The 62,102-nt window shown below is 42.3% G+C and overlaps 1 protein-coding gene across 1 annotated transcript; it reads right to left on the bottom strand.

Annotated features, from left to right (window-relative positions):
• Window positions 1-10,524: 10,524 nt before the first annotated feature.
• On the bottom strand, window positions 10,525-59,330 carry gpr142 (G protein-coupled receptor 142). Its single transcript, XM_035740763.2, is given in 5 exon segments — window positions 10,525-11,456; window positions 11,458-12,120; window positions 12,447-12,604; window positions 14,691-14,851; window positions 59,317-59,330. Coding segments are annotated over 5 exon segments (1,146 nt in total). The 3' UTR covers window positions 10,525-11,306.
• Window positions 59,331-62,102: the final 2,772 nt, after the last annotated feature.

The raw sequence follows: 62,102 nt of genomic DNA, 5'->3' as shown, positions 1-62,102 counted from the left end.
GCAGTGTCATTCCTCCAAGAGTCATTCTAATCCAGTTGCTGCCACAACTAGACCTTGTTACAAAGATATCAATAAACAATATATTTTTGTATGCGTAGCAATCACAAATGTACATTGTTTGAAGCACACTTTCACAAGTCCCATAACAAATGACAGCTCCAATTAGCCCCTTATGGTGAATGACATGTGAACGAGAGGCTTGTAGAATCATGACTCTTTCGAGTTTTCACTTCATCGTTCGCTGGTATGGGGTCTTGCATGCTCTGGGCATTACTGAAACAAGTTCAAAGACTTGTTCTTTGACTGAATGAGTTTGAAAAGATCAGAGTCAGTAAAAAGAGCTGAACTTCCCATCACTACATCCCTGACACCAATGCAGCAAATTCAGGGGGTAGCCCTGACTAGGACTCGAATCTGGGACCAGTGAATGAATGCCAAACAAGCACCCATTACACCAAGAGGTCAGGTTTACATGGTCATGGTTTTAGTGGCCTCATCAGACCTGCAAATCACATTATGCTGGTTTGCAAAGTGATGTTTAATTCCCATTGGATTCCAGTCAGAGTTAGAACATCCAAAATATGGAATTGTTTTATTTACCCTCATACTACATTCAGAAAGACTGTCAGGGTTAGAAACATTGAAAAAGGAGACCACCTAAACCATTTAAACTGGAACAACCATTTCAGTATCAGGTACAATAAATCTAACTAACTGATTGGATTAGTTCTGAAAAAATATATGGTATTTATCTTTGTGTAGCATAAGATTAGTCAATCAATTAAAGTACATTGCCAGGTCGCAATTGTAAATGAGAACTTGTTCTCAACTTGCCTACCTGGTTAAATAAAGGTGTTCTCAACTTGCCTACCTGGTTAAATAAAGGTTAAATAAAAAAGAAACATGTAAAAACACAGATATGAAAAACAATCCTTAAAAAAAATCTAACTGCAGTAGATCATGCTGGGAAATATGATAATGATGGGACTGTTTTACCCTCCACAGAGTAAAACGTACTTCATCACACTCTCACACTCAACTCTAGTTATTAACACCAGCACTGGGATTATTTTACACCACTGAGTAATCATTTAAAACAACACTAGAAATGTTACACTGAAAAATCCACACTAGGTAACACTGGCCAATTTGCTCTGAACCTTATGGTACAAATGACCTTTTTAGGGTTGCACCACGGTGACAAAGCCGTTAGTTCCATTAAAGTAGCAAAAGTTCATAATTATACGTTATGTTGGGCACATACAGTATGTACCTTTCTTCAATACATTCTCAATTTGGAGCTTTTCTGCTAAGCAAAGGTACAGATCAGAACCATCAAGAATCATTAGTGCACCCTTGAGGTACACAGAATATGCTTGTACCCCGGGGAAACAGAAATGTACCTTCCCCGTACCCCTTTTTTAAAAAGTGATAGTGTGATGATTGTACCTTTATATATATCTAAATGAATGGGTACAGAAAATATACCATATACTAGATTATCCGCCCATGTACCCTAAAAGTTAGCGAACTGTACCATATGAGATTATATGCGTACATCTAAAGGTACTTTATGTGTAGTTTGAACTTGTTGTACCCCAGGGAACAATAAAGTAGCCTAACATTCCCCCTTTCTGAGCATGGGGAGCACGTTGAGATGAAACATTCCTATAGAGTTGTAATCAACAACCAACATGTTTTCTATGCCGTGGTTCTCATTGTGAGATATAAACAGCTGGTAGAGAGCAGAGCAGGTCACACTGATGGGGGTGGAGTGTATAGCAGTTGGCCTAGACAGGTGTCTGAGCAGGCACACAACATATGATAAGCAGGTAGACAGACGAGCTGGGGACGTGTGGCAATAGGGGAAAACCTTCCTCTTCCATGTCCCTCCCTCCCTCCCTCCCTCTTCCTCTCCTCTCCCCTCCTCCTCTTCTCTCCCCTCCTCCATAAAGGAGCATTGCTTGTATCCCAAATGGCACCCTGCTCCCTATAAAGAGCACTACCTAGTGCGTTCCATTTGGGACACAGACGTAATCATCATCACTAAAGCTGTGTCGGGGCCTCCATTAAGATACTAATCAGATCCTGCCCTGATATATCACCACCGTGTTTAACATTTAAACTCTGTACTGTTTTCTCCCATGATCCCTCGTGATACCGCCGACGTCCCCACTGTGTGTGTCCCCCCGGGGTCGCCACAGTTACACCCTCTCTCATCCCCCTCGCTCGGAAGAGGGACGTCTTCAAAGAAACGTTCGGTAAAATCTGCGTCTGTACCCCGAGGCCAAGCCCCTGTCTTAACTGGTCATAGGATAGAGAGACCAACAGAACCTATTAGGCTATGGTCACTGGAGACATGGGGGGGCATTGTTAGATGGACAGCTGTACACAGAGCAGAGTGGACACCTCTGGGTGCTGTCACATTCTCCCTCTCTTAGCTGGGTGAAGAATGGACACATAGAGTGACTCTCAGAAGTCAGTATGCTATGGTCACTAGCAGGACGACATGAACACACAGCTGCATGAGGTAACATCTGTGGCTGTGCCTGAGGCCGGGCACCCTCTGAGCTAACAGGATGAATACATAGAGAGACTCTTAGAACTCAGTATGGATGGATGGACACACACAGCTGCACACAGAGGGGACAGCTCTAAGCAAATCAAAATCAAATCACATTTTATTTGTCACATGCGCCGATTACAACAGGTTTAGACATTATCGTGAACTTCTTACTTACAAGCCCTTAACCAACAATGCAGTTCAAGAAATAGAGTTAAAAAAATATTTACAAAACAAACAAAGTAAAAACAAATCTAATCAAATAAAAAAGTAACAAGAAAATTACATAACAATGACGAGGCTATATACAGGGGGTACAGATACCAAGTCAATGTGCAGGGGTACAGGTAGGTTGAGGTAATTTGAAAAGTGACTATGCATAGATGATAAACATCGAGTAGCAGCATTGTAAAAACAAAGAGGGGGGAGGGGCTTCCTCTGATACCACTTAGTATATAGGTCCTGGATGTCAGGAAGCTTGGCCCCACTGATGTACTGGGCTGTACACACTATCCTATGTAGCGTCTTACGGTCAGATACCAAGCAGTTGCATACCAGGCGGTGATGCAACAGGTCAGGATGCTCTAGATGGTGCAGCTGTTTAACTTTTTGAGGATTTTGGGACCCATGCCAAATCCTTTCAGAAAAGGTATTGTCGTGCCCTCTTCACAACTGTCTTGGTGTGTATGGACCATGATAGTTCATTGGTGATGTGGACACCAAGGAACTTGAATCTTTCGACCCGCTCCACTTCAACCCCGTCGATGTTACCTGGGGCATGTTTGGCCCTCCTTTTCCAATAGTCCACGAACAGCTCCTTTGTCTTGCTCGCATTGAGGGAGAGGTTGTTGTCCTGGCTCCACACTGTCAAGTCTCCGACCTCCCCTCTATAGGCTGTCTCATTGTTGTAGGTGATCAGGCACTGTTGTGTCATCAGCAAACTTAATGATGGTGTTGGAGTCATGCTTGGCTACAATGAACAATGAACAGCATTCTCACATAGGTGTTCATTTTGTCCAGGTGGTTAAGGGCAGTGTGGAGTGTGATTGAGATTGCATCATCTGTGGATCTGTTGGGGTGATATGCAAATTGGAGTGGGTCTAGGGTTCCCGTAATGATGGGATTGATGTGAGCCATGACCAGCCTTTCAAAGCACTTCATGGCTACCGACGTGAGTGCTACGGGGCGGGAATCATTTAGGCAGGTTACCTTCGCTATCTTGGACACAGTGACTATGGTGGTCTGTTTGAAACATGTAGGGATTACAGACTCGGCCAGGGAGAGATTGAAAATGTCAGTGAAGATGTTGCCTGTTATCCATGGCTTCTGGTTGGGATATGTACGTACAGTCACTGTGGGGATGACATCGTCGATGCACTTATTGATGAAGCCGGTGACTAAGGTGGTATACTCCTCAATGCCATTGGATGAATCCAGGAACATATCTGTGTTAGCAAAACAGTCCTGTAGCACAGCATCCGCATCATCTGACCACTTCCTTATTGAGCGAGTCACTGGTACTTTCTGCTTTAGTTTTTGCTTGCAAGCAGGAATCAGGAGGATAGAATTATGTTCATTTGGAGGGTGAGGGAAAGCTTTGTATGCATCTCTATGTGTGGAGTAAAGGAGGTCTAGATTATTTTCCCTCTGGTTGCACATTTAACATGCTGGTAGAAATGAGTTAAAGCAGATTTAAGTTTGCCTGCATTAAAGTCCCCGGCTACTAGGAGCGCCGCTTCTGGATGAGCATTTTCTTGTTTGCTTATGGCCTTAAACAGCTCGTTGAGTGCAGTCTTAGTGCCAGCATTGGTTTGTGGTGGTAAATAGACAACTACAAATAGTATAGATGACAACTCTCTTGGTAGATAGTGTGGTCTACAGCTTATCATGAGGTATTCTACCTCAGGTGAGCAATGCCTTGAGCAATATTATTGACAAATTGACACCCCCGCCCCTCGTTTACCAAACGTAGCTGCTCTGTCCTGCCGATGCACTGAGAAGCCAGCCAGCTCTATTTTATCCTTGCTATCCTTCAGCCACGTCTTGGTGAAACATAAGCTATTACAGTTTTTAATGTACCGTTGGTAGGATAGTCTTAATCATCCAGTTTGTTTTCCGACTATTGCACTTTGGCCAATAATACGGACAGTGCGTTACTGTCTATTAGAGAGAGACTTGTCAGTGGAGGGGTACATGATGAGCTGGTGGCACTTGGAGACATGAAACAGAATAACTTCATTTCTATGCTTCTCTAATGTTGGTATTGAACTTCATACTGTACGTATCAAAAAACTACAATCACATTATATGACTGGACTGCTTAACCCTATAGTATACTGTATTAAACAACTACTGTACAATCACATTATATGACTGTGCTTAGCCCTGTAGTATACTGTACTATAAACTGGGTGGTTCGAGCCCTGAATGCTGTTTGGCTGAAAGCCGTGGTATATGAGACCGTAAACCACGGGTATGAGACAACTTATTTTTACTGTTGTAATTACATTTCTAACCAGTTTATAATAGCAATAAGGTACCTCGTAGTTTGAGGTATATGGCTAAGGGCTGTATCCAGGCACACCGCGTTGTGTCGTGCATAAGAACAGCCCTTAGCCAGGGTATATTAGCCATATAACACACCCCCTTGGGACTTTTTAAAAATTAATACTGTACAACCACATTATATGACTGTACTGCTTAACTCTATACTATAGCGTATTAAACAACCACTGTACAATCACATTATATGACTGTACTGCTCAAAGAGATTCACAGAGATTGGTGTTTTTTTGGTTGGTCTTGTGCTCATGTATGATAATACATGAGCACTGGTATGGTAATATGATGATTATAACATGTATGATAATAAATCAAACATAATAGTATGTTTATTACTCATCCAACTGGTCACACACTTAGAATATGTGGACAACTACAAATACCCAGTTTCTGGTTAGACTGTAAACTCTCCTTCCAGACTCACATTAAACATCTCCAATCCAAAATTAAATCTAGAATCGGCTTCCTATTTCACAACAAAGCATCCTTCACTCATGATGCCAAACATACCCTCGTAAAACTGACCATCCTACCGATCCTCGACTTCGGCGATGTCATTTACAAAACAGCCTCCAACACTCTACTCAACAAATTGGATGCAGTCTATCACAGTGCCATCCGTTTTGTCACCAAAGCCCCATATACTACCCACCACTGCGACCTGTACGCTCTCGTTGGCTGGCCCTCGCTTCATACTCGTCGCCAAACTCACTGGCTCCAGATCATCTACAAGTCTCTGCTAGGTAAAGCCTGCCTTATCTCAGTTCACTGGTCACCATAGCAGCACCCACCCGTAGCATGCGCTCCAGCAAGTATATCTCACTGGTCACTCCCAAAGCCAATTCTTCCTTTGGCCGCCTCTCCTTCCAGTTCTCTGCTGCCAATGACTGGAACGAACTGCAAAAAAATCACTAAAGCTGGAGACTCTTACCTCTCTCACTAGCTTTAAGCACCAGCTGTCAGAGCAGCTCACAGATCTCTCCACCTGTACATAGCTCATCTGTAAATTAGCCCATCCAATCTACCTCATCCCCATACTGTATTTATTTATTAATCTTGCTCCTTTGCACCCCAGTATCTCTATTTGCACATCTTCTGCATATTCTACCATTCCAGTGTTTAATTGCTATATTGTAATTACTTTGCCACCATGGCCTATTTATTGCCTTACCTCTCTTATCCTACCTCATTTGCACATGCTGTATATATATTTTCTACTGTATTATTGATTGTATGTTTGCTTATTCCATGTGTAACTCTGTGTTGTTGTATGTGTCGAACTGCTTTGTTTTGGCCAGGTCGCAGTTGAAAATGAGAACTTGTTCTCAACTACCTTACCTGGTTAAATAAAGGTGAAATAAAATAAAACACATATTAGCTATTTACAAACACTAAACCACAAGGAATGATCCAGTTGTAGTGGGAACAATGAGCATTTAGGCTGGCATCTGAAAGACTTAAGGTCATAATAATCGTCATGGCAGGTAGTCATTTTAGTGTGCATGTTCATTATTTAAAATTAGTGAAGGCTGCTGAGGGGAGGAGGGCTCATAATAATGTCTGCAACGGAGCGAATGGAATGGCATCAAACACATGGAAACCATTTGTTTGATGCATTTGATACCATTTCGCCTATTCCGCCACAGCCATTACCGCAAGCCCGTCTTCCCCAATTGAGGTGCCACCAACCTCCTGTGTTTAAAATATATTTTATACACTCCTGAGTGGCGCAGCTGTCTAAGGCACTGCATCACAGTGCTTGAAGTGCCCCTATAGACCTGGGTTAAATCCCAGGCTGGGTCATAACCTGCTGTGACAGAGAGTCCCATAGGGCGGCACACAATTGGCCCAGGGTCATCTGGGGGGCTTTACTTAGCTCTTTGCACTCTAGCAACTCCTTGTGGTGGGCTGGGCAACTGCAGGCTGACCTCACTTGTCAGTTGAATGGCATTTCCTCTGACATTGGTGCAGTTTGCTTTTGGATTAAGCGGGCAGGTTTAAGGGGCGCGGTTTGGTGGGTCATATTTTTCTTGACTTGACCTTACCTCTCCCAAGCCCGTTGGGGAGTTGCAGCGATGAGACAAGGTCGCAATTGGATGTCACAAAAAAAGTGTATAAAGTAGGCAATTAGCTTACTCTCAATTTCACTGAGACAAAATATATGCCATTTAGCAGTCGGTTTTATCCAAAACAACTTACAAGTGCATACATTTCACGTATGGGTGGTTGCAGAAATTGAACCCACTACTCTGACATTACAAGCACTATGCTCTACCAACTGAGCTACAGAGGAAAACAGGAGATGTAATCAACAAAAATGTGTCCTTCTCTCTTACTGCCTGTTCCTATTAGTGCAAACAAATGAACTATCTTATGTAGTTGACACGTCTTCTCAAACCAGTTATACAATGGCTATGAGGAGGACAGAAAAGTATGTCCTTATTTAAAAGCCTTTCACTGAGGACTAATCGATGAGCCAGTGGTGCGTGATTAAATGGTTATTTCAAGATCAAAGTCTAAACATTGTTCATCAACTCTTGGGGCTAAATGAATTAATTGTATTAAAAAGGTCGACGACATCCGATCCTCGTTTGCTAAGTCAAACGACACCGCTGGTTCTGCTCACACTGCCCTACCCTGTGCTCTGACCTCTTTCTCCCCTCTCTCTCCAGATGAAATCTCGCGTCTTGTGACGGCCGGCCGCCCAACAACCTGCCCGCTTGACCCTATCCCCTCCTCTCTTCTCCAGACCATTTCCGGAGACCTTCTCCCTTACCTCACCTCGCTCATCAACTCATCCCTGACCGCTGGCTACGTCCCTTCCGTCTTCAAGAGAGCGAGAGTTGCACCCCTTCTGATAAAACCTACACTCGATCCCTCCGATGTCAACAACTACAGACCAGTATCCCTTCTTTCTTTTCTCTCCAAAACTCTTGAACGTGCCGTCCTTGGCCAGCTCTCCCGCTATCTCTCTCAGAATGACCTTCTTGATCCAAATCAGTCAGGTTTCAAGACTAGTCATTCAACTGAGACTGCTCTTCTCTGTATCACGGAGGCGCTCCGCACTGCTAAAGCTAACTCTCTCTCCTCTGCTCTCATCCTTCTAGACCTATCAGGCTGCCTTCGATACTGTGAACCATCAGATCCTCCTCTCCACCCTCTCCGAGTTGGACATCTCCGGCACGGCCCACGCTTGGATTGCGTCCTACCTGACAGGTCGCTCCTACCAGGTGGCGTGGCGAGAATCTGTCTCCTCACCACGCGCTCTCACCACTGGTGTCCCCCAGGGCTCTGTTCTAGGCCCTCTCCTATTCTCGCTATACACCAAGTCACTTGGCTCTGTCATAACCTCACATGGTCTCTCCTATCATTGCTATGCAGACGACACACAATTAATCTTCTCCTTTCCCCCTTCTGATGACCAGGTGGCGAATCGCATCTCTGCATGTCTGGCAGACATATCAGTGTGGATGACGGATCACCACCTCAAGCTGAACCTCGGCAAGACGGAGCTGCTCTTCCTCCCGGGGAAGGACTGCCCGTTCCATGATCTCGCCATCACGGTGGACAACTCCATTGTGTCCTCCTCCCAGAGCGCTAAGAACCTTGGCGTGATCCTGGACAACACCCTGTCGTTCTCAACTAACATCAAGGCGGTGGCCCGTTCCTGTAGGTTCATGCTCTACAACATCCGCAGAGTACGACCCTGCCTCACACAAGAAGCGGCGCAGGTCCTAATCCAGGCACTTGTCATCTCCCGTCTGGATTACTGCAACTCGCTGTTGGCTGGGCTCCCTGCCTGTGCCATTAAACCCCTACAACTCATCCAGAACGCCGCAGCCCGTCTGGTGTTCAACCTTCCCAAGTTCTCTCACGTCACCCCACTCCTCCGCTCTCTCCACTGGCTTCCAGTTGAAGCTCGCATCCGCTACAAGACCATGGTGCTTGCCTACGGAGCTGTGAGGGGAACGGCACCTCAGTACCTCCAGGCTCTGATCAGGCCCTACACCCAAACAAGGGCACTGCGTTCATCCACCTCTGGCCTGCTCGCCTCCCTACCACTGAGGAAGTACAGTTCCCACTCAGCCCAGTCAAAACTGTTCGCTGCTCTGGCCCCCCAATGGTGGAACAAACTCCCTCACGACGCCAGGACAGCGGAGTCAATCACCACCTTCCGGAGACACCTGAAACCCCACCTCTTTAAGGAATACCTAGGATAGGATAAGTAATCCTTCTCACCCCCCTAAAAGATTTAGATGCACTATTGTAAAGTGGCTGTTCCACTGGATGTCATAAGGTGAATGCACCAATTTGTAAGTCGCTCTGGATAAGAGCGTCTGCTAAATGACTTAAATGTAATGTAAATGTAAAAAGTAATACACCAACAGATTGCACTTGCCAACTGTTGAATCAGTCATTAATTAGGTATAGAGAAGAGAACACTCAGCTCCAAACAAATACTGATGTCACAAAGTGCTTGTTGATCCCATTTACACATGATAATGCAAATTTGTCAGTAAGTGTGGATGTTTCAAGAGGACACCTTAGCCCTGTGCTATTTACAATGAAACACAGGTTCTCATCCCTTATTGATGAAATATCTCATATTAAAAATTGTCATTTGAATTTGTCCTTATCGCCTTATTGATGTTTCTAGGGGCTTGCACAGGAGCAGATGGAAAATGTACTTTCTGTGTGCCGTCCGTCAGTCTGATGTGAGATTTGCTTAGCTGAGCTGAAGCCCACAGGGGGAGTGTGTTTGTAGAACAGGGTCTTCTTCCCCTGCTGCAGCTTTTAGGCACTTACAGCAAGCATTCATTTAAACCTCCACCCACTTGCGTTTTCATGAAAAATAACCACAGCTGTGGTTTGCTCCTCGCTCTCACTGTTGAAATGAAGTCCTTAATGCTATTTGTTTGCTTGATTGGTTCAGTTGTGCTGCTCAGCAAGCCTGTCACACTGTCATTTGGGCAAATAGGCATGTGGAGTGTTCTCTCCATAGTAAAGAATAATGCACTATATGAAAATACACTCTTACTATTACTTAACTTATGTTCTGTAAAGGAAGAGAATTTTGCATTTCCTTCTATTGTAAAGTGATTCACATAGAACTAAACTGTCCCCCTGTAGACAACTGAGAGGAAATGGTGAGGCTATGCTCAATGTGTAAATAGATAGATGAGCCATTCACTTTAAGTAGCATGCACATGAAAGCATCATCTCTTTTCACAGCGTCTTTTCTCTCTATGTGTTAACTAAAGCACCATGTTCATCTGCAGCCAACAAGACCAAATAATGTCCATATGGCATTCTTTTTTTACCAATATAAACAATAGCATGTTACATAGTTACAACAAGCTTCCATATATGGAAAGTAACATAAAGTCGAGCCAAGCACTCGTAATGTCACAAGCCAAATCTTCCCCCTAACGGAAAATAAATACGTTGTGCCATTTTAAACGGATTCCCGCTGGACATAATAAATAACATGTTGAATCAGAAAACATTCTGCTTGTTTTGAGTCCAACAACAGTTCAGGAAAAGGCCCTTTGAGAATGTTCACCTCAAAGGGTGATTGGCAGCTGTCCACCGAACATGGAATGCACTCTGTGGTTCTCTGTGGTTCAGAGGTCATAAGTGCTTAGGGCAACCGTAGGATAGGGGGATGGATGGTGGGATGGAGGGATAGAGAGATGGGGCAATAAGAGGATGGGTGAAGGGGGTTGATCTGGGGTCTCAGGGTGAAGGTCACATGGTTCGTAGGATGAGGGGATGGGGTGAGTGGAGGGTTTGGTCTCAATTAAGGGGGTGTCTAAACTTCAAGGTCACTTGGTCTGTGGGATGGGGTGTTGGGGGACAGTGGAATGGGGGGATGGAGGGGACGGATAGAGGCATGGAATAGGAGAAGGAGGGAAGAGGTTTACAGGGTTTGTCTCAATTAGGGAGGTCCCATAGTTGAGGTCGAAGTCACATTGTTCATGGGCTGGAGGAATGGCATAATAGAGGGGATAAGAGATGGAGGGAAGAGGGTACAGGGTTTGTCTCAATTAGCGAGGTCCCATAGTTAAGGTCGAAGTCATATTGTTCATGGGCTGGAGGAATGGCATAATAGAGGGGGTGGACGAGGGGGCTGGTCTCAATTAGAGGGGTCTCATCTCAGGATTAAGGATCAAGGTCAGGGTCACATGGTCTCGTTAGCCCTGCAGGGTGTTAGGGGGGTGCGGTTGGTAGTCTCGGTGTAACCGTTTGTCCCGCTAGACAGCAAGGACGTAGAGGCTTTGTCTTGGGCCTGCTGGTTGTGGATTATCCTTCGGTGGTACAACGGACCCCCCCCTGAGCAACAGAACATCCCTCACGGACGCTCTGAATGGCTTACTGACGAAACAGTAGAGGAAGAAGTTAACTGCAGTGTTGAGCATGGCCAGCATGTTAGACAGGTCATAGGCAAGGTGGACCCGCCAGTCCTTGTGGACCGAGGACACGTATAGATGATAGATGACCACTATAGTCCTGGGGGCCCAAAGGATGGCGAACGCAGAGGTAATGGCGAGCAGCATGGCGGTGCTCTTACCCAGGCGCCGCTGCGGAGCCAACCGGGCCCCGCTACCACCACGCTCCTCCTGGCACGGGACCTGTCTCTGCCGCGCCTGCAGCCGGTGAATGATCAGCAAGTTCAGAACCAGGAAGATGCTACACGGCAGGAAGTAGATTATCATCACGTGTGTCCATATGAGGGCAGAGTCCAGGGAGGTGGGCGGGTGGGCAACGCGCCACATGTCAGACCACCAGAAGAATGGTATGCCTGACAACAGCGCCAGGGAAAAGACGATGGTGATAATCCGCCACGCTCGTGCCGGGTAGCTGATCTGGCGGTGGAGGAGCGGATGGCACAGTGCCACGTAGCGGTCCACGGTTAGGGGTACGGTGGCCCAGATAGAGGCGTGGTTGGCAGCAAACTCTGCCATGCTAACCGAGCGCAGGAGGAGGGTGGGGACCTAGAATACAGTTAAACACAAAAATGTCATTTTATGTGAGAAGTCAGGACAAAGAGAAAGGAAATTAACATTAACAGCAAAACGATAAAGTTGATCTACTGTACTTTAAACAACATGTAGGCAGGTCGATTAGAATTCAAACTTTCTCCCAAAACAGATCACTACACCTTTATCGTCCATTCATTACAACAAACAATAAAATGTTGTCCTTTGCTCATTTCTCAAGCTAATTGTGCCCACTTTTTTTCAGTGCACTGTCAGGGTTTTGAGCTGGCAATCCTTTAGCTATACGTCCACCTCCTTAACCACTGGACAACTGTACCTACTTCACGGTGGAACACAGCTGTTTCTAGCAGAAAGCCCACGAAGATAATGAAGAGCTGGGAGAGGATGTCAGAGCCTGTCAGAGCCAGCAGGTACACATGCATAGCCTTCTTAGTACGGGCTGCCAGCCGGGATAGAGCCACTGCAGTCAGTATGTTTACTGATAGATTGAAGGGGGAGGAAGTGGAGAGAGGCAGGGAGGGAGTGGGAGGCAAAGAGAGGGAGGAGGGAGAGAGGGGAGGCAGAGAGAGGGTGGGGGTTAGAGAGAGGGCAGGGTGGAGAAGGAGAGGGGGAAGAGGGAGAGAGGGGAGGGAGATTGAGCGATAGAGAGCGATAGAGAGAGAACATTTATTTAAACACCATATGAAGTCCATTATACACTACATGACCAAAAGTATGTGGACACCTGCTTATCAAACATCTCCTTCCAAAATAATGGGCATTAATATAATTAATCCCGAAGGTGTTCGATGGGGTTGAGGTCAGGGCTCTGTGCAGGCCAGTCAAGTTCTTCCACACTGATTTCGACAAACCATTCCTGTGTGGACGGCGCTTTGTGCATGACCACATTGTCATGCTGAAACAGGAAAGGGCCTCCAAACTGTTGACACAAAGTTGGAAGCACAGAATCGTCTTATTGTATTCTGAAGCATTAAGATTTCCCTTGACTGAAACTAAGAGGCCTACACCGAAACATGAAAAACAGCCCCTGTCCAATGGCGGCAAGGTTTACACCACTCCAGCCAACTCGCATTGCACATGGTGATCTTAGTGTTGTGTGCGGCTGCTTGACCCTGGAAACCCATTTCATGGAGCTCCCTACAAACAGTTATTGTGCTGACGTTGCTTCCAGAGGCAGTTTGGAACTCGGTAGTGAGTGTTGCAACCAAGGACAAATGATTTTTACGCACAATGCGCTTCAACACTCGACAGTCCAGTTCTGTGAGCTTATGTGGTCTGACACTTCGCGGCTAAGCCAGTGCTGCTCCTAGACATTTCCACTTAAAAATAACAGCATTTGCAGTTGACCGGGGCAGCTCTAGCAGGTCAGAAATTTGACAAACAGACTTGTTGGAAAGGTGGCATCCTATGACGGTGCCACGTTGAAAGTCACTGAGCTCTTAGGTCACTGAGCTCGTAAGGCCATTTTACTGCCAATGTTTGTCTATGGAGATTGCATGGCGGTGTGCTCAATATTATACACCTGTCAGCAATGGGTGTGGCTGAAATAGCCGAATCTACTAATTTCAAGGGGTGTCCACATACATTTATACATATAGTCTACTTGGCTCATGAGGTATTACCGGAAGATATTCTATGGAGGAGGGAGATATTTGTTCTTTTTGTGTTTTCTTTCTTTATTTGGTCAGGCCAGGGTGTGACATGGGTTATTGTGGTGTGTTTTTTGTCTTGGGGTTTTGTGGGGTGTCTAATTAGTCTATGGCTGCCTGAGGCGGTTCTCAATCAGAGTCAGGTGATTTATCGTTGTCTCTGATTGGGAACCATATTTAGGCAGCCATATTCTGTGAGTGTTTTCGTGGGTGATTGTTCCTGTCTCTGTGTTTGTTATCACAAGATAGGCTGTATAGGTTTTCGCGTTTCGTTTGTTGTTTTGTATATATTTAGTTATTTCATGTATCGTTGTTTTTTCATTAAAGAACATGAGTAACTACCACGCCGCATTTTGGTCCGACTCTCTTTCGACAGACGAATGCCGTTACACTGTATGTGTGTGTTTTTCCAGTAGTGTGACATACAGTAGCTGCATAGATTTCAGCTGTATTTATATGTAAACAGCTATCATTGTCTGGGTTTCTTTTCGCCGACTTGTCAATAGCACAATATTCCCACTAAAAACAATTGGTGCACATCAGTCTTCAGCCCTCCGCTCCAACCCACAGACCTCTCAATCCCCACTGGGAGTAATTAGTTCACTGTGCCAAAAGGTCAGCTGGAGGATTCAGAGTGAGGGAATGCAGGCGGCTGATCTAATATGAGCCCTCTAGTCTCCTGCTTCCCCTCCCTCCCTACAACCATCCCTGCCTATGTTGGATCAATAGCACATCACTATGATCGGCACGTCTGCCAATGTTGTAGCCCCACAACAACACTGACAATGACAACACAGTTTACTTGAACTGAACACAATCCATTAATGTGACTGTTGTTTTGTCTTGTTGCTCAGGAACATTGGAGTGTTCATTTTGGAGACTGCATGTGTGTGTGTACTGTATGCGTGCATGTACCTGGTACTCCCACACAGAGGAGGGAGCTATAATAGATGACAGGGAAGAAGCCCAGGACACATGTAGACCTCTGCAGATCCCCATCTCCTGGTTTCAGGCCCTGCTCTGAAGAGCTGGGCACTGTGATGTTGGGCCAATCAAACATGACCTTGGTCGTTCTCCTGGAAGAGAGAGGGAAAGATTTGAAGGGAGGGTGGGAAATGGGAAGAGAAGGAGGAAGGGAGATGGAGAGACAAAGAGATGGAGGGAGGGAGGGAGATATAACTATAACTATAAAATAACCATAAAACTATACCTATAAAATAACTATAAAATGACACTGAACAAAAATATAAATGCAACATGCAACAATTTCTACAATTTTACTGAGTTACATATAAGGAAATCAATCAACTGAAATGAATTAATTAGGCCATAATCATGGATTTCACATGACTGGGAATACAGATATGCATCTGCAAAGTTGCTGGATATTGACGGGAACTGCAAAACTCTGTCGTACACGTTGATCTAGAGCAGGGGTGTCAAACTCAAATACCCAGTGGGCCAAAATGTAAAACCTGAACAAAGTCACGGGCCAACATTGAACAAATTAACCTTTTAATATGGACCCAAACAAGTTTTGCTTTAACATTGAATATGGAACAAGCATTGCTTATTACCATACAATATATAATTTAATAGTGGAGACATGCAAAATCGAATTTCAAATGAAAAAACACATCAATGGCATTAATTTATTAAATAAATAAAATTTAAATAAAAATGGTATGCCTCTTTTCTATTTGCAGCCTTCTGATTTAAATACCAAAATAAACCTTTTCCACTGGCTAATAATTTTACAAATAAAATGATAATAAATCAATCAACCATTCAAGCCCATGCCTTGTAGCAAGAAAAAGTGCATAAAGAAAACGTTAATTATTGCACACTGGTCTAATCTGATGTGCCCAAGCCAGATACCTGGCATCTCTTCTTGGATGCTAGTTCATCAATGTCTGGGCTCAAGCTCTGAGCTGAAGAAATCCTCAGTATCGAGTGAAGATGTTCATCAGTCAGACGTCTCCTGTGAGTTGTTTTGGTCATCTTCATCGAGGAGAAAAGTTGCTCGCATAGATAAGTGCTGCCGAACATGGAGAGCATCTGAGCAGCTTGGGTGCGGAGCTGAGGCATTGTGTCAGGGATGAACCGTGGAAACTGTGCGGCGCCCACAGCATCATACTTTGACTTCAGCGTGTCGTTGCACTGGAGTTCAATCAGCTCCATTTGGATGTTGGTTGGTGCATTTTCCACATCAACTGCGAAGGGATTACTAAGCAGTTCAAACGTGCATTTCTGGGCATCGAAGTCGGCAAATCGCCGGCTAAACTCAGCAGCGAGAACACTGAGTTTTTCAGCAAACTGTGCACATGGGAACACGGCGGTAGAGATCTGCGCTTTTATGGATTGGCAGCAGGGAAAATGGCAAAGGTTTCCTTGCAGCATCTGATTCTCCCACAGGCACAGTTTAGTTTTAAAGGCCCTCACTGCAGCGTACATGTCTGTGATGATGCACCCCCGCCCCTGAAGCTGCAGGTTCAACGCATCGAGATGGCTCGAGATGTCACAGAGAAAGGCCAGCTCACACAGGAACTTTTGCTCCCGGAGCTCTGCTGTATCCTTCCCTTTGGTTTCCAGGAATTGACATATTTCCTCACGCAGTTCGAAACATCTGTTCAGTACTTTTCCTCTGCTTAGCCATCTCACCTCTGCGTATGCCGAACCACACTCCTCCAGAAAAGATTTAAACTGGCGGTGATTTAGACCTTTGGCTCTTATAAAGTTAACTACCTGTGTTACTGTGGTCATAACATGTTCCATCTTTAGGGCTTTGGCACACAGTGCTTCCTGATGTATGATGCAGTGGTAAACAGTTAGCTCACCTGCACAGTTCTCTTCCCGCATCTTCTCCCGAACCATGCCCACCAGTCCACTCTTTTTACCGCACATCGCTGGCGCACCATCTGTCGTTAATCCAACGAGTTTATCCCACGGCAGCTTTATTTCAGTTACACATTTGGAAACCTCCTCAAAGATTTCCTTTCCTGTGGTTGTGCCATGCATTGATTTGAATCCTAATAGCTCCTCCGTAACACACAGATTTGAGTCCACTCCACGGATGAAGAGCTGAGCAGCTGAGCAGTATCAGATCCGTCGCAGCTCTCATCCACAGCGAGGGAGAACGCAACAAAATCTTTTCCCTTTTCCATCAGCTGGTCATACAGATTGGTGGCAAGATCACATGTGCAATCAGCTACTGTGTTCCTGCTCAGGCTCACGTTTGAAAATGCTTGTTTTTTCTCTGGGCATACGAGGTCACAAACCTTCATCATGCACTTTTTCATGAACTCTCCCTCATTAAAGGGCCGGGCTGATTTTGCGATCTCTGCTGCCACTATATAACTAGCCTTTACAGCAGCCTCGCTTTGTGATGTGGCTTTTTTAAACATATTCTGTTGTGAAACCAAACTTCTTTTAATCTCCTCTACTTTCTGGCTCCTTTGAGTCATGTCCAGGTCCTTGTATTTGTCATGGTGTTTCGTTTCATAGTGTCGTCTAATGTTGTACTCCTTACTTACAGCCACGTTGACTCCACAAACAAGACAAACAGGTTTGTCTTTTACATATGTAAACAGATATTCTGCCTCCCACTTGTCCAGAAAGCTCCTGTTTTCTGCCTTTCTTTTCGCCATTTTTGGGAAGGGTTAGCTCGCTGACAGTTGTAGCGTCTATGTTGCTATGACTACTGTCACAGAGGAGAGAGCGTTTCTGGGTCCTGTCCTGATTGGCGCGAGAAAACAGCAGAGCATTATGGGATTCGTAGTATTAGTGGTGATTGCGCTGTATAATACCGGCGGGCCAGCTCTAGTAGTAATTTGGTATTGTCTCGCGGGCCAAATATAATTACCCAAATTTGGCCCACGGGCCAGAGTTTGACACCCATGATCTAGAGCATTCCAAACATGCTCAATGGGTGGTGACATGTATGGTGAGTATGCAGGCCATGGAAGAACTGGGACATTTTCAGCTTCCAGGAATTGTGTACAGATCCTAGTGACATGGGGCTGTGCATTATAATGCTGAAATATGAGGTGATGGCGCGGATGAATGGCCTCAAGACAATAGGCCTCAGGATCTCGTCATGGTATCTCTATGCATTCCAATTGCCATCAATACAATTGATTTGTGGTTGTTGTCTGTCGTTTATGACTGACATACTATAATCCCACCATGGGGCACTCTGTTCACAACGTTGACATCAGCAAACCGCTCGCCCACATGACACCATACACACTGCCTGCCATCTGCCCGGTACAGTTGAAAACGGGATTCATCCGTGAAGATCACACTCAGTATACAGTACCAGTCAAAGGTTTGGACACACCTACTCATTCAAGGGTTTTTCTTCATTGTAGAATAATAGAGTTGATGTCTTCTCTATCATTCTCCAATGTAGAAAATAGTAAAAAAATAAGAAAAACCCTTGAATGAGTAGGTTTTTCCAAACTTTTTACTGGTACTGCATATACATATATATAAACTCATCAGACGTCATGATACGTCATCAGAAGTGATCACTGAATTTGAGGGCTTTGAGGGCTTGAGTCGCATGTGCCGAATACAACAGGTATTCGGCACTGAAATGCTTACTTACGAGCCCCCAACCAACAATGCAGTTAAAAAAAAAATATATATATATATGTATATATATGTATATATATAGTTGAATTGTACCTATGATGAAAATTACAGGCCTCTCTCATATTTTTAAGTGGGAGAACTTGGACAATTAGTGGGTGACTAAATACTTTTTTGCCCCACTGTATGTCTTCCATTTCCTAATAATTGCTCCCACAGTTGATTTCTTCAAACCAAGCTGCTTACCTATTGCAGATTCAGTCTTCCCAGCCTGGTGCAGGTCTACAATTTTGTTTCTGGTGTCCTTTGACAGCTCTTTGGTCTTGGCCATAGTGGAGTGTGAAGTGTGACTGTTTGAGGTTGTGGAAAGGTGTCTTTTATACTGATAACAAGTTCAAACAGGTGCCATTAATACAGGTAACGAGTGGAGGACAGAGGAGCCTCTTAAAGAAGATGTTACAGGTCTGTGAGAGCCAGAAATCTTGCTTGTTTGTAGGTGACCAAATACTTATTTTCCACCATAATTTGCAAATAAATTCATTAAAAATCCTACAATGTGATTTTCTGGATTTCTTTTCTCATTTTGTCTGTCATAGTTGAAGTGTACCTATGATGAAAATTACAGGCCTCTCTCATATTTTTAAGTGGGAGAACTTGCACAATTGGTGGCTGACTAAATACTTATTTGCCCCACTGTATATATATATATATATATATATATATATATATATATATATATATATATATAAAAGCCCATTTTTGGTCCATTAAAATAACAAAAAATGTATCAGAAATACAATGTAGACGTTGTTAATGTTGTAAATGACTATTGTAGCTGGAAACGGCTGATTTTGTATGGAATATCTACATAGGCGTACAGAGGGCCATTATCAGCAACCATCACTCTTGTGTTCCAATGGCATGTTGTGTTAGCTAATCCAAGTTTATAATTATAAAAGGCTAAATGATCATTAGAAAACCCTTTTGCAATTATGTTAGCACAGCTGAAAACTGAAAACTGAAAACTGGACTTCTTTAGACTAGTTGAGTATCTGGAGCATCAGCATTTGTGGGTTTGATTACAGGCTCAAAATTTCCAGAAACAAAGACCTTTCTTCTGAATCTCGTCAGTCTATTCTTGTTCTGAGAAATTAAGGCTATTCCATGTGAGAAATTGGAAAGAAACTATTATAGAAACTATTATTATTATTATTACTGAAGATCTCGTACAACGCTATGCACTACTCCCTTCACTGAACAGCGCAAAGTGGCTCTTACCAGAATATAAAGAGTGGGAGGCCCCGGTGCATAATTGAGCAAGAGGACAAGTACATTAGAGTGTCTAGTTTGAGAAACAGACATCTCACAAGTCTTCAACTGGCAGCTTCATTAAATTGTACCCTCAAAACAGCAGTCTCAATGTCAACAGTGAAGAGGCGACTCCGGGATGCTGGCCTTCTAGGCAGAGTTCCTCGGTCCAGTGTCTGTGTTTTTTGCCCATCTTAATCTTTTATTTTTATTGTCCAGTCTGAGATATGGCTTTTTCTTTGCAACTCTGCCTAGAAGGAATCAGGAGGATAAAATTATGGTCAGATTTGCCTAATGGAGGGCGAGGGACAGCTTTGTATGCGTCTCTGTGTGTGGAGTAAAGGTGGTCCAGAGTTTCTTCCCCTCCGGGTTGCACATTTAATGTGCTGATAGAAATTTGCTAAGACGGATTTAAGTTTCCCTGCATTAAAGTCCCTGGCTACTAGGAGCGCCGCCCCTGGTTGAGTGTTTTCCTGTTTGCTTATGGCAGAATACAGCTCATTCAGTGTGGTCTTAGTGCCAGCATCAGTCTGTGGTGGTATGTAGACAGCTACGAAAAATACAGATGAAAACTCTCTAGGTCGATCGTGTGGTCTACAGCTTATCATGAGATACTCTTCCTAAAACGAGCAAAACCTCAAGACTTCCTTAGATATCGTGCACCAGCTGTTATTTACAAAAAAAACAGTCTGCCGCCCCTTGTCTTACCAGACACCGCTGTTCTGTCCTGCCGGTACAGCAAACAACCAGCCAGCTGTATGCCTGTAAGCCGGATGGTGCTGTCTTTGGAACAAATCTTTCTGTTTTAACAGTATTCCACTTCTTATCCATTTCCAGCCCTTGTAATCTACCAGTGAAATATGTTGTAATGAATCCTTTATTATAATGTCCGCTTACTCCGCTGTGCTCCGCTCCGTCAATATCTTTATCTTTATTTAGTAACCCTTTCCTAAGCTTCTAAAGATAACTATTAAAAAAGGTTCTACTGTATATAGCACCAAAAAGAGTTCCGCTATAGTTACAACCCTTTTTGGTGCTGTATACAACCAGTTTTAATGGTTCCTTATAGAACGTTTATGAATAATGATTATTTAAAGAACATTTATCAATCTCAAAGGTTCTACAAGGAACCATATGAAGAACCATGTAGGGTCATTTTTTCCCAGTTAGACATATTATATTATCAAAATTCTATAGGTGTTATTATTGACAAGTTGAATCAAGTGAGCTACCTCTGGAACAGCTGAGGGTTCCTGAGGAGAAATGTAAAACTGATGTAGACAAAAGTTCTCAAATGACACAAGGCCATACCATCACTGGTCATCATCAAATTTACAGTGGGGCAAAAAAGTATTTAGTCAGCCACCAATTGTGCAAGTTCTCCCACTTAAAAAGATGAGCGAGGCCTGTAATTTTCATCATAGGTACACTTCAACTATGACAGACAAAATGAGGAAAAGGAAATCCAGAAAATCACATTGTAGGATTTTTAATGAATTTATTTGCAAATTATGGTGGAAAATAAGTATTTGGTCACCTACAAACAAGCAAGATTTCTGGCTCTCACAGACCTGTAACTTCTTCTTTAAGAGGCTCCTCTGTCCTCCACTCAGTACCTGTATTAATGGCACCTGTTTGAACTTGTTATCAGTATAAAAGACACCTGTCCACAACCTCAAACAGTCACACTCCAAAGTCCACTATGGCCAAGACCAAAGAGCTGTCAAAGGACACCAGCAACAAAATTGTAGACCTGCACCAGGCTGGGAAGACTGAATCTGCTATAGGTAAGTAGCTTGGTTTGAAGAAATCAACTGTGGGAGCAATTATTAGGAAATGGAAGACATACAAGACCACTGATAATCTCCCTCGATCTGGGGCTCCACGCAAGATCTCACCCCGTGGGGTCAAAATGATCATAAGAACGGTGAGCAAAAATCCCAGAACCACACGGGGTGACCTAGTGAATGACCTGCAGAGAGCTGGGACCAAAGTAACAAAGCCTACCATCAGAAACACACTACGCCGCCAGGGACTCAAATCCTGCAGTGCCAGACGTGTCCCCCTGCTCAAGCCAGTACATGTCCAGGCCCGTCTGAAGTTTGCTAGAGAGCATTTGGATGATCCAGAAGAAGATTGGGAGAATGTCATATGGTCAGATGAAACCAAAATAGAACCTTTTGGTAAAAACTCAACACGTCGTGTTTGGAAGACAAAACATGCTGAGTTGTATCCAAAGAACACCATACCTACTGTGAAGCATGGGGGTGGAAACATCATGCTTTGGGGCTGTTTTTCTGCAATGGGACCAGAACGACTGATCCGTATAAAAGAAAGAATGAATGGGGCCATGTATCGTGAGCTTTCGAGTGAAAACCTCCCTCCACCAGCAAGGGCATTGAAGATGAAACGTGGCTGGGTCTTTCAGCATGACAATGATCCCAAACACACCACCCGGGCAACGAAGGAGTGGCTTCGTAAGAAGCATTTCAAGGTCCTGGAGTGGCCTAGCCAGTCTCCAGATCTCAACCCCATGGAAAATCTTTGGAGGGAGTTGAAAGTCTGTGTTGCCCAGCAACAGCCCCAAAACATCACTGCTCTAGAGGAGATCTGTATGGAGGAATGGGCTAAAATACCAGCAACAGTGTGTGAAAACCTTGTGAAGACTTACAGAAAACGTTTGACCTCTGTCATTGCAAACAAAGGGTATATAACAAAGTATTGAGAAAAACTTTTGTTATTGACCAAATACTTATTTTCCACCATAATTTGAAAATCAATTCATTAAAAATCCTACAATGTGATTTTCTGGATTTTTTTCTCATTTTGTCTGTCATAGTTGAAGTGTACCTATGATGAAAATTACAGGCCTCTCTCATATTTTTAAGTGGGAGAACTTGCACAATTGGTGGCTGACTAAATACTTATTTGCCCCACTGTAACATGTCATGGCATAACACAACAGATTAGATAAACTGGAACAACCCTCACTGATGGTTGCACAAAATGAGCTGTGCGAAAAAAAACAACCTAAATATTCTAATAGAGGAAAGAAAGTTTTTTTGAACTGCAAAAAACCATTGAAGGGTTCAGTGTTCTTTGAATCATTATGGTTCCACATAGAAAAATCACCATTCCAAAACAACCCTTAAAGGAACCCTCTTTTCTTAGTGTGTTTACACTGCTATGGGCTCTGGTCAAAAGTAGAGCATAGGTTGCTGTTTGGGATGCTCATCTTAGGACAAGCTCTGAGAAAAATTATAGTGATGAGAGAAACACATTTCTCTACTTCGTCTCTCGTATGATAGAGTGACAATGACTAAACCAGCTAGCAGTCGCGAGTCAACAAACCTGCTATCCTCTCTGTAATACAACATTGTCTATAAGAGGTAGAATTATCCACAGAAAAGTATTCCACTATCTACAAATCCAAGTCCAGCCATTGATATTGATTTTAATTCAAATCCTCAATGTCAATGGAAAGTGCAGACACAAAAAGATGCCTGCATATGGATTTTTATTATTCACACTATTTTTCAGACTACTACTCCCTTATTACAGGAGGCAGCTGTGAATGTTTAAATTCCTGGAAGGACATTCTTTTTTTTAGCAAGATGTTCTTTATTACAGTAGTCAGCATTTATAGTCAACGATAAGACTGTAAGCCTGAGACATTCTGTACCAAGTTATTGTCTACTTACTATAAGGTTAGTAGTCAATGTACAGCCTGAGATATTGAACATTGGGACAGTCCTTCTTGTGCTAGGTCAAAGTCATGGTCCTCCAACTGTAAGGTTTCCCCCAGTGGATTCAGGACCCTTGGCAGAAATGATGTGTCCCAGAGAGGCTACACATGCTGAGTGTGGGATTGGACTGTGGATTACAGGCTTGCTGCTCTGTCTCCACGGAGAATGACTGTCACCACCTTAATTGGGGTTAGAGCAACGACACCATACTGCTCTTCAGCAGCAGTCTGTAAAGCCTACATCACCATTAAATTCTTGCTACCCAGGGGAAATATAGTCCAATTGTATAGATCTGATATACTCATAGACAATCTCCGTTCCCACCAGGCTGGTTTGCCAGCAAAGTATCAGCCTGAGCCGAGACAAAGGTCTCTGTGGAAATCTATGTGCAAATGAGGAAAACGCCTCATTCAAGACAACCAAATTAATAGCCACTACCCAACCCATGCAGCATCTCATATGCAAATGCCTGTAGTGTATGGGACTATATTCAGGCACTATTATAATAAAGGAAAGGGCTGCCCTGGGGTTCAGCTCCATCCAGATGAACAGTGGGGGAGTGGAGTGCCTGTGAGTGGAGCAGAGGTAGCCTGGTCCCAGCGACCCATGCCATCGATGACCATATACAGTGGGGCAAAAAAGTATTTAGTCAGCCACCAATTGTGCAAGTTCTCCCACTTAAAAAGATGAGAGAGGCCTGTAATTGACATCATATGTACACTTCAACTATGACAGACAAAATGAGAAAAGAAATCCAGAAAATCACATTGTAGGATTTTTAATGAATTTATTTGCAAATTATTGTCGAAAATAAGTATTTGGTCAATAACAAAAGTTTATCTCAATACTTTGTTATATACCCTTTGTTGGCAATGACAGAGGTCAAACGTTTTCTGTAAGTCTTCACACACTGTTGCTGGTATTTTGGCCCATTCCTCCATGCAGATCTCCTCTAGAGCAGTGATGTTTTGGGGCTGTTGCTGGGCACCATGGACTTTCCACTCCCTCCAAAGATTTTCTATGGGGTTGAGATCTGGAGACTGGCTAGGCCACTCCAGGACCTTGGAATGCGTCTTACGAAGCCACTCCTTTGTTGCCCGGGCGGTGTGTTTGGGATCAATGTCATGCTGAAAGAACCAGCCACGTTTCATCTTCAATGCCCTTGCTGATGGATGGAGGTTTTCATGCAAAATCTCACGATACATGGCCCCATTCATTCTTTCCTTTACACGGATCAGTCGTCCTGGTCCCTTTGCAGAAAAACAGCCTGAAAGTATGATTTTTCTACCCCCATGCGTCACAGTAGGTATGGTGTTCTTTGGATGCAACTCAGCATTCTTTGTCCTCCAAACACGACGAGTTGAGTTTTTACCAAAAAGTTATATTTTGGTTTCATCTGACCATATGACATACTCCCAATCTTCTTCTGGATCATCCAAATGCTCTCTAGCAAACTCCAGACCTTGCCTGGACATGTACTGGCTTAAGCAGGGGGACAAGTCTGGCACTGCAGGATTTGAGTCCCTGGCGGCGTAGTGTGTTACTGATGGTAGGCTTTGTTACTTTGGTCCCAGCTCTCTGCAGGTCATTCACTAGGTCCCCCCGTGTGGTTCTGAGATTTTTGCTCACCGTTCTTGTGATCATTTTGACCCCACGGGGTGAGATCTTGCGTGGAGCCCCAGATCGAGGGAGATTATCAGTGGTCTTGTATGTCTTCCATTTCCTAATAATTGCTCCCACAGTTGATTTCTTCAAACCAAGCTGCTTACCTATTGCAGATTCAGTCTTCCCAGCCTTGGGCAGGTCTACAATTTTGTTTCTGGTGTCCTTTGAAAGCTCTTTGGTCTTGGCCATAGTGGACTTTGGAGTGTGACTGTTTGAGGTTGTGGACAGGTGTCTTTTATACTGATAATAAGTTCAAACAGGTGCCATTAATACAGGTAATGAGTGGAGGATAGAGGAGCCTCTTAAAGAAGAAGTTACAGGTCTGTGAGAGCCAGAAATCTTTGCTTGTTTGTAGCTGACCAAATACTTATTTTCCACCATAATTTGCAAATAAATTCATTAAAAATCCTACAATGTGACTTTCAGGATTTTGTTTCTCATTTTGTATGCCATAGTTGAAGTGTACCTATGATGAAAATTACAGGCCTCTCTCATCTTTTTAAGTGGGAGAACTTGCACAATTGGTGGCTGACTAAATAATGCTTTGCCCCACTGTAGGAGTTGGCAAGACAACACAGAGCAAATTCTCCAGTGTCCATATGGGTCCACACTTTTGAGTGTTAAATTAACACTGTGCTTAGTGCGGACGCTGTTACACTTAGTCAGTTACGGAACGAACACTTTCAGTTTTATGAATAACACCTTGTCATGATGTTGCCCTATTTGGGTATAGCAAGCCCCATCCCCCTCTCCCTGCCTCCCCCTCTCTTCCTTCAACTAGGCTGCTGTGGTCAGAGAGAGGTCGTAAATTCCTGAGGAGAAGACCCTGCTACATGGTCACACAGTATAAGAGGCAGAGTACATTTTCCTAGAGAACAAAGGAATTTCTTCCACCTCACAGAACTTGAGGTACGAACAAATGTTATGTTCCGGAGAAAGTATAAAAGATCGGTGAAGAGTCCAGCTACGAACTGGCCCGTTTGTTACGACTTGGGGAAGCTCATGGGAGACGGTGTGGCCACATTACGATAACGCTGTTTATATAATAGCCTCAGATATGAGGTTTACATCTAATTGTTGTATAAGATGAATGAGTGAGTATGATACTGTTTACACAATTTTACAATGTGAGTGTGGACTGTTTAATGAAGGAAAACTCAAAAAGGGAATTGGAGTTAACTAAATCAGAGCCCAGTTAGGGTCAGGCATCCTGGGACAGCCCTTTTCTGCAATTCTGAATAAAACCCAACTTTGAGAAATTATCACTAGAACATGTTTCTCTCAATCACGGGAGTACAAAGGTTGTAGACCATTGATGAATATTTTAACCATAACACGTGGTTAAACTCTTAGACTATCGATACAGACAGAATAAGAACAAGTTTTTGATATTAATTACTAGTCTGCAGCTAGGAATTCGATATCATTGAACGCGAAGAACGACAACAGCCGAAACATCCATTCTACAAAAACATGAATAAATGTCACTCTGAACTATCCACTACAACAGAGAGAGAGAGACGGACAATTCTACAAAAGAAACAAACTTTTCAACAGTGATCAAGACGACACACTGAGCGTAAATATATATATATATTGATTGCAATTGTTCCCGAATGAGTGAGCGTTCATGTGCAAAAGATTAGCATTTCAATTGTTATAATTATCAACTCTGTAGTGACTTCTCAGCTGAACCCCCACTCCTCCTTTTGTCTAACAAGCCACCATTCCGGTTTAGCCCACTAGGGCACATTCTCCTATAATGTCTTGAAACCATATTTACCTTGTTGGTTTGTTTATGCATTTCTGTGAATTACTTAGTTAGTAATAAATAAATGATTTTTAGACAATTGATGGATGACTCATAGTGAAGACTGGGTTCATGCAAATAACCAACCATTTATGACGTTTGGAATGAGACTAACGTGAGGTAAAGTAAATAACAAATGAATCAGAAGACTATTGATCAGATATGAAAATATCTGAAAAGTTATTTTAGGAAATGATAACTTTGTAATCTGAATATTTTCCTTGGTGCCCCGACTTCCTAGTTAATTACAGTTACATGATTAAATCGGTTTAATCGCGTAATACTAATTACAGAGAATCTTTGATAAAACTATAAGTCTTCAATTTAATGATAGTAAAGACACAACAACCTCATATAGTATTTTTAACACTAGAAAGGGTATATAGTTAACACCAATGGTGTTATGCAATAACACTTCATATAGTATTTTTAACCATGACACCAAAAGTTACATATCTCCTGACAAGGTCACTCACTCAGTGTTGGGTTAAGGACAATACATTAAAAGTCTTTATTGCCACATGCCCGTATGTAAGTATATCACTTAAACTCGTACAACACTTCCATTCACAGGGTGCCAAAAATAACATATTGAAAGCCACACCCCCAACAAGCCATGCCTCCAATACAGTGACAACCCGTCATTCAGGGCAGGTGGGGCAGAGCCTGTTTTGCATGTTATTTTGGCATTAATACGTGTCACATATCAGTTTACAAACATTGTAATATATATATATATATATCATTGAGTTAATAAAGCTGCATACAAACATGGTCTCTTTCTTGTTTTCTTGAGTAAGGCAGCTCCAAAATGCAGGTGTATCAGCCTAGCTCAGTGCTTTCTGTGGTGGTGGGGCAAGCCAGCAGAAAAAAATGGAGCGTTGCGCCGTGATTGGCTCAATGATCTGTCACTCATGCGGACATTACGTCATTGCCAAGTCCAAGGGTAGAGCTAGAAAATTCTAGCCCCTTGGGTGCTGCCATAGAGTTACATTAGAAGTGCCCATCCAAAAAGGCTCAAGGTCATTGGGCACAGATACAATGACGCCAAATCACGTTATATGTACAGTAGCTAGCAGTCATCATCATGAATCAAGTTGACAATCTACTGGCAAATACTTTTTAATCCTTGTCATATGAAGAGAAATAATGAAGCGAAATTCTAGATAAAACATATTGGTGCTCATTGGCCATTGGACCTAAACATTGCACAACAAGTTGGAAATCGCAATTTCAACAATGAGTGGTTTGGAAGCAATCACTGGCAGTGGCTAACTGCAAGTATTGCGAAGCAATCACTAGCATGCTATTCAGTGGAGTGGCTGTGTGGTCCCAAATCTGGGATTAAGGGGCTCTTTTCCAGGTCTAAAATTATAAACATTCAACATTGGCCATGCTGTCAATGAAGCATGATTTGTGCCAAGCTCAAAACAACTTAACTCGGAACTGCGAAAACTTGACTTCGGTGAGTTCAAGACAACTGTGAAGTCGGGAATAAACATGTTCTGACTGGCAAAATACATTTTGAACGGTCATCCAACTCGGAATTGTAAATCCGGCCTTTTTTCTAGAGCGACGACCTGAATATCAATGACGTCATCATGATTCGACTTTGTTTTTTCCAAGTTCCCAGTTGTTTTGCACCATAAATCCAGAGAATGCCAGACTTTGACGACAAAATTTGCTCATGAAAGACTGCCGTGCCACCTTCTTGTTCAATAATGTATTGTTTGCTGCTGCATAAATGGTGTAATATGCCAGGGAGATATGTATACTGTAGCTAAGAAAGTAATACTAACTTTATGTTGTGTAGTAAGATCTTCGTAGCCCATGTGCCTCACCCTAATAATTTGGTCTATTTATCAATTTTACGTTCGCCTACTGTTCTGACTGGGTGTGCATGTAGCCTGTTTTAGAGAAATGTAATCATTGAATATTGTAAGAGCTTTCATTGTCTTCTTATAAGCCCCCTTTATTTATCCTACGGTTCTGACTTGGTGCACAGGGAGAATATTGTAAGAATGGCCCATGTTCAGAATTATGTCGCTGTACATTTCAAAAGTGCTAAACAAATAGTTATATTGACTATGCCCATCCTAGCTCGCTCATTAATGTCTTAATCAAAATGACAGATTGCCTCTTATCCGCTTTTCGTCCCCTTATGCCATAGTTTGTACATCTCAATTGTCAGTAGAAACCACATTTGTTTAAGCAAGTCAACCATATCAGCTATGTTTACAGCAGTAAATGAGGTTGAATGAACTGTTTTGCTGCCAGACAAGGCTCCGCTGACAGACAGGTTTAGCAGTTGTAAGATGTTGGGACTGATGTTGGGACAGGATTATATAGGCTGTTTTTGGGCACTGTTTGTCACCGTTACAGTGCAATTCATATATTCTTTAGTGTTGTGTTGTGGCTTTGCTGGCATGCATTTTTATGCCCCACCAAGATTTAAATGTTAAATCGCCACTGTTCCAATATAATTTCCCAGTATGCCTTTTCGAGTGACCACCCATGACTGTAGTTGTTAGTGACAGAGATATGTTTTTGAATTTGTTCATGTTCAGTCCTGTGGACTTCACCAAAAGAGATCCTACTGTAGGTGAATGTTTTCTGTTTTGTGTCTTCCTGCACCTGACAGGACTGTTTCGGTTTTCGTTCATTCTCTTTGTTATTTTGGTTAATCAGTGTTCAGTTCCAATAATAAAGATGAACACGTACCACGCTGCACCTTGGTCCTCCACTCCTTCCAACAGCTGTTACAATATCGGAGTTGTGATCCAATTTATAGGCATTACCAACAGAGTGAATGTGAAAATGCATTAAAAATGGTCGCCCTCTGCTGGTGATTTGCAGGATGTGCAAAGATACAAGTAAAAGGAGGGCTTGTGAATGGTAACTTTGGCTAGGTTTCCATCCAATTGGCGACAGATTTTCATGCGAATATTCTAAAATCTGCCTGAAGAAAGTATGTGCATTTTCACACCAGTTGTGTGTTTCCAACAGACGGAGTTGTTGCGGATAAAAGTCAGTGTGTGATGACAGAGTACACAAAAACAAATGTTTCACTTAAGTTTTCATACACTGAATAAAAATCTAAAGTTCAATGTGTTTCCATTGCATTTTTAATTATACCGATAGTTTTGTTAAAGGCTTTAAATAGCAAATGTCCCTACTCTGGTCTTGGCACGTGTAGGCTATTCCACCACCATTTCTAGAATAATTCATTTCACAAATGCAGGAACGTCCACATGAATTACAGGCTGCAGTAGCACAATGTTGGTTTGTTTCAATATCTTTGTTTGTGCATGTACTGTACATTGATTAATCTTGTGCTACACAAACATAAATAAACATTTTTCTAAACTAACCAATTATAATCCACAAAACGTATGTAATAACTACATTATGTTGCAATTATAAAGCAATTGCCAAAGTCCTATGGAACAATGTTTCTATTGTAATAATCACAAAGTTACGGTAACACTTGACATCAAGTTCTTCTATATGTGTAGTATTACCTTATGTCTCACTTATTAAGAAAAAATATGTGTTACATCATTTTGAAGCTGCAAAGTTGGTCTACTCTCATGTTGAGGTGATGCCATTTAATTATACCTTTAAGATTCATATCTAAGTGCCCTCCAAACCATGTGCTTTTGATCATAGATTTAGACTAAACTAAGTGTTGTAGTTTTTAGTTCTTCATTTAATATTTGGCAGCCATCGAGTAAATATTTTTGGGGCGTCAAATAATTTGTATATATTCAAATAGCTTCAAAAATGATTTGGTTTTCTGAGAGGTATTCAAAATACTTTCAAATATGATTTGTTTTTCTGAACCCTGTATTTGAATAGCAAATAAAATAGTTGCCTTTTAGTTGAAACTCTTTATAAACTATATTCGACTACCTTGAGAATTTGAAAAGTTGGTATCTTCAAATAAACTACAAAATATAACTATTTTTGGCCCAGGTCTGCTCAACATTGGTTATTAACACCAACACTGGGGTTCCTTTACACCATTGAGTGCTAATTCCATGCTTAGAGAGTTAATTTAACTCCTGCATCAACAATAGAAATGCTACACTGAAAAATCAACACTAGGTAACACTGGCTGATTTGCTGTGCATGAACAGTCCTGGGACAAGGCTAGATCTGAGCGGGGTTTGGTATCTTGTGTCCACCCTTGAGCTGAAATGACCTCTATCTTTAGATTAGCCCCTCTGCTCCACTCAGTCTTCTCAATTATTCATGCAAAGGGGCAGTTTCAGTTCACCTGCTGGGCGCTCTTCTCGCGGCCTGGGACTGGGAGATAGAGATAGCTAGGGCAGGGCTCAAGGACAGAACGCCGGCTGGGCACTCTTCTCGCGGCCTGGGACTGGGAGATAGAGATAGCTAGGGCAGGGCTCAAGGACAGAACGCCGGCTGGGCGCTCTTCTCGCGGCCTGGGACTGGGAGATAGAGATAGCTAGGGCAGGGCTCAAGGACAGAACGCCGGCTGGGCGCTCTTCTCGCGGCCTGGGACTGGGAGATAGAGATAGCTAGGGCAGGGCTCAAGGACAGAACGCCGGCTGGGCGCTCTTCTCGCGGCCTGGGACTGGGAGATAGAGATAGCTAGGGCAGGGCTCAAGGACAGAACGCCGGCTGGGCGCTCTTCTCGCTGCCTGGGACTGGGAGATAGAGATAGCTAGGGCAGGGCTCAAGGACAGAACGCCGGCTGGTGCGGTCAACATAGTGATATTGTGCATTTTGGTGATCTCACCATTTCAGATGAAGATCATAGAAAGGAGAGGAGAAGAATATATTTCACCTTTTGAGAGGAAAGTGGGGTGAGAGTTCAGGTTTCATTTTGGCAGCTAAGGCTGCTGCGTACAGTACAGTGCTGGTTGTGACAGGAGGACAAAGGGAAAAGCTGACTAGACACCATAATGTGCCAGTTAAAGAAGCCTTCAATTCACTCCTTTCAGTTCATAGTTAGACACACTCACTCACTCACTCACTCACTCACTCACTCACTCACTCACTCACTCACTCACTCACTCACTCACTCACTCACTCACTCACACATACACACACATGCACACACTGGACGGAGCACTGCTGTTCACATTTTACAACTCTGAAACTGACCTGTATTTCCAGGGCAGGCGGCCACAGATATTAACATGACATAATCCAGAAATACACTTTGGCATCAGAAGTAATTGGCTGCCATTTTTACTCCACAAATCCTTCTGGAGTAGCTCTTCCATATTAAACTTGAGGTTGTTGAAAATAACATATCCTAGATGTGCAGATTCCCAGAAAGTACTTTTTAGTCAGACTCTCTCTCTGGTTCATTTTATATTCATGTCATTTAGCAGACACTCTTATCCAGAGAGATTTACATGAGCAATTAGGGTTAAGTGCCTTGCTCAAGGGCATATGGACAGACATTTCACATAGACAGCACAGGGATTCAAAAGAGCAACTTTCGGTTAGTGGCCCAAAGCTAGGCTACCTGCCGCCCTTCTACCTTCTACTAGGGAGTTTTTCCTCCATGGTGTAAACTTTTACAATCCTGTGCACTATAAGGATTAACAATAAAAGTAAAACGAATGTAAAATATAATGTCAGAAAATATAGAACTGACACAACTGTGTACCTCAAAGAACAGTAAAACATACAGTACGAATCCAGTATATAAACATTTGAAGAGATAGCAGCCTTTCCCTTGTACTCTATACGTTCAGCATCTGTTGTACCTGTGATGCCAGACTAAACTAGTCATCATGTGTCATCAGGTAAAATGAGAAGTAAGACTCTTACCTTTACAACCGTTCTTCACAGTATCTTCCTATCTGTCTCATGGGTCCCAGTGTCTGTTGACCTCCATCTGTAGCCGATTCCCTACCGCTGTAGCTGCCAGTGACACTAACGACCCACACAACCACTGGAGAAGAGGAAGAGGAGAGGAAGAAGAACAGAACTGAACTCCCTGCAGCAGGCTCATCACTGCGGTGAGTGCAAGAGTAAGTGAATGAGGAGAGCAGGAGAGGAGAGGTGAGACCGAGGAGAGGGAGAGAGAAAGAGAGAGAGGGAGGGGTGGGGATGAAGAAAAGGGATATTGATCTTAGGATGGATAGAAACAGGTAAAGGAGGGAAACTGTTTGTGGAAAGCTTTTATTCAATAACCCTACAGTTCACATATACAGTGGGGCAAAAAAGTATTTAGTCAGCCACCAATTGTGCAAGTTCTCCCACTTAAAAAGATGAGAGAGGGCTGTAATTTTCATCATAGGTACACTTCAACTATGACAGACAAAATGAGAAAAAAAATCCAGAAAATCACATTGTAGGATTTTTTATGGATTTATTTGCAAATTATGGTGGAAAATAAGTATTTATATATACACTTCCGTTCACTTCCGTTCAAAAGTTTGGGGACACAGAAATGTCCTTGTTTTTGAAAGAAAAGCTCATTTTGTGTCCATTAAAATAACAAAAATTGATCAGAAATACAGAGTAGACATTGTTAATGTTGTAAATGACTATTGTAACTGGAATCAGCAGATTTTTTTATGGAATATCTACATAGGTGTACAGGGGTCCATTATCAGCAACCATCACTCCGGTGTTCCAATGGCACGTTAAGAAATTGCTCATTCCAAAATCATGGCCAATAAAATTGATTTGGTCTCCCCTTTGCTGCTATAACTGCCTTCACTCTTCTGGCAAGGCTTTCCACTAGATGTCAGAACATTTCTGTGAGGACTTGCTTCCATTCAGCCGCAACCGCATTAGTGAGGTCGGACACTGATGGGTGATTAGGTCTGGTTCGCAGTCAGCGTTCCAATTCATCCCAAAGGTGTTTCGATGGGGTTGACGTCAGGGATTTAAAAAATATATTTCACCTTTATTTAACCAGGTAGGCTAGTTGAGAACAAGTTCTCATTTGTCACTGCGACCTGGCCAAAATATAGCAAAGCAGTGCGACACAAACAACAACACAGAGTTACACATGGAATAAACAAACATACAATCAATAATACCATAGAAAAAGTCTATATACAGTGTGTGCAAATGAGGTAGGATAAGGGGGGTATGGCAATGAATATGCCAGGGTGGCTAAATAATTACAATATAGCAATTAAGCACTGGAGTGATAGATGTGCAGAAGATGAGTGTGCAAGTAGAGATACTGGGGTGCAAAGGAGCAAAATAAAAAATAAAAATAACAGTATGGGGATGAGGTAGATGGATGGGCTATTTACAGATGGGCTATTTACAGATGGACTATGTACAGGTGCAGTGATCTGTGAGCAGCTCTGACAGCTGGTGCTTAAAGCTAGTGAGGGAGATATGAGTCTCTAGCTTCAGTGATTTTTGCAGTTCGTTCCAATCATTGGCAGCAGAGAACTGGAAGGAAAGGCGGCCGAAAGAGGAATTGGCTTTGGGGGTGACCAGTAAAATTTACCTTCTGGAGCGCGTGCTACGGGTGGGTGCTGCTATGGTGACCAGTGAGCTAAGATAAGGTGGGGCTTAACCTAGCATAGACTTATAGGTGACCTGGAGACAGTGGGTCTGGCGATGAGCATGAAGCAAGGGCCAGCCAACGAGAGCGTACAGGTCGCAGTGGTGGGTAGTATATGGGGCCTTGGTGACAAAAAAGATGGCACTGTGATAGTCTCCAACACTACTCAGCAAATTGGATGCAGCCTATTTTGTAAATGACATCGCCAAAGTCAAGGATCGGTAGGATGGTCAGTTTTACGAGGGTATGTATACTGTAGTGTTAGGATTTCCCTAGCCCGAACCATGTAAAACAGTACCAGACCATTATTCCTCCTCCACCAAACGTTACAGTTGGCAGTATGCATTCGAGCAGGTAGAGTTCTTCTGTTATTCCCCCAAAACCAGATTCATCCATCAGACTGCCAGACGGTGAAGAGTGATTCCTTTCCACTGCTCCAGATCCCAATGGCGGCGAGCTTTACACCACTCCAGCCAATGCTTGGCATTGCGCATGGTGAATTTATATGGTTGTTTAGCCATGGAAACCCATTTCGTGAAAATCCCAAAGAACAGTTCTTGTGCGATTGTTGCTTCCAGAGGCAGTTTGGAACTCGGTAGTGTGTGTCACAACCAAGGACAGATGATTTTTATGTGCTACCCACTTTAACAATTGGCAGTCCTGTTCTGTGAGCTTGTGTGGCCTACCACTTCCCGGCTGAGCTGTTGTTACTCCAAGACGTTTCCACTCCACAATATATTTTGTATATATATATTTTGTACCTTTATTTAACTAGGCAAGTCAGTTAAGAAAAAAATCTTATTTACATTGACGGCATACCCCCAGCCAAACCCTAACGACGCTGGGCAAATTGTGCACCACCCTATGAGACTCCCAATCACGTGATACAGCCTGGAATCAAACCAGGGTCTGTAGTGATGCCTCTAGCACTGAGATGCAGTGCCTTAGACCGCTGTGCCACTTGGGAGCACTTACATTTGACTGGCCTGTTTTAGCAGGGCAGACATTTGACAAACTCAGTTGTTGGAAAGGTGGCATTCTATGACGGTGCCACGTTTAAAGTCACTGAGCTCTACAGTAAGGACATTCTACTGCCAATTTTTGTCTATGGAGATTGCATGGCGGTGTGCTCAATCTGTTTGAAGGGGTGTCCACATACTTTTGCATATATAGTGTACTTGGCTCATGGCAGCATTACGGTAGATATTCTATGGAGGAGGGAGATATTTGTTCTCAGAAGGCATATAATCAGTCTGTGTGTGTGTCTGTGTGTTTGTGTGTGTGTATTGTATGTCACGTAGAAAGTCACTGAGCTCTTCAGTACGGGCTATGGGGATTGCATGGCTGTGCTCTTGATTTTTTACACCTGTCAGCAACAAGTGTGGCTGAAATAGCCAAATCCACTAATTTGAAGGGGTATCCACCTACTTTTGTCTATGTCGTGTATTACAATACTTTCAATAATTTATATTTCACTGGCCTAAACTACAATTCATTAATTTTGTAACAATTTAATTAGAACACATGTATTTTGTTTTTTGTTTTTTAATAAAAAAAGAACATGCAAGTAGCCCGCTTAACTATAACAACATTCTCGGTAACTATAACATAATATCTTTACTTGCATGAATGTGATATGTTCTTGTTTATCTACCTTAGTTCAATGCACTGACTGGAAGTCCCTCTGAATAAGAGTGTCTTCTAAATAACCAAAATGTTCATGTAAAAATGAACACTAATGAGCTTCAATTTGATCAAAATACAAATAAATTTAGGAAAAACATATTACTTTATACAAGTTATTTAGGGCAGTTGGGGGGAGGTGTTGTCATTTACAAAATAGCCTCCAATACCCTACTCAACAAATTGGATGCAGTCTATCACAGTGCAATCCATTTTGTCACCAAGGCCCCATATACTACCCACCATTGCGACCTGTACGCTCTCGTTGGCTGGCCCTCGCTTCATACTCGTCGCCAAACTCACTGGCTCCATGTCATCTACAAAACCCTGCTAGGTAAAGTTCCCCCTTATCTCAGCTCGCTGGTCACCATAGCATCTCCCACCTGTAGCACACGCTCCAGCAGGTATATCTCTCTAGTCACCCCCAAAACCAATTATTTCTTTGGCCGCCTCTCCTTCCAGTTCTCTGCTGCCAATGACTGGAACGAACTACAAAAATCTCTGAAACTGGAAACACTTATCTCCCTCACTAGCTTTAAGCACCAACTGTCAGAGCAGCTCACAGATTACTGCACCTGTACATAGCCCACCTATAATTTAGCCCAAACAACTACCTCTTTCCCAACTGTATTTAATTAATTAATTTATTTTGCTCCTTTGCACCCCATTATTTTTATTTCTACTTTGCACATTCTTCCATTGTAAAACTACCATTCCAGTGTTTTACTTGCTATATTGTATTTACTTTGCCACCATGGCCTTTTTTGCCTTTACCTCCCTTCTCACCTCATTTGTTCACATTGTATATAGACTTGTTTATATTGTATTATTGACTGTATGTTTGTTTTACTCCATGTGTAACTCTGTGTCGTTGTATCTGTTGAACTGCTTTGCTTTATCTTGGCCAGGTCGCAATTGTAAATGAGAACTTGTTCTCAACTTGCCTACCTGGTTAAATAAAGGTGAAAAAAAAAGAAAAAAAAAAGTGAGGTGTTAGTTTATTCTTTTTTTAAAGCTGATTATGCTGTCTGTTAATTTGAGATGGAAGGGCATTCCGTGGAACAATGGCTCTAGTGTATACAATACTGTGCATTGCCTTAATTTGTTTTGGACATTAGGGGACTGTGAAGATCCTTCTGACTTTTTGGGTTTTAAGCAGGAGGTGTGAGAAAAGTTACCACAGGGATAATCAATAAAAAAAAACCAAGAGATGTGAAAACCGAAAAAATGTGAAGGCCACAAAGTAGGCACAGGGGTTTCTTTCCCCCGAGGCTGTGCTCTTGGTAAGGCTGGCAGGGGACGGCTGCAGACGGGCCCCTGGTGGGATGTCTGGTGGGGTATGTACGTATGTATGTCTCTCAGAAGTATGTTATTTGATTATACAAACGATTTGGAATTTTCATCATTGATATTTCTCATAAAAACAAGAAGTGATGGAGTCAATCTTTCTTCTACTACTTTAAGCCAAGTGAGACTGGCATGAGAGACAGGCACAGACACATACACATGATAAGACACGCATTCTACACACACGTACACATGGATTTTGTAAATGTGTGTAAATGTGTGGTAATGGAGTAGTAGCCCAAGGGAACACACTAAATGTATTGGGTAAAGTGTTACGAAATGTAATGTCATGTAATATTTTAAATTGTATATAACTGCCTTAATGTTGCCTTGGCAGCAGCTAATGGGGATCCTTAATAAATAGAAATACAAAAACAAATGCATCTTGTTGATATTTGCCCTCCTACAGTGAAGGGGAAGACGTGCTGCTCTGTTCTGGGCCAGCTGCAGCTTTCCTAGGTCCTTTTTTACAGCACTTGACCATATAACCAGGTAATCGTTAAGATGTGTCAGAACCAGAGCCTGCAGGACTTGACCATATAACCAGGTAATCGTTAAGATGTGTCAGAACCAGAGCCTGCAGGACTTGACCATATAACCAGGTAATCGTTAAGATGTGTCAGAACCAGAGCCTGCAGGACTTGACCATATAACCAGGTAATCGTTAAGATGTGTCAGAACCAGAGCCTGCAGGACTTGTTAGGTCGAATGTGGGGTTTAAAAAGCAGAGCTTCTCTTTATCAAAGACAGACTTCTCCACATTTTTACAACAATTGAATCAATATGCCTTGACCATGACGATTTACAATCTAATATAACACCAAGAAGTTTTGTTTCCTTAACTTGCTTAACTGCCACACCATTCATTACCAGATTCAGTTGAAGTCTGAAACTTAGGGAATGATTTGTACCAAATACAATGCTTTCATTTGTTATATGTTCAGGACTAATTTACTACTAGCCACCCATTCCAAAACTGACTGCAACTCTTTGTTAAGGGTTGCAGTGATTTCACTAGCTGTGGTTGCCGACTTCTATAATGTTGAATCATCAGCGTACATAGACACACAGGCTTTGTTTAAGGCTAGTGGTAGATAATTAGTAAAAATAGAGAACAGTTAAGAAATAAGACAGCTGCCTTGCAGGATACTACACAAGCTTCTATTAAACAAGACCCTCTGTGTTATATTGGATAGATAGAACTTAAACCGATTATATGGTAGAGGATGTAAAGCCATACAGTATCACATATATTTTTCCAATAACAGATTAGGGTCAATAATATCAAAGGCTGTACTAAAGTCTAACAATACAGCTCCCACCATCTTATTATCAATTTCTTTAAGCCAATCATCAGTCATTTGTGTCAGTGCAGTACATGTTGAGTGCCCTTCTCCATAAACATGCAGAAAGTCCGTTGTTAATTTGTTCACAGAGAAATAGCATTGAATCTGGTCAAACACAATCTTTTCAAAACATTTGCTGAGAGCCTAAAGCAAGCTGATTGGCCGACTGTTAGTACCAGTAAAGGATGCTTTGCCATTCTTGGGTAGCCAAAATACTTTAGCTTCCCTCCAGGTCTGATGACAAAACTTTTTCTCAAGGCTCAGATTAAAGATATGACAAACAGGAGTCACAATGTAGTCCTCTACCATCCTCAGTAGCTTTCCATCTAAGTTGTCAATACCAGGTGTTTTCTCATTATTATGGAAAACAATCATTTTTTCACCTCTCCCACACTAACTTTACAGAATTCAAAATGTCAATGTTTTCTTTAATTATTTGGACTTCTATGCATGGATATGATGGCTCACAGTTTGATGTTGGCATTTTATGTCTGAGTCATTAAAATAATTGGCAATATCAAAAGGTTTTCTGATAAATGAGCCTTCTGATTCAATGAAAGATGGAGTTGAATTAGTCTTTCTGCCCATAATTGAATTTAAAGTATTCCAAAGTGTTTTTACATCATACCTGATATAATTTATCGTAGTGTCTTAACACAGTTTCTTCTTTTTTTTCTTCAGTCTACTCACATAATTTCTCATTTTACAGTATATTTGCCAATTAGCTATGCAGCCAGACTTATTAGCCACACCTTTTGCTTAATCTCTCTCAACCATAACCTTTTTGAATTCCTCATCAATCCCGAACCATGAACTACCCCGAACCATGAAAAGGAGCTCTAGACCATTATTCCGATCTGCACAGAGCCTTGACCTCAAACCCAATCGAACACCTTTGGGATGAATTGGAACGCTGACTGTGAACCAGGCCTAATAACTCCAATGTAAGTGTCCAACCTCACTAATGCGCTTGTGGAAGTAATGTTCCAACATTCCAACAATGTTCCAACATCTAGTGGAAAGCCTTCCCATTAGAGTGGAGGCTGTTATAGCAGCAAAGAGGGGACCAACTACATATTAATGCCCATGATTTTGGAATGAGATGTTCAACAAGCAGGTGTCCACATACTTTTGGTCATGCAGTGTATGTTAATGAACCATAAACAACCATACCAAAAATATGTTATGCTACTGTATTCTGGTACTAAATTACAGTAAATTACTGGCAGGACATTAGCCAGTATATTACTGTAGATTTACAGAAAAAAGTTTTTAGATTTCAGAATTCTCACTAATATAGCCTTTTACAAGGCAAGCCTCAAAATATGTTAATGAGGCAGAGATTCTTTTGCCGCCCAAAGAATTTCCCCACAATGCACCATAATTCACAGTCTGCTGATGTCAATATACAGCAATACAGGTGTAACAGTCCTTTACAATTGCTGTAATTTTATAGCAGTGTAGCGGAATGCCATTGGGCCCTCTTAATGCATTTCTCTTTACAGTACTGGACTGTAAATATAGAATTACAGTAGCTAAGCATACATAATACATTGTAAGCCTCCAGATATATTAGCATCTTACAATTATAATCTTACATACAATATGCAAATTAGGCAATTAGCAATTACCTGCTAATACAATTAGCATCAGGTAATTATCATAATAGTGAGTGGCGTATAGACAAACTAAGTGAATGTGCGCGTGAATTACATTTGCATTGCATTACATTAGCACTAATACAAGACATTTTAATAAAACAATTATAACAATAATTATCTGTTCCTCATTGCTCTGTAGTCTTTTGGCATTGGGAGCTTGAGTAAGCAATAAAGCAACAGTTTGAATGATTAGATCTTCTAGCTGGAGCCAAGTATGGAATATTACAAATAGTTATGAAAATAGTTTATGTTTTCAAGCATTAGAGGTTGCAGAAGAGGTCACCAACACTTTCTTTGCAGAAGAGGTCACCAATGTGCTCAATTGTACATTTGTGTCACGTTCTGACCTTAGTTCTGTTGTTATGTTTTTGTTTTAGTATGGTCAGGGCGTGAGTTGGGTGGGTTGTCAGTGTTGCTTTTTCTATGTTTTGGGATTTCTGTGTTTGGCTTGGTATGGTTCTCAGTCAGAGGCAGCTGTCAATCATTGTCCCTGATTGAGAACCATACTTAGGTAGCCTGGTTTCACTTTTGAGTGGTGGGTGATTGTTTCCTGTGTCTGTGTTTGTACCATACGGGACTGTTTCGATTTTCGTTTGTTCATTCACGTTGTTATTTTGTATTTTTGTAGTGTTCAGTTTTATATATTATTATGGACACTTACCACGCTGCACATTGGTCCAACCTCTCTTACTCCTAGTCAGAAGAAGAGGACAATCGTTACAATTTGTTCCATTATGGCTGTCCTGCGGTGTTACATTGCAGATATGAGATGTGGCGGTGAGATGGGAGTGAGAGGGACTTCGAGGGGGTCAGAGATGTGGGGATCACCAGACCAATGTATTTTACTGGTGATTTGTCCCATTATGTCTCTCCTGTGGTTTCAGGTAGGACTGCAGATCAGAGAACACAGCAAGGAGGGCTAGGTGGGGGGTCGGAGATAGATGGGGATCGTCAGAGCGGAGCGGGGGTCTCCTCATTGTATGTACTATATGTTTACCATCCTACCGCCCGGCTTCTTGCACCACAGGCTCAGTCAAGTGGATAATGAACCCCAGAGCCATTGATCGTGCACAGGCATAGGTCGCTTTCAATCAGGCAGAGCCGATGGCCAGGGGCTGGGTGGTGCGTGGGAGGAAGAATATGCGTTATGGGGGTCTTGACACAAACACAAGAAGAGTGGATGCGAGATCTGCTTATTCTGAACGTACAGTTTTATGATACCTACTAATCTCTCTGCAAATATGCCCCATCACAGTCTAGTTTCAATCTACTCAGTCACTGCCTGCTACCTCCAACAGCTACAGAGGTCTCACTTCAGGGGTTGATGTCATTCGTTAAGAAGGAATGGTTTGTGTGTGTGTATGTGTTTTCAAGAAAGAATGAATCAGACAGAAATTAATCAGAGTTCTGTCCTTTGAAAGTCATAATATTTTATATTTTTCCAGGTCACATTTAACAAGCTGTTTTATGATACCATCTCCTCACACTCACAGCAAGCTGTCTATGTCCCAAATGGCACCCTATTCCCTACATAGTGCACTGCTATTGACCAGAGCCCAATGGGCCCTAGTCAAATGTAGTGGGTTTTATAGGTAATAGAGTGTTATTTGGGACACAACCTGTCTCTCTCTCTCTCTCTCTCTCTCTCTGCCTCTAATGGTCAGATGTAAACCTGAGAGGAACCTGGCCTGTACTCTGTATTTTTCCATCTCTCGGTTATCCTGGATCCGAAGCCCTGCTGATATCTTGCACAGTCGGTCACACACACACGCACACGCACACACACACACACACACACACACACACACACACACACACACACACACACACACACACACACACACACACACACACACACACACACACACACACACACACACACACACACACACACACACACACACACGCTCTAACCCCCACTTTTTTGTTTTTTTCCCATGGTTAAGCAATTATTGCATTTGATATCTTGGCGGAACCCCCCAAAAAATATCTAACAATGCTGCGTGTAGTTTCTGACAGCCTCAATCGCTGCTACAGCCATTTGTCAGCACTCCTTTAAGAGTAATAGTGTGCAATAGTTTAGTCCCCATTATTCATTTTTAGCATCGGCAACATGTTCTGCAAAAACACACTCCCTGATCACACATTCCAAGCAAGCTAGAATGACTTCTGGGGTGGGCTATCAGCTGATCATCCCAATGCAGAAATCAGGTGTTCTGCTGCTGACAAACAGTCAAACTGCAATTGCCCCCTTTCCTGTCTCTGACCCATTATATAACTGGCTAAATGTCAAACATGCATGAAGTAAAGACAAGATTGAGAGCTCAGTTGAACTGTATGCACACGGAAATGATGTGGTTGAATTGTTGATGATCCCTTGTGTCCACATTATAACAGCCTTAGTCCATTATGGGGCTCTATAAGCATGGGTATTCTTTTTTTCTGGATGAATGCTCTACTAAAAAAAGGCATGTATAAAAAGGGACTTACTATGTCATGGATTGAATAATTTAGAATGCTCAGTTTAATTTATTTAATATGTAAGGCTATGAAGGATATTTTCCAGAAATAACACTTTGCTACTTGGCTATCTCTTTTAAGTTGTTTCCCATATACAGGTAGGTCAGCGTTATCTCTGACTTCCAATGTCAGATTGGTTTTCTATCAATTAATGTCATCTTTAGATTTATTTGATGTTGCCCTGAGGGACAAGCAGCTTTTTATTTCTCACTCAAGTGGATGATGTTAGAATGTCCTCCTTCCCGCATGAAAAAGTACTCCTTAAATCACTACTCATCACCACTACACAAGATCTACATAAAACCTAGTGGGTTTACTACTTGATTGATATTGATTGATTATATACAGTGCCTTCAGAAGTTATTCATACCCAATTACTTTTTCCACATTTGCTTTAGCCTGAATTTAAAATGGATTAGATAGATTTTTTTTGTCATTGGCCTACACACAACACCCCATAATGTCCGAGTGGAAATGTTTACAGATGAATAAAAAATGAAAAGCTGAAATGTCTTGAGTCAATAAGTATTCAACCCCTTTGTTATGGAAAGCCTAAATATGTTCCGGAGTAGAAATGTGCTTAACAAATCACGTAATATGTTGCATGGACTCACTCTGTGTGTAGTATTAGTGTTTAACATTGTTTTTTATGACTATCTAATCTCTGTACCCCACACATACAAATATCTGTAAGGTCCCGCAGTCGAGCAGTGAATTTCAAACACAGATTCAACCACAAGGACCAGGGAGGTTTTCCAATGCTTTGCAAAGAAGGGCCCCTATTGGTAAATGGGTAAACAAATTTTAAAAAGCAGACATTGAATATCCCTTTGAGCCTGGTGACATTTTTATTACACTTTGTATGGTGTATCAATACACCCAGTCACTACAAAGAAACAGGCATCCTTCCTAACTCAGTTGCCGGAGAGAAAGGAAACCACTCAGAGATTTCACCATGAGGCCAATGGTGACTTTAAAACATTTACACATTTACATTTAAGTAATTTAGCAGACGCTCTTATCCAGAGCGACTTACAAATTGGTGCATTCACCTTATGACATCCAGTGGAACAGCCACTTTACAATAGTGCATCTAAATCTTTTAAGGGGGGTGAGAAGGATTACTTTATCCTATCCTAGGTATTCCTTAAAGAGGTGGGGTTTCAGGTGTCTCCGGAAGGTGGTGATTGACTCCGCTGTCCTGGCGTCGTGAGGGAGTTTGTTCCACCATTGGGGGGCCAGAGCAGCGAACAGTTTTGACTGGGCTGAGCGGGAACTGTACTTCCTTCCTGCTCTGGCGAGCAGGCCAGAGGTGGATGAACGCAGTGCCCTTGTTTGGGTGTAGGGCCTGATCAGAGCCTGGAGGTACTGAGGTGCCGTTCCCCTCACAGCTCCGTAGGCAAGCACCATGGTCTTGTAGCGGATGCGAGCTTCAACTGGAAGCCAGTGGAGAGAGCGGAGGAGCGGGGCGACGTGAGAGAACTTGGGAAGGTTGAACACCAGACGGGCTGCGGCGTTCTGGATGAGTTGTAGGGGTTTAATGGCACAGGCAGGGAGCCCAGCCAACAGCGAGTTGCAGTAATCCAGACGGGAGATGACAAGTGCCTGGATTAGGACCTGCGCCGCTTCCTGTGTGAGGCAGGGTCGTACTCTGCGGATGTTGTAGAGCATGAACCTACAGGAACGGGCCACCGCCTTGATGTTAGTTGAGAACGACAGGGTGTTGTCCAGGATCACGCCAAGGTTCTTAGCGCTCTGGGAGGAGGACACAATGGAGTTGTCAACCGTGATGGCGAGATCATGGAACGGGCAGTCCTTCCCCGGGAGGAAGAGCAGCTCCGTCTTGCCGAGGTTCAGCTTGAGGTGGTGATCCGTCATCCACACTGATATGTCTGCCAGACATGCAGAGATGCGATTCGCCACCTGGTCATCAGAAGGGGGAAAGGAGAAGATTAATTGTGTGTCGTCTGCATAGCAATGATAGGAGAGACCATGTGAGGTTATGACAGAGCCAAGAGACTTGGTGTATAGCGAGAATAGGAGAGGGCCTAGAACAGAGCCCTGGGGACACCAGTGGTGAGAGCGCGTGGTGAGGAGACAGATTCTCGCCACGCCACCTGGTAGGAGCGACCTGTCAGGTAGGACGCAATCCAAGCGTGGGCTGCGCCGGAGATGCCCAACTCGGAGAGGGTGGAGAGGAGGATCTGATGGTTCACAGTATCGAAGGCAGCCGATAGGTCTAGAAGGATGAGAGCAGAGGAGAGAGAGTTAGCTTTAGCAGTGCGGAGCGCCTCCGTGATACAGAGAAGAGCAGTCTCAGTTGAATGACTAGTCTTGAAACCTGACTGATTTGGATCAAGAAGGTCATTCTGAGAGAGATAGCGGGAGAGCTGGCCAAGGACGGCACGTTCAAGAGTTTTGGAGAGAAAAGAAAGAAGGGATACTGGTCTGTAGTTGTTGACATCGGAGGGATCGAGTGTAGGTTTTTTCAGAAGGGGTGCAACTCTCGCTCTCTTGAAGACGGAAGGGACGTAGCCATCGGTCAGGGATGAGTTGATGAGCGAGGTGAGGTAAGGGAGAAGGTCTCCGGAAATGGTCTGGAGAAGAGAGGAGGGGATAGGGTCAAGCAGGCAGGTTGTTGGGCGGCCGGCCGTCACAAGACACGAGATTTCATCTGGAGAGAGAGGGGAGAAAGAGGTCAGAGCACAGGGTAGGGCAGTGTGAGCAGAACCAGCGGTGTCGTTTGACTTAGCAAACGAGGATCGGATGTCGTCGACCTTCTTTTCAAAATGGTTGACGAAGTCATCTGCAGAGAGGGAGGAGGAGGGGGGAGGATTCAGGAGGGAGGAGAGGGTGGCAAAGAGCTTCCTAGGGTTAGAGGCAGATGCAGTTACAGAGTTGAATAGCTGTGATAGGAGAAAACTGAGAATGGATCAACAACACTGTAGTTACTCCACAATATTAACCTAATTGACAGAGTGAAATGAAGGAAGCCTGTATAGAATAAAATTATTCCAAAACATGTGTCCTGTTTGCAACAAAGCACTAAAGCAATACTGCAAAAAATGTGGCAAAGCAAATAACATTTTGTCCTGAAGTGTTATGTCTGTGGCAAATCCAATCCAACACATTACAGAACACAACTCTACATATTTTCATGCATAGTTGTGGCTACATCATGTTACGGGAATACTTGTAATTGTTCAGGATTGGGAGGTTTTTCAGGATAAAAAAGAAACAGAATGGAGCTAAGCACAGGTAAAATAATTGGCCGAGTCTCAGTTTTGACTTAAATCTACTTGAAAATCTATGCAAAGACCTAAAAATGGTTGTATAGCAATGATCAACAACCAATTTGACAGAGCTTGAACATTTTTGGAAAGAATAATGTGCAAATATTGCACAAACCATGTGTAGAAAGCTCTTACACTATGCCCAAACCGGATGCGTGCGTGCATCCGCTTGAGCCATCGTGCGCAAATAGATTTTGTTCTCCTACACCAAAAGCGACACGCAGGTTGAAATATCTAAACAAACTCTGAATCAATTATATTAATTTGGGGACAGGTCGAAAAGCATTAAACATTTATGGCAATTGAGCTAGCTTGCTGTTGCTAGCTAATTTGTCCTATTTAGATAGATAGCTTGCTGTTACTAGCTAACTTGTACTGGGATACAGGGATATACACATTGAGCTGTTATTTTACCTGAAATGCACAAGGTCCTCTTCTCCGACATTTAATCCACACATAAAACGATCAACCGAATCATTTCTAGTCATCTCTCCTCCTTACAGACAGACTTTTTCTTCTTTGGACATTTCATGGCGATTGGCAACTAACTTTCATAATAAGGTGTATTACCATAACCAACCTCAGTTCATCTTTCAATCACCCATGTGGGTGATGGCACATGGGTATATGCTTCTAAAAACCAATGCTGAGATGGGAGAGGCAGGACTTGCAGCGCGTGCGAGCAATGTGGGTCCAATGCCTGAATAAAATGCATATGTATATTTATTTTGCAATGCTCGTGCACGTGATGCGACTGGTGTGGTCAGCATATTGTGTTACAGCCTGAATTTAAAATGGATTAAAAAATATATGTTCTTGCCCATATACACACAATTATGGGGTATTGTGTGTATATAGGTGAGAATATATATATATATATATATATATTAAATACACTGTAACACAGGGGTGTCAAAGTCAAATGGACGGAGGGCCAAATAAAAAATTTAGCTACAAGCCGAGGGCCGGACTGTTCGAATGTTCATTGAAAAAATTTTAAATGACGCATATAGTCTAGTGAACCTAATTGAACCTACTGAAAACCTAACAAATATATTCCAATATGATCAGATAAATAAAGCAATATTTTCTTATGGCTCTGTCAGTAATCTTTAATTTTCAACAGACACAAAAGACAAATTTCCTTTATATAAAAATCCCCATAACATGAACATTAAATGAAAGAAACCGGTATTCAAGGCACCATCAGTAGCCTATATTTTCTATTTTAGCAAAAGTGGGCTAAATTTACTTCAAAGAAAAAAACAATAATAGCAATTTTCTATCATCCACTCAACTGAAATATTTTTAAAATATAATTGGATTGAAATACAATAAAATAAAGTGCAAAAATCTATTAATCAAAAACAACACTTTGTTTAAGGAGAAGTAACATGCAGTGAAAACAAATATTAAACTTTAACTTTTAAACTTGAACTGAGTAAAAACTCTAAATATGTGATTGCACAGTAATGTTCACTTGTTTGAGGTTGAGGGTGATACTTGGTGGTGTCCCATCTTTTCCACAAGTTCATCAATGTTCGGGGTAAGGCTCTGAGCTGAGGAAATCCTCAGAATTGAGTGGAGGTGTTCAGCAGTAAGTCGACTTCTGTGTGATGTTTTGTTCAAGTTCATCAAAGAAAACAGTTGTTCACACAGGTATGTGCTGCCAAACATAGACAACGTTTGAGCAGCCTGGATGCGCAGCTGGGGCATTGTGTCGGGGAGGAAACGGGCGAACTCCGCAGCACCCACTGCCGCATATTTTGCCCTCAGTGCATCATTGCATTGGAGGTCAATCAACTCCATTTGGAGGTTTGGTGGTGAGCTTTCCACGTCAACAGCAAATGGGTTACCGAGCAGTTCCAACCTGCTTTTTGTGCTTCAAAGTCAGCAAATCGGCGTCGAAAGTCAGCGGCAAGCATACCTATTTTATCAGCCAACTGTGCGCTCGGGAACGCACTGGTAGAGAGCTTCTCTTTCATGGTCTGGCAGCTGGGAAAGTGGCTCAAATTTTCTTTCCGCATCTGCGTCTCCCACAGAATCAGTTTGGTTTTAAATGCCTTCACTGTACTGTACATATCAGAGATGACACGATCCCGACCCTGCAGCTGCAAGTTCATTGCATTCAGATGACTCGTAATGTCACACAGAAAAGCCATTTCACACAGAAACATTTCGTCTCGGAGTTGTGTTGTGTCTTTCCCTTTGCTGTCCAAGAACAGACAAATCTCCTCACGAAGCTCGAAACATCTTTGAAGCACCTTTCCCTGGCTTAGCCATCGCACCTCTGTGTGATAAGGCAAATCACCATGCTCCGTTTCTAACTCCGTCAGAAATGCCTTGAACTGGCGGTGATTCAAACCTTTGGCTCTGATAAAGTTAACTGTGCGCGTGATGATGCTCATTACATGCTCCATTTTCAAGGCTTTACCGCACAACGCTTCCTGGTGTATGATACAATGATAAGCTGTCAGCTCACCTGTCGCGTTTTCCTCTTGCATCTTTTCCCGTATCTTCGCCACCAGTCCGCTCCTGTGTCCACACATCGCAGGTGCTCCGTCGGTTGTCAAACCCACAAGTTTTTCCCAAGGCAGCTCCATCTCATTTACACATCTTGACACCTCTTCATACAAATCATGCCCCGTAGTTGTGCCATGCATAGGACGTAAAGCCAAAAACTCCTCTGTCACGCTTAGGCTGGAGTCCACTCCGCGGATGAAAATTGACAACTGGGCAATGTCAGAAATGTCGGTGCTCTCATCCACAGCCAAGGAATATGCAATGAAATCTTTTCCCTTTTTCACAAGCTGCTCTTTTAGATTGATGGACAACTGGTCTACTCTCTCGGCAATGGTGTTTCTGCTCAGACTCACATTTAAAAAGAGTTGCCTTTTTTCTGGGCAAACTTCGTCACAAACTTTAATCATGCAGTTTTTGATGAAATCCCCCTCCGTAAATGGCCGGGCTGATTTAGCGATCTCTTCTGCCAAAATAAAACTGGCCTTGACAGCAGCCTGGCCTTGTGATTTGGCTTTTTTGAACAGAGCCTGTCGAGATTTGAGGCCTCGTTTTAATTCCTCTGCCTTTTGTAGCCTTTGTTCCATGTCCATATTCTTGTTTTTGTCCGCGTGTTTCGTTTCATAATGTCGTCTCAGATTATACTCTTTCAGTACCGCCACACTTTCTCCACACAGAAGACACACAGGTTTTCCAGCTACCTCCGTGAACAAATACTCCGACTCCCACCTTGTTTGAAACCCCGGTTCTCAGTGTCCACCTTCCGTTTTGCCATTTTTGATGGGTATCTGAAAGTTAATTTTACTGTGATGCTGACAACTGCTGTGCCAATAAATATTGAAATGAAGCAGCCTACTGCTCGGTGCGTCACCGTTGCATTGTGGGAAATGTAGTATTGGTGCGTGTAAAAGATCTGCGGGCTGCCGGCTTGCTGCGGTCTGCGGGCCGGTTCTAATAATAAATCAAGATCATCCCAGGGGCCGTAAAAAACCTTCTCGCGGGCCGGATGTGGCCCGCGGGCCTTGACTCTGACATATGTGCTGTAACACAACAAAATGAAGGCACCGTACATGGATCGGTAACATGGTATACTATATTAAAGGATGGGAGCAAGTACTCACCTACACACATACATTGGTATGGTACTCCTGAAGAGCTCTCTCAACGTAGAGTCTTATCCTGGCAACCCCAGCCATTTCCACGGTCCCCAATCCAAGCAGACGTGATTGGTGGTGGTGCATTTGGCATTGCCTCCACAGGAAAGAAAACTGCAACCATCCTTGCATTCACCCTTGCTACACACTCCGCAAACAATGTGACTTGTGTGCATCCGTCACTACAGCTGGGTAGAGTAGATTACTTAAAAGGCTGCTCTGTGCAATTAAAAGTCACACTGGTCGTGGCATCTTTAACGATCCATCCATTTGAGCAGGATGCTGTGCAGATTGTTGCTCGCCCCTCAGACTTGCATCCCATAATCCCTGCCCCAATAATGAGTGCAGTGTGACACACAGGCAAATGACCTAACTTTCCTTTAGAGTAGATGTCAGTCTTTGGATAAGGCTGGTAGACATCTGCATATTTGAGTTGTACCTGCTGCTGGTCAGTGGTGGTAAGGCTTCTCGCAGTAATTATTAGACAGTTTGTCAAACTTGAGTGGGCCACAACCATTTTTGTTCTACAACATTCACTGTGAGGAAATGTACGCTTTGAATGTTTTACTGTTCTTTCTTTTACCAGTGTTCACCAGATACTACAATCAGGATGAGATGCCTTCCTTCTCTAGGGCAAATATATAGCGTACAAAATAATCTAACCGGTCCCTATATACTTTAGAGCACCCATTTGTTTTCTTGTTTCTGCAGTAGCAGAGTCGTCTGAACAGTGTCTACCTTTATCACTGAACCCTGTCCCTTTCATCATGTGATCGAATTGACTCAGCATGAAATATAATGTTTTGCCATTTTGAAATGTGGTTCCAACTTCAGATAAGTTTTGTTTTTATATATATATATTTTATTTCACCTTTATTTAACCAGTTTGGCCAGTAAAGAACAAGTTCTCATTTACAACTGCGATATGGCCAAGATAAAGCAAAAACAACAACACAGAGTTACACATAAACAAACGTACAGTCAATAACACAATATACAAATCTATGTACATTGTGTGCAAATGTAGAAGAGTAGGGAGGTAAGGAAATAAACAGGCCATAGAGGCGAAATAATTACAATTTAGCATTAATACTGTAGTGATAGATGTGCAGATGATGATGTGCAAGTAGAGATACTGGGGTACAAAAGAGCAAGAGAGTAGTAATAATATGGGGATGAGGTAGTTGGGTGTGCTATTTACAGATTGGCTGTGTACAGGTACAGCGATCGGTAAGCTGCTCTGAGAGCTGATGCTTAAAATTAGAGAGGTATAAGAGATATACGACTCCAGCTTCAGAGATGTTTTGCAATTCGTTCCAGTCATTGGCAGCAGAGAACTGGAAGGAAAGGCGGCCAATGGAAGTGTTGGCTTTGGGGATGACCAGTGCAATATACCTGCTGGAGCGCGCTTCACAAAACAAATGGCATCATCAGGCAGGAAAATTATGTGGATATATTGATGATACATCTCAAGATAGTCAGGAAGTTAAAGCTTGGTCACAAATAGGTCTTCCAAATGGACAATGACCCCAAGCATACTTCCAAATGTGGCAAAATGGCTTAAGGCCAACAAAGTCAAGGTATTGGAGTGGCCATCACAAAGCCCTGACCTCAATCCTATAGAAAATTTGTGGGCAGAACTGAAAAAGTGTGTGTGAACAAGGAGGCCTACAAACCTGACTCCGTTACACCAGCTCTTTCAGGAGGAATGGGACAAAATTCATCCAACTTATTGTGGGAAGCTTGTGGAAGGCTACCTGAAACGTTTGACCCAAGTTAAACAATTTAAAGGCAATGCTACCAAATACTAATTGAGTGTATGTAAACTTCTGACCCACTGGGAATGTGATGAAAGAAATAAAAGTTGAAAATAATCATTCTCTCTACTATTATTCTGACATTTCACATTTTTATAATAAAGTGGTGATCCTAACTGACGTAAAACAGCTAATTCTTACTATGATTATATGTCAGGAATTGTGAAAAACTGAGTTTAAATGTATTTGGCTCAGGTGTATGTAAACCGATTTCAACTGTAGGTCTAACAGTTTTGGTCTAGAATGTCTCCCCCTATGAAGAGGGGGATGACCGCGGCAGCTTTTCAATCTTTGGGGATCTCAGACGATATGAAAGAGAGGTTGAATAGGCTAGTAATAGGGGTTGAAATAATTTTGGTGGATAATTTTAAAAAGAGAGGGTCCAGATTCTCTAACCCAAGTTGCTGCAGGGGGTGCTGAGATATTGGCCGGGGTAGGGGTAGCCAGGTGGAAAGCATGGCCAGCCGTACAAAAATGCTTTTCGATTATCGTAGATTTATCTGTGGTACAGTGTTTCCTATCCTCAGTGCAGTGGGCAGCTAGGAGGAGGTGCTTTTATTCTCCATGGACTTCACAGTGTCCCAAAACTTTTCGGAATTAGTGCTTCAGGATGCACATTTCTGTTTGAAAAAGCTAGCCTTAGCTTTCCTAACTGACTTCATGTGCCTTTTACTAAGGAGTGGTTTCCATCTGGCCACTCTACCATAAAGGCCTGATTGGTGGAGTGCTGCAGAGATGGTTGTCCTTCTGGAATGTTCTCCCATCTTCCCATAGATCTTCTGGAGTTCTGTCAGAGGGACCATCGGCTTCTTGGTCACCTACCTGACCAAGGCCCTTCTCCCCAGATTGCTCAGTTTGGCTGGGCGGCCAGCTCAAGGAAGAGTCTTGGTGCTTCCAAACTTCTACCATTTAAAGATTATGGAATTCACTCTTGTTCTTCGGGACCTTCAATGCTGCAGAACCTTATATAGACAGGTGTGTGCCTTTCCAAATCATGTCCAATCAATTGAATTGACACAGCTATACCTATAGACGGATAATAGCACCTAAAATGTGTCCGCACAATACAGATCTCCAAGAAGCTGAATGTGTGCTATATAATCACCCCCTGAAATGAATTGATACAAAAACCAAGTCTTACACATTTATGTTGTAATGCATGAAACAATAGAGTACATCTTACCATCTTGGAGCTACGTTGTGGTCTTGTCCTGATGGTTATTGTTATGGCAGATTGTGGTAGAAGGTACTAACTGTGCATCATTTATATACAGTTGAAGTCGGAGGTTTACGTAACCCTTAGCCAAATACATTTAAACTCAGTTTTTCACAATTCCTGACATTTAATCCTAGTAAAAATTCCCTGTCTCAGGTCAGTTACGGTCACTACTTTATTATAAGAATGTGAAATGTCAGAATAATAGTAGAGAGGATGATTCATTTCAGCTTTTATTTATTTCATCACATTCCCAGTGGGTCAGAAGTTTACATACACTCAATTAGTATTTGGTAGCATTGCCTTTAAATTGTTTCACTTGAGTCAAACAAATCGTGTAGCCTTCCACAAGCTTCCCACAATACGTTGGGTGAATTTTGTCCCATTCCTCCTGACAGAGCTGGTGTAACGGAGTCAGATTGGAGGCCTCCTTGCTCACACACGCTTTTCAGTTCTGCCCACAAATTTTCTATAGGATTGAGGTCAGGACTTTGTGATGGCCACTCCAATACCTTGACGTTGTTGTCCTTAAGCTATTTTGCCACCTTTGGAAGTATGCTTGGGGTCATTGTCCCTTTGGAAGGCCCATTTGCGACCAAGCTTTAACTTCCAGTCTGTCTTGGGATGTTGCATCTCTCTTACTATATTTTGTACTTGTTACTATTAACTACCAATGAGCTTTCCTCACCTCTTCAAATGCCCAGCCCACTTCCCTTTTCTCCCACCCTCCGCAATGGCGACCAGTCAAGCCAGAAGAAATGGGTAAAAAAAGAGCAGATGCTCTGTGCAAGACCAAGACTACTACTAGCCCACTACAGGCTGTCATACATACTGTATGTATGTACATGTTTCTTGTTCATGTTCGACTGGCTTTGCAGTCTACATGAGGGAGGAGGGATGAGAAAGCAACAATAAGTGCATTCAACCAAGGAAGGTGAAACGGCCAAAGAGCACATCATCGCAAAAGAACGTAGGGATGGATCAAAATGTACATAATGGGTACCTGGAGGAAAATGGAGGAGGGTCACACTTTTTAAATTTTAGTCAAGGGGATGGTTTAGTATTTTTTAAACCTAGTCCAGGGGAGGCTCATGTCATTTGTAGTTGATGACATTCTATATTTCTCAGTTTTAGAATGAGGTTCTTATTAGGCTATATATCGATGTATACCCAATGCAGCTCCTCCTCTCTGATTCTCCACTGGGCGCACATTATCAAGTGCGCCTATAGGTTACTTTGTGTGGCTTCAATCAAATGATCCATAGCCTATAGGCGATAGGCTACAAAGTTCATGCTCAGGGGAAGCACAGAGCAAAGTTATATTTATAACGTAGCTGCTGGGATGGTGTAAAGAAAACTAGGCTGAATTACACACTGCAATGGATATTCCAACCCTGAGCTCCGGCCTGCTCTGCCCTTGCTGATCAATAACGTTTTGTGTGCTGTCTAACCAATGGCTGTGATGTTTAGGCCTACATTGGCAGGCCTATGGAATCAAAGGCTTCTTCTGATTTATTTGTTGTTGATTAGGCCTAGTCCAAAAAACGTTATTGCGTGCGGACTAGCCTATAACCTATGTTCTGTTCAGTTTCAGAAGGAGAGCACGAAGATGAGAAGGAAGACAGAGGTCAACTTTGATATCTTGCTTCTACTATAATTTAATTTATTAATAAAAATATGTTTCTTACCCATGATGTATGCCTATTTATCAGTTATTGACCTCACAATAAGCCAGATTCAAGTAACTTACATTGTGATGCTGAAACTTGAAGAAGCAGCTGCGGGACAATCAATTGGAAATGGACAACTCATGGTGCTGAAAGTAGGCAAATTCGAGTAGCCATAATTTCAACCGTCTTTAATTAGACTTTACTAACAGCAAGAGGGTTTTATGTTGGAGCCCCATTCTTCCTAGTTTAGAAATAAGAGGTAGACCTACCTGTTTGACAGACGAAATTAGGCTATATGCTGCTATCTCCATAGATTTGTCGGTCAATTCCTCTACCCACCATGCACTCTTAGGGCTACCTTCCTGTCAGTGAAGGGCTGTTAAGTTTTAACCAAGACTGAATTGAGGGGTTATGATAGGCTTACTTAAAAAAAAAAGATATATATATATATATATAAGCTTATTTACTCCAATGTCTGCAAATAATTTAATTGTCAACAGTGTATTCATGGGTTGCAGGTTGTGTCATAATGTTATGAAGATTCTCTTGAGAACTGGTGACCTCTATACCAGCCAGTGTCTGAGGGAGGCCCGGGAAGATGATCAAAGACCCCAGCCACCCACGCCATAGACTTTCACTCTGTTACTGCACAGCAAGCGGTACTGGAGCGCAATGTCTGGGACCAAAAGGCTCCTGAACAGTTTCTACCCCTAAGCCATAAGACTGCTGAACAGTTCATCAAATCGCCAACCGGACTATTTGCATTGACCCTTTATTTGCACTTACTCTCTTGCCCTGACTATATGCACACTCTCTGTACTGTACCCACACACTCACACTCCAACACACACACACACACACACACACACACACACACACACACACACACACACACACACACACACACACACACACACACACACACACACACACACACACACACATGCATATTGACACATACGTGCACACACACACACACACACACACACACACACACACACACACACACACACACACACACACACACACACACACACACACACACACACACACACACACACACACACACACACACACAGACACACACAGACACACACTTTTACACTCTTCATGTGTGCTGCTGCTACCCTGTTAATTATCTATCCTGATTGCCTAGTCACGTCTACCTCTACCAACATGCACATATTAGCTCAACTACCTCGCACCCCTATGGTTGAGACATTTTTAGAACGTTCACAATAATGGCACAACCGTGTAACGGAGGTGCAACCCATGAATAGACTCAAAACATGGTTCAAACCAAAGCCATCTAAATAGTCTACATACACCTTGCTCAGTCTTCACATTTTTCAGTCCATAGCTCTGTCTATAAATGTGTATGGTTACGTCTCTACAGCCCCATCCATCAGATGTTTACCAAAACAAGTGTCTTTAGTGTAGCTTTAAGGAAAATGGCAAGTAAAAACTATGAGTACATTATATGAAACATGGGGGTACTTATCCATTATTTTTGCAATGACTGATGGTTTCTAATACTGAAGCATTTGTTTAGCCATCAAATGTTTTTGTTTTTAAAATGATGTATGTTCATTCATTGTCTAGCTTTCATTTAAGTGATTGTTAGCAAGCTAATGAATGCTGTTACCATTGTCATTTCTACGTAGTTTATATCTGGTTTTAATAACCCAAGGAGTATTTTTTTCAACCCCCCCAAAATGTTTTTTAAATATACAGTGCCTTGCGAAAGTATTCGCCCCCCTTGAACTTTGCGACCTTTTGCCACATTTCAGGCTTCAAACATAAAGATATAAAACTGTATTTTTTTGTGAAGAATCAACAACAAGTGGGACACAATCATGAAGTGGAACGACATTTATTGGATATTTCAAACTTTTTTAACAAATCAAAAACTGAAAAATTGGGCGTGCAAAATTATTCTTGTGCAATCTTTTAAAAATTTGTGGGAACTATCCCTTTAAGACGAGCTTGATCTCCAAATACCAGAGTTATTTTGTTTGTTCCTAGTCAAGGCCTATGTGAGTGATAATGCAGTAAGGCGACATCCCAAATGGCACCCGATCCCCTATATAGTGCACTACTTTTGACCAGAAGCCTGCTGTCATGCCTTGTCCAAGGAATAGGGGCCAATTGAGATGCAGCCTTAGAGCTTACAGTGCTGGTTCCTGCATGTTATCAGACTCATACCACTGCAATGACACTCCTCTTGGCTGACACGTCCCATAAAAATGCACTCACAGATACCTTGATGGTGTCCCAAATGCCTTACCTATAAAGTGCACTCCTTTGACCAGGGCTCTATATAGGGATAAGGTAGCCTAGTAGTTAAGAGATTTGGGCCAGTAACTGAAACATCACTGGTTTGATTCCCAGAGCCAACTAGGTGGAAATCTTTCTATGTTCCCTTGAGCAAGGCACTTAAATCTAATTGCACTGGTAAGAATGTCCTCTAAAATGTGTTTCCTTTTGGGCAGGGTTGTGACGACATCAGTATCACAATACACAGTGGTATAATGGCAAGGAAACAAAACATGAAGTAGTTTTAAATTCTTTAGGAAAACTGCCCTAATGTTGGAAACAAACATCATTATAATTTTTTGTTGGCTTTTATTATTTTGTATATTTTTTTTATACTTATATCACATAATATTTTACATGGAAAATCAAATATTGCGATACTGGTATTATCAAAACCCTACTTTTGGGAGGGATTTCTTGTCTTCGGTGTGTTTTGTGTAAATAATTAATTGTCACGGAAGTGCTTTCTCTGGCTGATAGGGAGCCATTAGTTGGAATGAGCTGATTTGCTATGCGAATGAATTCATCTGTTAACCTACAATGTGTACATACACTAATGTGATTGGTTACATAACAACATTTTACAGTAAACAGAATTAATTTAGTAGTTATTTCATGAACACAGATTTAGTTAGCAGGGGTTTAAAAATGACAAAACAAGCAATCAGACACACACACACACACACACACAAACTCAAACAGTCAAAACAAGATAGAGAATGACTTTATCATCAGGGCGAAGGGAAGGGATCTCTTTATCTGGTGAGGAGTCACAGATGGACATCATTATCTTCAGACTGTTTCCATGACGAATGCAAGGACTAATGTTGATGCCAAGAGTTAGATAGCACAGAGGCTATGAGGCTGTGACTCCTTTCGATCATACAGACAAGCAGACGGTTTGTGTTTGACGTGAAGTGAGCCTACCCTCTTGTGGCAATAGGATGCTAGTATTGATGATTGGCTAGTATTGATGATTGTGCAAAATGTATAATCGAAACCAATGGGTTTATTGTGTATTTTCTGAGTTCTGGCACAACAATGTATATCTGAACACACATTAGGAAAGAGAGGGAAAAAAGAGGAGAGCTTTTTACTGAGACCCATCCCAGAGTACTTCTTGCCCACATGGTTAAAGTCCATGCACTCTCTGCTGACCAGGAAGTTGTTCTTTGGGATCCCAGCCAGACAATGTTGCCCCCTCTCCTCTCTGCTCTCCTAAAAGCCTAATTAAAAACCCAAAAGACAATGTGACTTCCTGCTTGGATGGTTATTGACTTTGACAGGTTCATCATACGTAATCAATAATCCCCCCAGGACAGCCAGAATAGACTAAGGTCAACATTGATATGATACTGGACCACTGACTGCTACTGCTGCTGCTTCCGCAGCCAGCCATTGATTATATTCTGCCTGGACTATCATGTTAAGGTTTGGGTCTTTGTGGGATCTTGGGGTAAATTAAAGCCAGTGCATGTTTAACCGGCAGAAAATGAATGGGGGCAATGTACATTTTTATGCCTTTCCCTAACCCTATATATTGTCTGTATATTTCCTTTGTCTATCTTCGATTATGTGTTATCTATGCACAGAGCCACAACCAAAATGTTAATGCGGAAAATAAAGTCATTATCTTATCTAACCCTTACCTTAACCTTACTCTTTCCTAAACCTAAAATTAATCAATTTTATTTCTTAGGGGAGAATGGTGTAAGTTGAGACATTTTTTAAATTCAGTAAAGAATATAGTATTCTTTCTAACAAAGATATCTACATTCAGCATGTTGTGTATCCCTGGAAATAATCAGCATTCATGTAAACATAACCATTTTGAAAACATAGCTTGTCCATAAAAAGTGGTCTCGTGGCACAACTTAAGTTGTATGCGGTAAGTTGAGCCGCGAGACAAGCTAAGTTAACCTGCCTGCCTACAAATTTCTGTACAGAATTAAATATTACCACTACAATGTCTATATTTACTTCCCAAATACTTAATTCAACACATTCATAATAGAATTTTGTCTTGTAATCATGTTCAGCATCTTTTAACACAGGCTTAACACCTAACAAACACTTTTAAGCCAGGCCCTGTTGTTACCTCATATTGGGGTGGCAGGTAGCTTAGTGGTTAGAGCATTGGACTTGTAACCAAAAGGTTGCAAGATTGAATCCCTGAGCTGACAAGGTAAAAATCTGTTTTTCTTTCCCTGAACAAAGCAGTTAACCCACTGTTCCGAGGCCATCATTGAAAATAAGAATTTGTTCTTAACTGACCTGCATAGTTAAATAAAGGTAAACATATATATATATATTCCAGTGATAGTGCCTTGGAACAAAAAACATCTAATTGCTCAACTTACCTCATGGCCAACATTTTAACTATATATCTCAGGATGCACTTTCATACTATGTTTAGGACCTCATATTGAAGCTTATGGAGACCCCAATTTATGTATAGAAAAATTGTTAAATTATCTAATTTGGTTTAGATACAAGCATCATGAAACCACTAACACAAAAAAATAATTTGACTTGCAAAAAATCTGTTTTTTATACCTAACTTAACACTTTTTCCATTTGGTTGGTTCCTTCACAAACTCCATGAAATGATAACATCTTCTTAAATATTTTATCAAATTATTAATTTGGTGTATATATTTCTAGAAACAAACTTACCCATTTGGCTTAATGTACCCCACTCTCCCCTATGCCTAAACTTAAATTATCATTCTTTAGTGGGGTCATAAGATCTGTGTTTTGTCTGTGTATAGGTCACATTCCAAAATATGTTTGCTCTACACAAACAGATGGAACGATTGACCATTGATTGCCTCATTTATTGTCTCTCTAATTAATTAAACGTGATCTCGCCTGAAGCCTTAGATACATTATTGGCTTGGGTCACTGTGTCACGCATAGGGACTGAGCTCGCTGGTAACACTGACACACAAACACATATACAATGTAATGTGCAGACTAACACTACCAAACCTAGTCAATACGTTCAATGGCCTCAAATGTCCCATTTGTATAGTAACCTGATGATGCCAGTATACTAGCTATGATTAAATAATTGAATGAGATATACTGTATATTATTTAGAAAATGTTGATATTTTGGTTGGCTCAGAGCAGGCCACACGCACACACACATGTACTAACACACACACACGAACAAACACGCACTAACACACTCAGGCACATAGATTTGTTTTGTACACCACAGCATGACATTTTACCATCAATTGATGTAGTAGTTCCTTTGCCAGTGAAGAAGCTCTATCCTAGCACCTTCCTAATACTCTATATCCTTCACATCGCAGCTATGTCCGCCCAAGGCCTGCTATACAGATCCAGATCAATGACATGCACTGAGCAGCAATACACCCAAATAAGAGAAAGTACTACAAAAATCAAAGCGGTCGTCATGACAATGGCCTACCCGGGCGGGCTGGAGACAGATTCATTCCACCAATCGATGGATGGTTCTATTGTATCTGTGCATGTGCAGAATCCTGCGGTCTGGAACTAGCGGATGTGTGCCAATGTCTATAGACCTAGAAGAGCCAGTGTCCCACATACAGACCCCTCTTTCCACTTTCAGCATCAGGCCAGACCGACCGACGGAGCAGGACAGCCATAGGATACCACATGCCCAGCTAAGAAGGGAAGAAGAGAGAGACAGAGAAGGGGATATAGAGGAGAATAGACAGAGAGGGAGGTAGAGATTGAGAGGAGAAAGGGAGACGAGTGAGACAGAAGAAAAGTACTTTCTGTAAGAGTAGAGGAAAAGAAGGAGAGATGCCTGCTGCCCTTCTCAGATCCAGAGTGTCCCTGGCCCAGACCAACCTGATCAGCACGCTGCTGTTGTCTCTCTGTCTCTACACCGGCTCCGTCACTGGAGGTAAGGGCACCCAACACCACCACTGTCCGTCTGACCCCAGTGACAACTCACCTTGCTGGGTAGGATGACAGCAACACATGGTTGTATTGAGATAACAAAACATTTCAGAGCAATGAAACGTAGATGGTCATTATAGGTGCATATAAACCTTGGGGGCATAGTAAATGTAACAGTGGGAGTGTTTGATCCATACCAAGCTAGCACATTTGGTTCCTTGAAGGTTTTGGGAATGTATTTTTAGGTTGCCGGTTCTGAGAAAGTTTTACTCTGATTTTGAGAACGTTTTCCAGTGCGCTATTACTTTCTTAAAACTTTCTCTGAATGTTTCAATAAGACTTTTAATACCACTGCTGGCTTATTTTGGGTTAACTTTTTTGAACTCCAAGTACAGACAGGACACATGGAAATTAATTTCCTTGGGCATTACTCATCAAAAAACAGATGTATTTTTATTGTGACACAGCATCAGTGAGATGCAAACCTATAGGTTGTTATCAATAAAATGTCACTATAAGGTGCAGAGCGTTCGATTTGCCTGCTGGGGGGCAGGGAAATCCTAAGCTCCGCTAAAACCATTGATGGTGCCGTTTTCAAGGGATTGTTAAATACATGTTAACTATTTACTTTAGTATCGTCACATCTTAAAGAGCGTAGTCAGAACTACAAATGTCTGACTATTCCATGTAAAACAATTGTAGCTCCATCGTCCGAGTTATACAGAAAGTAACTCCATGTGTTAAATGATCAGTAAACATCAATTGATCATGTAATTTCAGATACGTGAGGGTAGCCACACAATATCTCTCAATATTGGCCACCATTAATTGGATATTTGAGTGATATAAAATAAAGTTTAACTATACCTGACAAGAATGAGTGGTTTAGGTCATTTTCCATCCTTTGTGGGCTCTGCCTGTCAAGCATCATAAGGGCACATTTGCCAATAATGTTTACTTTGCAAGCTACCAGTAGAAACATTGTACAGTTGGCTAAACATATATTAAGTACACCTAATGTACTTTCTTTACTGACCAATTTAAGCCTACCTAGCGGAATTAGCTAACATCCCTTTTTCAACATTGTTTTTAAGAGTTTTTCAAGATTGCTGCTGACAGACATGATTGGCTACATTTATTGATTGACCACGTCAAACTGGCTAGCTAACAAATATTGTTTGATTTGCTTGCCGTCCATAGTGATGATGACAGTAGTCCGACAGACAAATTTACCAGGACTTGCCAAT

Source organism: Oncorhynchus keta, chromosome 2, assembly GCF_023373465.1.
Source record: "Oncorhynchus keta strain PuntledgeMale-10-30-2019 chromosome 2, Oket_V2, whole genome shotgun sequence".
NCBI classification, from domain to species: domain Eukaryota; kingdom Metazoa; phylum Chordata; class Actinopteri; order Salmoniformes; family Salmonidae; genus Oncorhynchus; species Oncorhynchus keta.
The sequence above is the reverse complement of the archived record's forward strand: the minus strand, read 5'-3'. Positions and strand labels throughout refer to the sequence as shown.